General features: G+C 43.9%; 3 protein-coding genes and 1 non-coding gene across 5 annotated transcripts in view; 3 read left to right on the top strand and 1 right to left on the bottom strand.

The window, feature by feature from the left end:
• Positions 1–6,048, top strand: part of LOC129328790 (zinc finger protein 773-like) — an 8,957-nt gene extending 2,909 nt beyond the window's left edge. For both annotated transcript variants that reach the window (XM_054978064.1, XM_054978065.1), the window contains exons 4-8: positions 1–41; positions 374–499; positions 2,005–2,142; positions 3,154–3,300; positions 4,247–6,048. The exon at positions 1–41 is cut by the window's left edge and continues 97 nt beyond it. In XM_054978064.1, coding sequence (XP_054834039.1) covers positions 1–41; positions 374–499; positions 2,005–2,142; positions 3,154–3,300; positions 4,247–4,890 — 1,096 coding nt within the window. In that variant the 3' untranslated portion in view covers positions 4,891–6,048. The remainder of the gene's footprint in view (positions 42–373; positions 500–2,004; positions 2,143–3,153; positions 3,301–4,246) is intronic.
• A 15,940-nt stretch (positions 6,049–21,988) lies between these two features.
• TRNAL-CAA (transfer RNA leucine (anticodon CAA)) lies at positions 21,989–22,098 on the top strand. The gene is made up of 2 exons: positions 21,989–22,026; positions 22,053–22,098. It is a non-coding gene; the product is annotated as a tRNA-Leu (tRNA).
• A 3,734-nt stretch (positions 22,099–25,832) lies between these two features.
• LOC129327681 (L-amino-acid oxidase-like) lies at positions 25,833–45,634 on the top strand. The gene is made up of 7 exons (XM_054976435.1): positions 25,833–25,845; positions 31,750–31,964; positions 33,634–33,746; positions 36,468–36,669; positions 38,426–38,494; positions 41,109–41,245; positions 44,830–45,634. The coding sequence occupies exons 1-7, from the start codon at positions 25,833–25,835 to the stop codon at positions 45,632–45,634; spliced, it is 1,554 nt and encodes a 517-aa protein (XP_054832410.1).
• A 13,045-nt stretch (positions 45,635–58,679) lies between these two features.
• LOC129327680 (uncharacterized) lies at positions 58,680–59,105 on the bottom strand. Its single transcript, XM_054976433.1, has one exon. The coding sequence runs from the start codon at positions 59,103–59,105 to the stop codon at positions 58,680–58,682; it is 426 nt and encodes a 141-aa protein (XP_054832408.1).
• Positions 59,106–71,888: the final 12,783 nt, after the last annotated feature.

Here is a 71,888-nt window from a genome sequence, read left to right as displayed (position 1 = left end):
TGCCAAAGGCATTGTAAGTGGTGACAATGTAATTGAACTTGGTAAGTGCCTCTCTGTATTTATTTATTTTAAGTATTAATGCTCCACCTATAGGCAGCTATAAGTTCATAAACATGCAGATACTTAATCAAGAGTCATTTGACTCTTTTAGCTGGTTTATAGAACTACATTCTCATTTATTTTGTGTTTCCCCTTAGCACAGAGATGGGGGCAATTAAGGACAGGCAAGAAACATCTGGCCAGCCACTGCAGGAGACCAAACGCTGGACCAGAGGGGCTTTTGATTAGATCCAAAGTGGCAATTTTTATGCTCCTTTCTGTAATAAGAGTCTTCTAAATCCATCCTCTGATCTTGTTGTTTCCTATGATCCAGAGTTGCCATCTTCCAAACTAGACCAGATTTCCTCTCACCATGAATATGACTTGCTGTTCCAGAGGGAGCAAGAGAAAAAGATTCAGAGGCTGAATGAGGAGACTAGGCCAAGACACTCTTGTCTAGGTGAGATCAGCCTATGTGGAACAGGTATGAGGAGATTGAACCATGTCCAGCATGAATCTCCACTGCTGTCTTCCTTCTCATAGGTGAGATGAGACAGTGGACTAGAGCATTCTGTGAGTGCATCTACGATACATTCAGCATTCTATCGTGGCTGCTTGATGTAGAGCAATGATCCCCACCGTGAGGCCTGCCACTGTGATTCAGGGCTTCCGCTTCCACCTATTCACACAGTGCTTTGAGTCCCTGGCAGCTGCGTTTTTAAAGCAGACCATGCTGAATTTCCCTTATGCTGCTATGAGCTGTGCCGGTCACATAACAGGCAGCCTGGACTGACTTGTGATAACTTAAAAACATTGTGACTGTGAATTGTTACCCAAAGAAATAACAACAACAACAACAACAACATTCAATTTATATACCTCACTCCAGGACAACTTAATGCCCACTCAGAGCGGTTTACAAAGTATGCCATTATTATCCCCACAACAATAATCACTCTGTGAGGTGGGTGGGGCTGAGAGAGCTCCTAGAAGCTGTGACTTACCCAAGGTCACCCAGCTGGCTTCAAGTGGAGGAGTGGGGAATCAAAACCGGCTCTCCAGATTAGAGTCCCATGCTCTTAACCACTACACCAAACTGGGCTCAAAGTGTGGCCTGGGCTCAGCGCATGGCACAGGTATATATACAATTGGATCACCCTAGAGAAGCACAGATAGAAACAAGCATGAGCAACTTAATAGTATTAAGCCAGTTTGGTGTAGTGGTTAAGGGTGCGGGACTCTAATCTGGAGAGCCGGGTTTGATTCCCCACTCCTCCACTTGAAGCCAGCTAGGTGACCTTGGGTGACCTGGGTGACAGTTCTCTGGAGCTCTCTCAGCCCCACCCACCTCACAGGGTGTTTTGTTGTGGGGATAATAATGGCATACTTTGTAAACCGCTCTGAGTGGGCATTAAGTTGTCCTGAAGGGCGGTATATAAATTGAATGTTATTATTATTTAAAGTCCACTCTCCTCGCAAGCGGGCTCAGAGCAGATAAGAACAACGTTTAAATTTACATTAAACATTTCCATTTAAAACCATACAATTCAGTAGTAAAAAAAAAACTGCTCTAAGCCGTGGCCAATATTACCTAGCCCCAATAAAACGTTTCTAAAAATATTTCTATGGGTGGGAGCTGAGAGACAGCAATGGTCCAGTAGATGGAAAAAGAAAAAAACAGGACGGGGTTACCTCCCCCTCCCCAGCTGGCCATCAGGAAGGCTTAACCATAGCCCTGCCTCAACCATATGCCTGGCAGGAATGATACCTTGTCAGCTTTGGATAAGCCCTTCATCCATGATCAGTCCATGATCAGTCTGTTTCCTCACCTTTCTGGATGATTTTCTATGCCAGTACTAAATATAAACTTGCATTCAACTGACTTATTTTTCATACTCACCGTGGATGGCTATTTTATACATCTTTCATTCCCTCCCTTTCATCCTGTCTCTTTCCTTGTCCCAGAGCTGCTGATTGCAAAATCTGATCCAGTTCTCCATCTGGCATGTACAGAAGAGCCACACATCACAGAGTTCCAAAAACCAAATAACAAGAAAATTACTGCCAAAGGCATTGTAAGTGGTGACAATGTAATTGAACTTGGTGAGTGCCTCTCTGTATTTACTTATTTTAAGCATTAATGCTTCACCTATAGGCAGCTATAAATTCATAAAAATGCAAATACCTAATCAATTAAATGCAATCCAACATAAAACCAATAAATTCATATCCCCCTCAAAAGAAAAACATCAGCATTGAACCCATGTTCCAAAGGACAAGAGGGAGACAGATGGTCTTCCCAAGGGAGACAAAATGAGCTTTGTCTCATGAAAGCTTAGACCCTGGAAACTTTTGTTGTTTTTAAGGTGCTACAGGACTTGAATTTTGTTCCCTAGAAAAGGAATACTATAATCTAGGACTACCGTTGAAATGACCTTGTCCTTGATGGCCATCTAAATAGTCTCAGGCTGAAGTGAACCATACACCACAGCCTTGAGTGATGATGTAAACCTAGACAACTGAGAAGGTTTATACAAGAGCAAGTAAGGTAGTTTGGGCCTGACGATTAGGGCTTTAAAGGTCATGATCAGCTTCTTGAACTGAACCCAGACATGAGCTGGGAGTCAATTAACAGTGTGATCCTATACAGAGCTATTCCAGTCTAAGCCTATTGATTTTAATGAGCTTAGACTGGAGTACCTCTGCATAAGATTTCAGTGTAAGTCAAGAACAGGTGTGATTGTACTTCCCCGTTGTGGACATCCTCTGTTTATTAGATTCAGCTAGTGTGAGGACAGATGTTCATAATTACACCTGCCCTGTGACTCCCCATATCTAACCAACATTCTGCCCTTTTTTCTAGGATTAATTCATAAAATCAAAATTGATATAGATTTATAGAACTACATTCACATTTCTTTTGCCTGTTTCCCCTTAGCACAGAGATGGGGGCAGTTAAGGACAGGCAAGAAACATCTGGCCAGCCACTGCAGGAGACCGAATGCTGGACCAGAGGGACTTTTGATTAGATCCAAAGTGGCAATTTTTATGCTCCTTTTTGTAATAAGAGTCTTCTAAATCCATCCTCTAATCTTGTTGTTTCCTGTGATCCAGAATTGCCATCTTCCAAACTAGACCAGATTTCCTCTCATCATGAATATGACTTGATGTTCCAGAGGGAGCAAGAGAAAAAGATTCAGATGCTGAATGAGACTAGCCCAAGAGAGTCTCATGCAGGTGGGATCAGCCTATGTGGAACAGGTATGAGGAGATTCAACCATGTCCAGCATGAATCTCCACTGCTCTCTTCTTTCCCATAGGTGAGACGAGACAGCAGACTAGAGCATTCTATGAGTGCACCTACGATACACTCAGCATTCCATTGTGGCTCCTTGATGTAGAGCAATGATCCCCACCATAAGGCCTGCCAGTGTGATTCAGGGATTCCACATCCTTCTCCAAACCAAAGAACCAATCCCTTAGAGCATGAGCTGTTTCTGAAGTGCCCAGGTGGTATCACCTTTGTGTCTGCAGGGAGCATCTATTTGGAAACAGCTCTCTCCATCATAAAACAATGATTGGCTTAGAACTTGTCAGCATTTTGTGATTGGCCCAGCACCTATGGCAGCTACTTTGTGGTTAGCCATGTCCCCACTTGGTAGCCATTTTGTGATTGCACCCACTACCTGTTCTCAAAATTCCAAGAAAACCCATAGAGTAACTTTACAAGTCACTGTGTAAAGGAAGACCAGCAGTGGCCAGCCATCTCCCACTGGAGGTTGTCTGCCAATGCTGATCTCTCCATGAGGAACTGCTAAGTTTCCAGGGGTCAGTTTTTAAAATATTGCTGTAAGTCCCAAACAGTCCTGTATCCCTTCTTTCTCCTCTCTGGCTGTGCCACATATCCTTAAAGCCAGGGCTGTTTGTGGTTTATATGCTGTCAGTTAGCTGTGTTTGTATCAAAAGATACATTTTTATTTCCTCTTCGCTTTTCCTGTCATTTTTGTCTTCTCCCTCTCTTTGATCAAGTTCCAGTGGGGTTTTCTTTATTTCTATATTTCTTTATTTTGCATCTGATGAAGAGACCTGTGGTTCTCGAAAGCTTATGCTACAATAAAGTTGGTTAGTCTTAAAGGTGCTATTGGACTCTCCTATTTTGCGACTACAGACTAACATGGCTAACTCCTCTGGTCCTTTATTCCTGTAGGTGATGCTTCAGGAAGTATGAATGTGTGTAAGAATCCTCAGCAGAGAGATGCTACAACAGAGCAACCACATGAAACATCGTGGTGGGATATTTTCTTTGAACCTAAGCGTCCTGAAGCAATTGAGATCAAATCAGTAGGACATCAGGGAATATTGCCAGAGCTCATGCAAGGATATTCAGCTCCTAGGAAAGGGAATTTCACAAAAAGGAAGCCCCCGTTAAGAGTGAATTATCCCTGCTCTGTTTGTGGGAAAAGTTTTGATCGGCGTGCTAACTTAATTAAACACCAGAGAATCCATACAGGGGAGAAGCCATATTCATGTGCAGAATGTGGAAAACGTTTTGATCAGCAATCCAACCTCAATGTCCATTTGCGAGTTCATACAGGAGAGAAGCCTTATGCCTGCCCTGACTGTGGGAGACGTTTTACCATCAAATCTCACTTACATGGACACTATAGGATCCACACAGGAGAGAAACCCTATGAATGTGAAAGATGTGGGAGGAGGTTTCGTGTAAAATCGTGTCTGAATAAGCACCAAAGAACCCATGCAGGAGAAAAATATTTTGTGTGTCCCATCTGTGATAAAACTTTCACCTGCAGCTCTGATCTTATTAAACACCGAGTTACTCACTCAAGATAGAACAATTGCATGTACTCTGAGTGCGGGGAAAATTTCGCCAATAGATCAGATCTTAACAAACATGAGAGGAGAAAAACCTTGTATGTGCCCATCTGTGAGAAAAGTTTCCAAGATGTTTCTCAGAAGAACAAACATCAGAGAATTCACACTGAAGAAACACCTTATGAATGCTCCATCTATGAAGAAAAGTTCAGAGATGGCTCCCAACAAAACAAACACTAGAGAATTTGTGTGCTATAGAACACTTAGTACACATTGATGCAAATATGTAGTGGATGCTGAGGGGGCACAGTGTACACATTCTCAAAAAAAACTTTATAGGTGCTCCCGAGTGTATAGAAAAAAAATGCTTTGGATCTTGATAAGCAAAAGTGAATCCACATAGCTAGGAATAAGCACCAGAAAAGAAAAAAAAAACAGTGAGAAATATGGGCCTTTTCTACACAGGTTATTTGCACCAGTTTCAATGATTTTGAGAAGCATGTGTTTTCTTACTTCCCCACAATATTGTGGTACATTTGTGCACATTCCAGGTTTCCCCGATATTTCCCTAACCTGCTTTACTGCGAAGTTTGGGAAACCACACAGCAAAGCCTTGACAGCTGCTGTGTGGATTTTCCCAGTCCTGCCCACACAGCAGCCATTTCTCCATCTCCATCACCATTTTGTTTTATGCATTGTCGAAGGCTTTCACGGCCGGAGAACGATGGTTGTTGTGGGTTTTCCGGGCTGTATTGCCGTGGTCTTGGCATTGTAGTTCCTGACGTTTCGCCAGCAGCTGTGGCTGGCATCTTCAGAGGTGTAGCACCAATGTAGCAGAGGTGTAGCACCAATTCACAAGCATAAGCAAAACTTCAACAGGAAAGAAGAAACCTTAAGAATGAACAGAGCATGGTTTCCAGTTCTGAAAAACACCAGGCTAACAAAACATTCTATCCCCGACAATAGCCCTGCAGAGAAGATTAGCACATCAAGTACCAATCCATATGCAAAAGAACCTCCTCAGGATACAGTGAAGCCTCCCGCCATTAGCATTCCACACCCTGGGAAACTCTTACAGGATGACTCAGCTCAACCCCACCCCTCCTGAGTAGATACAAATAACCTACATCTTTTCCACACTGTGACACTGAGAGATCTCTGTCTTTTGGTGCTACACCTCTGAAGATGCCAGCCACAGCTGCTGGCGAAACGTCAGGAACTACAATGCCAAGACCACGGCAATACAGCCCGGAAAACCCACAACAACCACCATTTTGTTTGCTTTTTTAAAACCAGCATTTAAGTAGTTATAATGTTATAAGAGTATGCTTATTAGGTTTTCTGAATTCTCAGTTTTCATTTTCTAAAACCTAAATCTCTAGTCCCTTTTGTTGCAGTGATATAAGGGGAAATGCATACCTCTGCAAGAAAAGTGGCCAAAAACTTGCTTTTTTAAAAAAGTTGAGACTTCAGAGAACCTGATAAGCATATTGCTATAACATTATAACTATTCAATTGCCAGTTAAGAAAACAAGTCCTTAGCCTCTTTTATTACAGAGATATGTCTTTACTCTTGTATCTCTGCGACATAAGGGACTAGTGTCTTCTTTAAAAAAATGAAAGCAAAGAATTCAGAGGTTACACAGATGGTTATATTGATATTCAATGCAATAATGACACCAAAAAATCCTGAAAAAGCCCTTGTGATGTGAGGAGGAGGGTAGCCTCTGCCAGGGAACTAGGGCAGGGAAACCTGCCATGTGGAAATCCCATTGGCAGCCTCAGCAGTGACACGGAAACTACAAACGCCTGTCCCCTCATGGAAAACACCATTTTCTTGCAACTCTGTGTTTTATTAGTGAGCAGTGAATCCAGCTGGGATCTAAATGTTAATAGGCATCTATGGGTGGGTGGGGTAGGGGGGGCTAGCAATGAAGTAGTTCACACACAACTCTTTTTGTGCATGACTGTGAATAGCTGTTGTCTTAGAGGATGCTTTATTTTGCACTGAAGACTCCTGCTGTGGAAGAGCTGTGGCTCACATGCATTGGACCATGCAAAAAATTCCAGGTTCAGTCTGCAGTTAAAAGGATCTCCGGCAACTGATGCTTTGAAAGACTTCTTTGCCTGAGACTCTGGACAGCTGCTGCTGCCAATCAGAATCCACAGTGCTAAGCTAGGTAGACCAACATTGAAGTCAACAAGCTTAGACTAAAGTAATTCTGCTTAGGATTTCCCTGTTGACTCAGTATAAAGCAGTTTCCTATGTACAGATCCTTGGTTGGTTGAGGCGAATTCAACATGAAGCAATCCGCTTCTCTTGAAATGATTTCCGACACCCTGGCCTGGCAGGGTCATGCCAGTGTCTGGCAAAGCAACGGTTTCTTCTTGGTAACTAGCATCCCGTCCTGATTCAAAATGGTACATCCTACGCTTCCAATCCTGGGAGTGAAATTGGGTACAAGAAAAGACAGAAAGGGATTAGGGACGCTGCTTCAACCTCACAATGCTACTGCTGTTGGAAGTGGAACCGTTCAGAATTGTAAATTCTCATAAAGTTTGTTTTAAACATCCAGTAGTCTGCAAGGCCTGAGAGCCATATTCAACCAAGTCAAGTTTGATGCACTATTATAGATCCTGCCACAAAATGTCCTCCTGATACTCGCCCGCCAGGATGAGGCTTGTTTTTTCCAACTGCCCTGTGAGTTTGCATTGTTGTTCCCATTTTTTCTTCATTATTACTATAGCACTTTGCAGCATATGAACTGCTTCCCATTTCTTATTTATTTATTTTCATATCCACTGTGAAAAGTGGAGTTAGAGTACATGAAGATGGCTTTGTCAAAGACAGGTGACATGCATTAATATCGGAAGACGGATTTGAACCTTGGTCTTTTTCAGAAGGAAACTACACGGGATGCCCAACGCATGTTCTTCACATGTTGGTTTTCCACAAGTTTCCATGGAAAGTGTAGTGAGAAAGAAGGTCCACTCAATGCGATCGCCTGCCAGGGAGAAGAGGGAGAGAGTCCCTCCCACCGCTAGAGGACCGTATTGAGGAGCCCAGGAAGCAAGCAGCCAGCCAGCACCGCTGCCCCCCCCCTGCATGCCCACCTCACCATGAGGCAGTGATGCCCAGTGCTTCCTCCTCCTCCAGCCCCAGCCAGGAGTACTTCAGCAGCCCCAGTCACCATGCTCCGTCGCCTCTTCAGGACCAAGGGCAGCAAGAGGGAGCTGGTGTGCTGCCCTTGCAGAGTGTGGAGTGCATTTAGGGGAGCAAGCTGGTGGCAGCATCCAGAAGGATCCAAGCAGACTATGCTCCAGCCCTTGGTCCTGGGAAGACCAAGGGTGGAGTGTGCATGGCATTAGCTTGGTCCCAGAGTGGGAGCTGGTGGCTGGGGCTGCCGCAAGCACTCCCAACTGGGGCAGAAGGAGGAGAGAGTGCTGGGCAATACCGCTACATGGCGAGGCAGGAATGCGGGGGTGGGGGTAGCTGTTTGCTTCCTGGACTTCTCAATATGGTCCTCGAGCGGTGGGAGGGATTCTCTCCCTCTTCTCCATGGCAGGTAATCGTATCAAGCAGCCATTCTTCCTCACTGCACTTCCCGTGGAAACTTGGGGGAAACCGATGTGTGAAGAACACGTGTTGGGCCTCTTGTGCAGTTTCCCTCTCAGCCAGTGCCAAGATCCACCACAAGAGGTCTGGTAGGTGAGGCTAAAAACTTGCTGACCATTCTTCCTCCTATTCCTGAAAGGCTGCCACTCTGCCACGTGGCTGATCCTTGTATCGGAATGCAGAATATTGGGATCTGCTTAGCTACAGCTTCTTCAGTCCATGACTGCTTTAGCTGATTTGTCTTGGTGGTGTTTGTGTAGTGATGGAATTTGAGAGGTTTTGTTAAGCTTGCAAGGTGACAAATAAAAAAAAATTGAGAAAAGTGGTGAAGATGAAATCAGCCTTTGATTTCCAATGAGATTTAACAGAGCCCTGCTGGATCAGGACAGTGGTCATTCTAGACTAGCAACCTCTTCCTCACAGTGGCCAACCACAGTGACCTGAAAGGGCCCACAAGAAGTGTAGGAGCCTAAAGCCTGCTGCTGCTGCTGTCTCCCCCCCCCCCCAAAAAAAACCTGTATTCAAAACCATACTGCCTCTGAACACACAGATTTATCTAACTGTTGAAGCCACCTAAACTAGGGACCATCACCAAATCCAGCAGCCTTGTCTTTCCTCATAGGAAAGGTGTTCTAATACTGTCATCATTTGGGTTGCCCCTTTTTGCACCTTCTGGCAGAGCTGAACCCTGCCTGAAAGCTCCATCCTCTGGCCTTAGACGGGACTTCTTGTTTCAGACAGACTACTAACATAAGCACCAAACATGACAATTCTGCACGGCTGCTGCCCTGTAGGAAGAATTTATTTGCCTTAGGCCAACCAAGAAAGATCCCCTTCTTGCATATTTACAGCCATCACATGTAGGCCTTCCAAAGAAGAACAGTTGTGAGACATAAGATGCAAGAGCCAGTGTAGTGGTTAGAGCATTGGACTAGGCCCTGAAACAAGCAGGTTCAAATCCCCACGCTGCCATGGAAGCTTTCGGGGAGATCTTGGGCCTGTTACATTCACTCAGACAAACCTCTCACAGAGTTGTTTTCTTGCGGATAGAGCAGAGGAGGTATTTAGTCACTTTGGACCCTACACTGTAGGTTAGTGTGATTATCCTCGTAGATAAGAGAAGGAGGAAAATGCCTTTCTCTAAAACATCAAAAAGCTTCACAACAGAGACATCAACAGCTCCTTTTGGCAGCTTTTACTTGAAATGCCAGCTCATAGGTTAAGTAGATCATGACCTGGACGCAGATCTTCTCAGAGCTGGTCCCTTTCCTTTGGAACAGCCTCCTAGAGAACGCTGGGCAGGCACAGTTCTTGATATGCACTGAGTGCTGTCGGAGAGACTTTTTGCTGAATGGGCATAACTGCTAGATTTGTGGATAGCATGGCAATTCAAAGAGAATGGGCTAAGGAGTCCCAAACCTTATTGAACATGTGGGCACTTCTGGAATTTTGAGAACATCACCCTGTGATGGAGGAAGCTGTCTCTGGGCTCTGGAAATACAAAATGATGCTTCCTTTTCTAAAGCTCCCTCTACTCTACCCAGGTGGAGAAAGCCAGGATTGGTTCTTTGCTTTGAGGAAGAGATGAAAATGGACACCAGGAAACACATGGCAGGGGCCAGGGTAGAGGCACCATGTCAGGTATCACTAAACTAAGGAGTACTTGGGTGATGGACCTGTTACCTTTATTTATTTATTATGCCCCACACATAAATTTGTAATTCACCTTAGGCCTCTTTTTTTTCAGGTGGGGACAACATATTTAAAATAAATAAATGCACCAAAGGTATTTGGTGCCTAAATGACCCAAATTCCCACTGATTTTGGAGAGAAAAATAGCTCAAATACTGAAGCAGCAGGGCTGGAACTGTGACATCTAATTTTTTTCCTCTAGTTTAGCTTAGAAATAGAAACTTAGAGCTGGAAGGCCATCTAATCCAAAGGTCATCTAATCCAACTCCCTGCAAAATGCAAGAAATTCACACCTATTTCCGCCCCCCTTGCCCCAGTGACTCCTGCTCTATGTCCAGAGAAAGGCAAAAAACCCGTTCCATCTGAACTTTTTAAGGGACTTGTTGTGAAAACTCTTACACATTAATTTTTGGGAGTTTGGTTATTCAGCCCTGTCCAGATACTACAGCACACAAGTTTCCAACTTAATGGAGATATGAAAACCCATAGGTTTGCTAACAGGACAAATGGCAATTTACAAGGGAAATTTCAGAAAAATGCCATCCAAATCAGGCTGAAGTCCCATTCCTGTTGTGCCATGGCCTCAATCAGAATTAGCCCTGTGAGCCTGGAAACTGCACTTTTTAAAAAAATGCTGGATGCTCCAGTTGAGCTCCAGTCAATCTCAGCAACTTCATTTTGGCTACATGATGAGCTGGAAGCAAGACATAGTGAAAATATTTACATATGACAGGGAAGAACATCTCACAAAGACATATTATGAAGTCCTGTTGGCATCACTGATACATCACAAACTGGAATTTTCCTCCAGCTACCCAATCAAAGGGCAAAGACATCATCTCTCATTTGAATACAAGATGGTATATGATGGGACAGGCAGGTGAGCTCAGTATTGAGGCATTCATCAGAGAGGCAAACAGCTGAAAGGAGGCACTGAGGAATGAAAAAAATGGCTCCTCAGAAGAAGAAGGCCCAGCCTCAGAAGAAACAGAACCAGAAACTGCCTAAACAGCCCAAACCAGGGAAGCAGGAGAGGAGGAAACGGGCTGGGAGGCGAGTGACTAAGGCCAGGAATCCAACGCGGTCTTCTAGCAAGCTTGTGTCAAAGATACTAAAGCAGCTGTGCCAAGAAAAGGAACCCCTCCCAGCCAAAAATGACAAAAAGACAGTCTTTGCACAACGCTGTTTCCTCTCCAGCCAAGATGGACAGCAGCAATGTTTCCTCAGCAACTACGTCTCCTCCCAAGCTGCAGGTGGTACAGTGGACAGCCTCAATGTGCCCATGGTAACTGCCTGTCCTTACAAGCCCGCTGGGACCAGATGGACTGCCACAATGGGTCCTCCACAACCAAGTGCCCTGACAAGCCAGCTGTGGCCAGATGGGCAACAATACATCTTTGGCAATGCAGCGCCCTCACAAGCCCTCTACAGCCAGATGGGCACTCTTGGTGCCAAAGAGCTGCACTATGAAGCTCATGAGAAGATGCCCAGGCAATCAGTCATGTGCTTGTTTGCCAACAAGCCCAACACCCCTCGATTTTAGCTCAAAACATCGTTCCTTTTCTCCCTGGGCCAGCATGAGTGATCTCTGAAGGGGAGAAGGAAGAGAAGACATGACCAGCCTGTGAAAAATCCCATCTGACGTCACCATGAATGGTGCTGAGAAACCCAACGGCCTAGAGAAATGGCTTGCCTACAACAGTCCTTTGAACAAGGAAGAGAAAGTCAGGTTTTTACTTGAGAAGGGCCTTGAGATCAAAACATGACAACAGAAAAGACCCTTTGGCTCCGCTGGATTTCCCAACACCTAGCCTTTGTGTCAGAGATTTTCCCTCAGGAGAAGAAAAGTTACTTATTAACATACTAATAAAGTGGGATATTCGAATCAATGTTTAGCAGCAAGTTCTTTAGTTGCTCTTTTGTGTGTATCGGGAAAAATCGTTGCTGATGTTATTTATGGTTCTAGTATCCATTCCCTTATCTTCACTTTCTACCGAAGCATCCTAAATGACACACATACAAATGGGATGTTTTAAAAACATACATGTATGCATGTCATTAAGTCATAAGCGACTCGTGGTGACCCCAACAAGGGGCTTTCAAACACAAGTGAGAAGCAGAGGTGGTTTGGCAGTGCCTTCCTCTGCAGAGCCTTCTTTGGTGGTCTCCCAACCAAGTACTGACCGTGTTAGCTTCCGAGATCGGACAAGATCAGGCTATACCATGCTGCCTTTCCTCCATATTTACATATATAAAGGCAGAGCAATGGTTCATGCATCCCATTACTAACTATTGAGATGATAGCCCTCCAAGGTTACAGACTTGATGTCACCCAGCCCTTCAGCGAGATATCTTTCTATGAAGTCTCCTAATAGACTTGGGGAAGGGGAACATGAAGTTGAAAAGTTTGTACTCCATCCAAATGCCTGCCAATTACTTCCTTGGCAGTGGCCAGCAATGATCCTAGCTATAACTAAGGAAAGCAAAATGGTTCACAGTGCTGGTCTGATTGTTCACAGTAACCGTATGCCCAGAGCTGTAGTTGCTGCTTCCCAAATCAATAACAAGCTTGCCACAATCTTTCAAAGAGAAAGTTATACCTTGGTGGGGCAGAAAAATGTTGATCCCGTTTCTCAAGCGCCAGGATATGCAATAGCCTAATGCATGTGAATATGGATTGCCACTGGACATTAACTAGAAGCTTCTCTTGCTCCATGAAGATTTTGAATTTTCTTTACTGCTGAAGGGAGTGGAAGAGAGGAGCTAATTGTCAAAGAGGAGATTTGTGAATGGGGATTGGAGAGAGTGTCTCCTTGGTTTACCATAACGTATTTTTAAAAGAAACTAAGAAGTGAATTCCTATCCTTTTAATCTAGAATCTTTACCTTCTTCCTATCCCAATTGTTGGAAGAATTTTAGCCCAGGCTAGCCTGATCCCATCAGATTGCAGGAACTAAACACGGTCAGTCCTGGTAAGTACTTGAACAGGAGACCACCAAGGAAGTCCAGAGTCAGTACACAGAGGCAGATAATGGCAAAGCATCTCTGAATGTATCTTCCCTTGAAAATCCTACAGGATCATCATAAGTCAGCTTTGACTTGACAGCACTTCACACATTTCGTAGGTAAGGGTTAAAACAGATGCAAAATGGGTCATTAGGAATTAACTGATCTGGTCATTTACATTTCTTTTTAATTGCCACTGTTGCCACTGTCATCCATTTTAGTTCTCATTTTGGCTGAAGGTTCTATTATGCCTTTTATACATTCCACACCATAACATTCAAATGCTCTTAAATGGAATATTAAAAACAAGGCACTCCTTCGAGCTGATGGACTAGCAAAGTGCTGAGCTTATCCTGGGCAGGCATATCACTGCCATGCACTGTTAGCTTGGCATGGACACAGAGAGCCAGTTTGGTGTGGTGGTTAAGAGCATGGGACTCTAATCTGGTAGAGCCGGGTTTGATTCCCCACTCCTCCACTTGAAGCCAGCTGGGTGACCTGGGGCTAGTCACAGCTCTCTGGAGCTCTCTCAGCCCCACCCACCTCACAGGGTGTTTTGTTGTGGGGATAATAACAACATACTTTGTAAACCGCTCTGAGTGGGCATTAAGTTGCCCTGAAGGGCGGTCTAAAAATCAAATGTTGTTGTTATCACTTATGTCTTGGAGCTTAGCAACATCTTCCAGTGCCCAGTCAAGGAACAAACCTGCCCCTTTCTTTGAAAAACCAAGCAATGCCTCTTCCTCAAAGCCAGAAGACAACCTGGGCTTTCCTCCATTACTTCGGTACATGAAGTGTTTCAGGAGACCCCAGGAAGCATTGCCTTTGCATCTGCAAAATTATACTTGGATTTGAATCTCCCAATAGTTTGTGGAAATTCCCAACATGTTGTGATTGGCCATGTCCTCCCACAGCAGCCATATTGGGGCAGGACCAACTAGACTTTCTCAAAATTCCAGAAGTGTTTGCAAGCTCAACAATAATTCATCTTCTGTCAATGACTGGTCCTAACCTGGATGGCCCAGGTTAGCCCAATCTCATCAGATCTCAGAAGCTAAGCAGGATGACCCTTGGTTAGTACTTGAACAGGACACCACCAAGAAAGTTCAGGGTTGCTATGCAGAGGCAGGGAATGGCAAGACCACCTCTGAATGCCTCTTGCTTTGAAAACTCTCTGAGGATGCCAGAAATCAGCTGCGACTTGGCAGCATTTTTAACAAAAAAAGGGGGCAAAGTACCCAAAGCAGACTGGCTAGCCTGCTCATTGCCCTCCAGGAGCCATGGAATGTTGAAGGCAGTTGAGCTTCAGTTAAAGGAGAAAGAAAAAGACATATGGAGGGGTGTGCTTTGTCCCATTTGACAAGGGAATTTATGTTGGGGGATATGCACGAGACAGACATCTCTCAACCTTAATCTCCACCTCCAGCTCAGGATGAAATTAGCTTGTAAGGGCTCAGAGCACACTAAAGCTAAAGGGATCTGATTGGAAAATTAACTAGTATTGGAGCTAGTGTTCTTTTATCCTAATGAACCACCTATCAAAATCACTCTATAAAAACTATGAAACTTTGGTTGTCAGTCGCCCAGTGCGGGTGGGGGATCCCTGACCTTTAGTTCCCATTTCTCACCAGCGCTCTGAAGCCTCATTGAATGAAGGGTCAGGAGCAAAACTGGGAGGAAATGATGGGGTGCAATGTTGTGATATCACATCCCAAGGGAATTCCCAGAGTACCATGCAACATCTTGGTAACACTTCCAGATACTCACCAAGAAGTCATAGAGTCACACACCATCATTTTACCCAGTCTCCATCTCCCAAATGCTCCCAACTGTCAACCTTACTGAATCGTACAGCATCTGCTTTCCATTCAGACTATCCCAGGTTGAATCCCCACCATTGTGAGTTAAAAGAATCAGGGTGATGTGAAAAAAAATTCCTGAGAGCCACTGCCAGCCAGAGAAGACAATACCAACCTTCATAGACTCAAGCGTGAGGCAGCTTCATGTGTTCATTTACTGGATGGTGAATTCAAATAATGTATATTCCTATAATTCCTTCTATGTTCCCAACCTGGAAATTTGGCTTAAATAATTACTACTGCTTAATTAATGATTTCTCCAACATTAAATAAGAATACTGATAATAAGCAGTAGGATGCTTCTTACTGCATTCTATTTTAAGAAAACGGCAGCCTTTTTATTTTATTCATCCTTCACACTGGCCTGAGAGTATGTCTGATTTCACAATGACCTGATTTGCATATGACAGAGAAAACATCTCAAAAAGACATATTATGAGGTCCTGTTGGCATCACTGATACATCACAAACTGGAATTTTCTTTCAGTCACCCAATCAAAGGGCAAAGACTTCATCTCTCATTTGAATACAAGACGGTATATGATGGCATGGGCAGGTGAGCTCAGTATTGAGGCATTCATCAGTGAGGCAAACAGCTGAAAGGAGGCACTGAGGATTGAAAAAATGGCTCCTCAGAAGAAGAAGGCCCAGCTTCAGAAGAAACAGAACCAGAAACTGCCTAAACAGCCCAAACCAGGGAAGCAGGAGAGGAGGAAGCGGGCTGGGAGACGAGTGACTAAGGCCAGGAAACCAAAGCAGTCTTCTAGCAAGCTTGTATCAAAGATACTAAAGCAGTTGTGCCGAGAAAAGGAACCCCTCCCAGCCAAAAATGACAAAAAGACAGTCTTTGCACAACGTTGTTTCCTCTCCAGCCAAGATGGACAGCAGCAATGTTTCCTCAGCAACTACGTCTCCTCCCAAGCTGCAGGTGGTACAGTGGACAGCCTCAATGTGCCCATGGTAACTGCCTGTCCTTACAAGCCCGCTGGGACCAGATGGACTGCCACAATGGGTCCTCCACAACCAAGTGCCCTGACAAGCCAGCTGTGGCCAGATGGGCAACAATACGTCTTTGGCAATGCAGCACCCTCACAAGCCCTCTACAGCCAGATGGGCACTCTTGGTGCCAAAGAGCTGCACTATGAAGCTCATGAGAAGATGCCCAGGCAATCAGTCATGTGCTTGTTTGCCAACAAGCCCAACACCCCTCGATTTTAGCTCAAAACATCGTTCCTTTTCTCCCTGGGCCAGCATGAGTGATCTCTGAAGGGGAGAAGGAAGAGAAGACATGACCAGCCTGTGAAAAATCCCATCTGACGTCACCATGAATGGTGCTGAGAAATCCAACGGCCTAGAGAAATGGCTTGCCTACAACAGTCCTATGAATGAGAGAGACAAACTCCAACACCTAGTCTGTGTCAGAGATTTTCCCTCAGAAGAAGTTACTTATTAACATACTAATAAAGTGGGATTTTAGAATCAATGTCTCCTCTTTAGCAGCAAGTTCTTTAGATGCTCTTTTGTGTGCATCACAAAAAAAGGGGGTTCTAGTATCCTTTCCCACTTTGAGTGACTAAAAAATTGTCCTTAAAAATCTTCTTTACTATCTAGTAGTACAATTCTAAGGAAGGGTCACACTAGGATTGCCCAGTTTGGGAAATTCCAGATTTGGGGATGGTGCCTAGGGAAGGCAGAGTTTAGGAGAGGAGGAAGCAGACTGGGAGACGAGTGACTAAGGCCAGGAATCCAAAGCGGGTTTGAGCACATCGCAGCTTGACATCAGATTGTTGCTGTTGTGATGAAGGAATGCAGAATGCCTTAACATGATACGTACTGGAAAGTCATAAATGCCTTGGGTTCCAGGCAGAGGGGAGACTGGTAATGTTTATGGTGACAAATAGCCAGGTGAATGGAACCATTTGCCCACCTTTCAGGAAAAAGGCAAAATAGATCACTTCGCGGACATCCTGAGTTGGGAACCTGTGCCATGGTATGATTGGAGAAAAGTGCAAGGTGGCCCATATGGGAACTCAAACCCAATTCCAGGATAGGTCAGGGAGAAACCAATTCCATCGAGGAGTTTTAAAGTTTAGCACACTCTATGAAAGGTGCACAAGCCAAGGACTGGGAAGGGAGAAGATGGAGCAAAGTCTGCCTTAACTAGCCAGTTTCATTGCAAGTGTACTTCCCTTGGAACAGAATGCCAAAATAAAACCTTTGACTTGTAACGTAGCCTCATGTTTCATTTTCTGTCTCAGTTCTGTGGTGGTGGAGAGTGCTGTCAAGTTATAATTAACTTATGGCACTCTCTGCCCAGAGCACCCCAAAACCTGGAATCAGCCCTGTGCATCTGCCATAATCTTGCTCTCGGCCTCGTCAAAGAACTGGAGAATGGGTGAGAATCAACATCTTACTTTGCATAAAGCTAGACAGCAAAGCAAGGCCTGATCTACAGAACACAACTGGGTGTCATAACTGGGTGTAGGAACTGATTGCGTATTTCACTTCCTGCAGGTGAAACCTTAGTTTACCAGGAGAGTGGCAGGAGATAAAGGGGAAACAGCAGCAGGAACATCCAGTCATTTTGGCACAAGAGATGGCATGGCGAAGTGTAATTCTCACAACGGATCAGCCCCCATCCCAAAATAATACACTTAATGATCACAGGATGTCAGTGAGTGCAAAGATGGCAAATGGAGTTTCCAACTGCCTGGTGGAAGGCATTTCAGGAAGGAAGGGAGAATCACAGGCACAGAGAGCTTCCCTGTACACAGGCTGCAGTCTCCCACATTTGACAGGAAGGATGCGGTTACACTGCAGTTAGCACAACAGAGAATTTACATTATCCATTTTTTGCACTAATGGTGTAATCCTAAGCAGAACTATACCCTTCTATGCCTATTTATTACAATGTGCTTAGAAGGTGTAACTCTGTTGTTCAATCTAACTTTCTGCGTAAGATCATGGGGGTTCCTATGTGTGTTCCATTTGCTGCCTTATGCTTAGAGTGCAGTCAAAATTTGTTGGCCACCAAGGCATGGCTTCACTCTATTAAATACTGGTTGAAACTCCATTTTAATTCTGATCTCTCCAGTTATACGTTCCATTTATTATTGGAATTTGCCAACTCTAGTTGGTCAGCCTGTATTGAAGCTAAAATAAGTTCCTTGAACTTATCTATAGAATCTTTATCACTGCTGAGTCTGAGGCCTTCTCAAAAATAAAATACAGTCTTTGGGGATTAGAGTTACAAACTCTCTATAGTTCTGCTAATAGAACTTGTTCTCCCCTAAACTTGGGGATTTTCCCTAATGTAAGTTTCCCAGCAGTATACCTTTACCAACTCCTGGCTCCCAATTTACGCAGAGCCTTTTCTCTGGCCAGATTTAATGTTCTTCCTTCAGCCATTTTATCTTGCAGATTTCATGGGATTCCTTATTATAGCAGGTGTTATCCTTGTTTGATGGACTGTGTTGAAACTGTTTCCCGTGTTCTTCTCCAGTGCCCTTTTTATCTGGCGCCACGCCGAGATCTTCTACATCCTATATTAGCCCAACTTTCAGAGTTTTCTGATGATTTTAAAGTTCAGTTCCTGCTTGAAAACCCAGATAGGGAAATGACTGAAATAGTAGCTAAGTTTCTCTACAGTGCCATGGCTATACGCAATGACAAGTAATATTGTGTACTGGTTTTGCTGCACTGTTGCCCTGCTCCTATCTGTATTTTAATCTCATTTTGTACAGAGTCTCTGTATTTAAAATTTTTATATTTTATATATGCCAATAAAGGCTTGCTTCACTGAGGTGTAACTGTTTAGGACTGCACTATAAATCTGTGAGAGATATCCCTTGTTTATTGGAAGGAATGCATCATCCATCTTTGGAGAACAGGAAATAAAGAGTTTTCACACCAACATAAACCAGAGACCAGAAGAAGCAGTGAGGGAAATGTATAGCTTTATTTACTGAGGATAGTAGAAACTCACCTTTCCACTAAACAGTGCCCACTGCAAACACTCACATGACTCTGATAAGCAATGAAAGGCCTACATAAGACAAGAGTGGTCTACCCTAAATAAAACAGATTTCATGATGTCCCAAGTTCAATTCCTGGAGATGTTCTGCCGGGCCTTTGGTTGAGGACCAGTGGGTGTCCCCCTTTATTCCATCTAAGATCACCACCTCTTCTATGACTGCCCTCGGCTAAGCGTTCTGCCACAGCTATGACTTATGCAGGTCTTTGATCAGCAACTAAAAGTAGCCTATGTATAATGGCACCTGGAGTATTTTAGTGTAAGTTTTAAATGTGTTTTTAAAGTTGATTATTAACTTATTGTATTTTATTGATGATGTGAGCTGCCCTGAGCCCATTCGTGGAGAAGGAGGGATATAAGTCGAATAAAATAAATAAATAAATTTCCAGTTAAAAGGAGCAGGTGGTAGGTGACATGAAAGACCTCTGCCTGAGACCCTGAAGAGCCACTGCCAATCAGATCTTGATGGACCAATGGTTTGATTCAATATAAGGCAGCTTCAGGGAGGGTTCAAAAGGGTTACATCCATGCTTAGTTCTCGTGGCCCCTTCTTACATGTCCAGGGTAAGGCCGATCGCTACCTTAGGATCAGGTAGCAATTTTCCCGACCAGTTCAGCAGGGATCCTGACAGTGTTTTACCATCTTCTGGGCATGGGGGGGGGTGTCACTGGGGGTGTGGGGGGGGGGAGATAGTTGTGAATTTCCTGCATAGTGCAGGGGGTTGGACTAGGTGACCCTAAAGATCCCTTCAAACCCTATGATTCTACTACTCATTGCTTCTTTATCCTCACATGGTTCTGAGTGCCTTGAGACCATGAAAGCTGCAAACAACAGATTGCAAGCTAATGCAAATTTACCCAGAAGTAAATCTCACCAAGCTCTATAAGGTTTGCTTCTAAGCAAACATGCTTAGGGTTAAGCTTTAACTTTCCAAAAGCATCTTTTGTAACCATTTTGCTTAAAATAATCTGCAGCTGTGTCCAGCCCAAACAAGTATACTACAAAACTCGAATATCAATAGACATTATTAAAGCAACATTTGAGCTCCTTCAGACCATCTGCCCAGGGCCGTATTATTCATAAGGCTGACTAGGCTAAAGCCTAGGGGCCCCGCAGGGCTAGGAGTCCATCATATTTTTTTGCTGAGGCAGTTACCTGCGCCCTAGGGCGCCAATGGCTAAAGGCACTTTACACTCTGTACTGAAGCAATACATGTACATATATATTTATCCATATATATAGTCTCATAAGAATAGACGACTGGGGAAGGCAATGGCAAACCACCCCGTAATAAAAAGTCTGCCAAGAAAACATGATGCGACATCCCCCTATGGGTCAGTAATGACTCGGTGCTTGCACAGGGGACCCTAAAAATGGATATAGGGCTATGTACTGTGGTCTAGTACCTACTCTACCAGGGTCAGGCTGTCAGCTGTAGTGGGGTGAAAGACTGAAGTGCTGAAAGCCTAGGGGCCTGGCCATGGGTTAACAGAGCCCTGTGTTCGCCCCCAGTTCAAATGCTCTACTTTTAATTGGGGGCTGCGCAGGTTCGTTTTAAAGCAGCATTTTATTTCAGGTTGCTTCTTCCTGCCACTCTTTACTTAATTCCAGAGATGAGATGTATTTGCTTTAGCAATCGAAATGACTCCTCCTTCTGTGTTCCAAGGGGGGAAAGATTTTTCTGTTCCCGTCCTTTTTCTTACCCTGTTCCATCCTCTCAAGGTGATCTCCCGGTGGGGGGTAAAGCTGGAACGCCGAAGCGCAGTTATAAATCGCCCGTCAGTCATTCACACAACCCCGGACACGCGTGTTCCCAACTCCCGTCAGAACTCCGAAAATTCCTCTCTTAAATGTACGACTGGCCCTTTTCATTTGCGCTCATTAGCAACAGCGAAAGCGCTTTTGAGTGGAACCTGTGAATTATGACGCTTGCGTAGTTTTTCCCCCTTCGCTTCCCTTGCCTCCTTCTCCACGCCACCGCCGTGTCCAAAAGGAAACGTCTCCGAGCGCCAAACTCCCATTCGCCACCGACGGTCTAACTGCAATCGACAGAAAGCAGCCGAATGTACACAAGCCGCGCGCGTGACTCCAGAGCGCGCGTCGAGAGGTTCTCAACCAATGGGAGCATACCGTTTGAACGTTCGGCGTTAACGTCATGGAGCAACATGGAGGCTTCCAGCCTGACTTTTTGAAGACGAACCCGTGTTTAGCACGAGCTTGATCTGCAGCCCACTTCCAGGGATGCACGTAAAGTTTCTTGGTACTTGAAAGGCTTTAACGTTGCAACCCTGCGCAGCCTTTACCTGGGTGTTAAGCCTCACTGAACTACATGGGGTTTCTTCTGAGTAACCCCACCTAGGATAGGGGCTGTAAGATTGCAGATTTGTGCTTTCTTGGAACAAGCACCACTGAAACTTTCAAATAAACATACGCCCCGGGTGGTGCTGTAACAATCTTAATTTTGTGACCCAGGGACGGTTTTCCAACTAGTCCATGGGTGCTTACCCACTTTAACAGTGAAATGCCAAGCAGAGTTACTCCAGTCTAAACCCATTGATTGCAATGGGCTTAGACTGGAGTAACTTGTTTAGGATTTCACTGTAAAGCTGCTAGTCTTTCAAATGGCCACTTCCGCGCCTGAGCCAGAAAGGAGCGGCGCACCCTCCGGTCCGCGACAAAGCAGTTCTAACGACGACTAATTGCTGTGATTATTGAAAGACAACAACTGGTCTCAAGACACAAGCGGTGTACGTATAGCCCAAGAGACTGTTTCACTAGCCGGGAAAAACTGTTGCCTCTGTCAATTCTTGAGGATTTCCTGTTTCGTCCACTGTATGATGTCGCCGCTTCGAAATCTTATTACAGGATAACAATTAGAGAATACGTCAGGAAACGCTTTTAACGTAGTTGTCAGGATGGCCGAGTGGTCTAAGGCGCCAGACTCAAGGGTATACCTTCTCTGCTCACAGAGTGTTCTGGTCTCCAACTGGAGGCGTGGGTTCAAATCCCACTTCTGACAAAACATTTTGGAGTTTTTTTCCTATTATTTTTTTTACCCCTTATTGTTCCGAAATCCTTGAGCGCCGTAATCATAGGATTTTAACAGTGTGATCAGCAGATGTGATATATATTTGTTTTTTCAGATGCCCCGCGGCAGCGGGCTGCTTTGCGGGTTAGGTTGGCGAGAGAGGGGAAACCCTTGAGAGCAAATCGGCTGTTTTTTTTTCCTAAACAAGAAAGCCGATTTACGCTGCTAAGTACGCTGTATTACACTTGTGGACTAGAGGCTCCGTAATTTCCAGCGGGGGTATCTTATAATTGTTATAACAAAGTATAAAACAGACTTGTGGTATTTAAAAGATTGACAGATTTATTATGATACAATGTATCGAGGGAAAAAATAGCTTGTAGGCAGTGTCCATATGCCCCTTTCTAACGTATACCAGCCAATTCTTGGCCGGATTAGCCAATGAATTATGATTGGGCACAATAGTCTTCTCCATTGATGAAGATTCCAAAACTGAAGAACCACGAAGGCTCACCTTCTCTCTGAGGTGGGACATGAAAGGCAGAGCCTCCACAGAAGATGTTGAGAAAGAGGCATTTTTAGTAAGCAGCCTTTTAATAGTCAAACAGACTTTAGGGCCAATGCCTAAAACCAGGGAAAAGAGGTGGAGGAACTCAGTGGGTTGCCCTGGAGAAAGTGGTCATATGGCTGATGCCCCCCCCCCCCGCCCCATCTCCAGACAGAGGGGAGTTTAGATTGCCCTCTGCAGTGCTCAACACAGAGGGCAATCTAAACTCGCCTCTGTCTGGAGATCAGGGGGCGGGGCCACCAGCCATGTGACCATTTTCAAGAGGTTCCGGAACTCAGTTCCACCTCGTTCCTGATGAAAAAAAGCCCTGCCTAAAACAAAGCAGAATAGCCTGCTATATTCCAAGATATTGTAAAATGCCCAGAACTGTTCTATTTTCCAAGCAGGAGGTGGTGGGTTCTCCTTCTTTGGAGGTTTTTAAGCAGAGGCTAGATGGCCATCTGACAGCAATGCTGATTCTATGAACCTGGGCAGATTGGGAGGGGGAGGGGGAGGAAGGGTGCTTGGTTCTCGTGACCCCTTCTTACATGCCCAGGGTAAGGCCGATCATCACTTTTGGATCAGGAAGCAATTTTCCTTGTTTATTTATTTAAAATTTTTATTCCACCCTGCGGCTGGGCTCAGGGTGGATTTTCCCCAGGCTAGTTTGGCTAGGGATCCCGCCGCCGAGTGGCGCGGAGGGCTATCTAAACGCCCCTCTGTCTGGAGATCTGGGGGCGGGGCCACCAGCCATGTGACCATTTCCAAGAGGTTCCGGAACTCCATTCCACTGCGTTCCAGCTGGAAAAAAGCCCTGCTTCTTAATATGCATAGACAGATCTGTAAATCTAGCAGTGACTAAACCTTCAAGCATTTAATGTTGTAAGCATTGAGTTTTAAATGGGTCTCTTATAGTTAATAAGATAGCATTATCTGGTAACTTTTAAATACAGGACGATGCTGTAGGCAGGCAGTTTGATGTAGCAAGCGGCAGGAATCTTGGCTACAGTTCAAACCTGAGTCAAGGTATCCTTGGTTTGGTTTCATTTTGTTCTTGTCTGTTTGTTTTTAAGCCTCTTCCACGGCCTGTTTTTTTTTTTAAAATCCCCTTTAAATATATTCTCCATCAACATTTTATTCAGTATTTTACTGAGGAGTAGGGGGGTTGTCAGGTGACCTGAACAGACAAAGGGTGGCAACAAGATTTCAGTGTTCTGGGGATTCTTCCAAATAAAAAAGGAGAGAAGAGGTAAAAAGGTAAGGAAATGCTGTCTAATAGGTGGTGTTAAGAAGTTTAATACTAACTTTCTTGCGGGAATAAACAAAGGCTCCCTACTCTTGGTCAAATTTTTGCCAAGACTATGGCTATTCAGTACAAACCCATGATTCCCCACATTTTGGCCATTTTCACACTGCTTACCTTGCCTTGGAACGACCCGGAACATGGTGCAAAAACCGCAGAAGATCACATTTTCTCACACGACATTTGCGCCATGTCATGCAAATCTCGCAAAAGAAAATGCGATCTTCCGCGTTTTTTGCACGATGTTCCGGGTTGTTCCAAGACAAGGTAAGCAGTGTGAAAACGGCCTTTGTAGGTTTATCACTAGTTTTGCTGAAGCAAAGCTTGGTCTCTATACTTATCTAATAATGAAAACATATCCTGTTTCAACCTATACTTTCATTAAATAGATTTGAATGCACATTTACATAACCAGTTAATCCTCATCCATTCTGAGTAGATTTACTACTTTTTCATTGGGATCTTACTTTATCTCTACCCCTTAAACTGGGACCTCTGACCTTTCTCCTAATCCATTCTGTGTAGCAATCACATTTCTCAGACCAAATGAGTTGCATGAACTTTGTTGCATCTAAAGGGAATCCTAAGTGTTTCTAAATCCCCTTCATCTCAAACTTATGGGGCAAGGCTTCATGATATCCCAGGGTGGAACCTGATGATGCAATAGACTTTTAAAATACAGTCCATTTAGTTCTTCTCAAGATTGAGTCTAACCAAGGTAACGTTGAGTTGTGCACCCCTAAGTTTCGATATTTCTTTTGTTTAGAGGATTTACAACTTGCCTAAGTTGGCTGTGGTTTGATGGCATTTTACACCCACCCACAAAGTTGTCTTGCCATAAAGTGATTCTCAAACGAAAAACATGAGAAACTGCAATATGCCTCCATATGTCTATAGTTTGAGAGAAAGGCTGCCAAGACAGAAGGCTGACTTTGAAACAGACTGGTAATCTTAAAATAGTAAAGAGTTCAGTAGCACCTTTAAGACTAACCAACTTTATTGTAGCAGAAGCTACAATAAAACTACAAACTAGTCCTCGCAGTTCTCTTTGTCAGATGCATACAGAGATACAATAACTGTGGTGCTTGAAAGCTTATGCTGCAATAAAGTTGGTTAGCCTTAAAGGTGCTACTGGACTCTTTACTATTTTGCGACTACAGACTAACATGGCTAACTCCACTGGTGATCTTATTTCTTTTCACAATATTAGCCCTTTTGAAGCCCCCTCCCCACCCCCGCACAAAATGTTCAGTGTATTATTGGAAGGTTTCAACCTTCTTAATGATGCAGAATTAAACATGTAGCTGCAAAAAAAAATATGACGAGAGATGCTGGTTAGTAAGAAGAACCTGCTAGACCAGCTTGAAGGTTTATCAAGTATAACAACCTCTTTCCAAGACAGAAGCTTCCAGAAAGCCCACAACCAGGACACGGCACACACAACACAGCGTCAACCCTGTTGATTTGTCCCTAACCTCTGAACATGGAGGTTTCATTTAGCTGTTGTTCACAGCTTTCCTTCATGAATTTGACCAATTTTTTTTGCTTGTTTTTAAGGCTAAGTTAGTGACCAGTGCCCTATCTTCTGTGTTTCACAAGTTAATCTTGAGTTGTCTGATGCTTCCAGGCATTTCCAGGCCCATTCCCTGTGTTCACATTTCTCCCAAATGCAGCCATAAATCCTAATCCCCCACCTTTACTCTCTTAACCTTTACCATGGCCGTTTTCACACTACTAACCTGCTTCCGTAACATTGTGAAACGTTGCACAAAAAACGCGGAAGATAGCGTCTTCTCATGAGAGTTTTGCATGATGTTGCGCAAAACTCTTGCAAGAAGATGCTATCTTCCGCATTTTTGCGCGGCGTTTCACAACATGACGGAAGCAGGTTAGTAGTGTGAAAACGGCCCATGTCTCCATCTACATCCATTTCTACTTCCCCTTTCTGTCCTCTTTTTCTGTAAGTTGGTTAATTTAACTCAGTAGAGTTGAAAGCTTGTTGTAGATTGGACAACTGGTTATTTGCTTTGAGTGACATGAGAGTGAGCAGGGTCAAAGTTTTTAATGTATAAAGAGAGAATTCAAACAAATACCAGTCCTGATAAAGTAAGTATTTAAAATAAACCCAGGTGATAGGCCTGGCCCCTAATGTGGCATAATGGTTAAGGTGCTAGACTCAAATCTAGGAGACTTTTACCATGTATTTCCTTAGGTGACCTTGAGCCAGACACACTCTCTCAACCTAACCTACCATACAGGGGTGTTGTAAAGATAAACGGAGGAAGGGAGAAATAAACATGAACTCCACTCTGAGTTCCTTGGAGGAAAGGCAGGATAAAAATATGCTAATAGATGGTTAGATGGGCATGTAACATCTTCGTGCAAAAGTGAACTGACGTAAGCAACAGAGCTAGCTGTTGAGGAGAATTCTATTTCTTTGTGTACTACACAATAATTAATTATGATGGGAGGAGAAGGAAGAATAGGAGAGTTGGTACTTCCAGAATTTGCCCTCTTCCTTTGTACTGCTATAAAAGCACCTGGAGAGCATCTCTGCAAAGAACTCAGAGCATCAAGCTTTAGTTGGCTACAGACCACTTCTCCAGATTCATGTTGCATGGATCTTCTCTAGGCAGATATATACATAGGAGTTATGACAAAAAAATAAACAGAAGCCTCAGGGTGGCTTCTCAGGGTGAGATATAATTATGTAAAATTCAGATGTCGTCAGGAAAAGTACAATGATCATTCCTAAGAATACATACCAATGTACCATCAAGTCACAACCGATTTATGGCAATTCCAGCAAAAGTCTTTCAAGGCAAGTAAGAAGCAGAGGTGGTTTGTCATTGGCTTCTTCTGCAGAGTCTTCCTTGGTGACCTTCCATCCAAGCACTGACCCTGCTTAGCTACCAAGATTTAATGGGATCAGGCTACACCATGCCACCCCTCTCCATTCCAAAGAATAGTAATGTGTAATGTTAAGGTTCTGTTGAACTGGTTCCCACTTCTGATGACTGAGGAGTTCCAGGTTCTTTTTCAGCCCTGGGAGGATTGGGGGGGGGGGACTGCTGGATTTTAATGAGGCACTGGAAATTCTTTGAAATTGTTAGCTAACTTGCTCTGAAAAAGTAGTCGAATCTGTTATACATATTCTGTTGCACTGTGAGTTTTATCAAGATCTCAACTAATTATTCCACTTCGTACTAGATTCAAGCCATTGCAGCATTATATGAATTTTAGGACTGAAACTCTTCAGAAATATCTTTTAGAAGATACCCAGAAATCTGTATCCTATGCGGTAGCAAAATTTTGTACACTAGTAATTAGAAAGCGAAAATGCTTGGCTGAGGGAACTCTGAATTAGAGTTCTTTTTAAAAAGTCTTAGGCACATAGTTTGATTTTTATGACTTTTAATTGACTTTTAAATGTGTGTTAAATTTCAGTTTCTTGTGGATATTTTTTAATGCTGGCCTCTTGACTCTAATGAATTCAATTGAATTGAAATCCATAGCTAACATTGCTGGATATCTGTTTTATTTATTATTCTAATTAATTACTGGAAGCCCATTATAACAATGGGACCGAGTGTCACACTTGTTTGGGGTAATTGGCATGGATGCATTACTGTAACTAGTAATAAAAAAGAATATATCAGAATTCTTTTGGAAATGTGTGGTAGCTTTGGATTATTAAATGGTCAAATTTCCGTCAACAGACTCTTGTTATTTAAACAAGCAAACAGAACTCTGTAATTAGTGTAAAGCCCTAATTACAACCAAGTTATCTTGATCTGAATATTTTCATTCCATTTTTATCCATATTTCCTTTTCGGATTTAGTGGTGGGAAGAAGGTGTAAAAGAACTGAAACTGGAAAGCTCCCATGTCTTAAAATGAATCAGTGTAACTTAAGATGTAAGCAGGAGTCTTGTGGCACCCCGAAGGCTACCAAGTTTGTATTCTATCATACATTTTTGTGGACTAGAGCCCCACTTTGTCAGATGCATACAATGGGAAATGTAAACAGCAGAGACAAAGGGTCAGGAAATTTAGAAAACACAGATCCAGAGGAGTTAGCCGTGTTAGTCTGTAGTAGCAAAATCAAAAAGAGTCCAGTAGCACCTTTAAGACTAACCAATTTTATTGTAGCATAAGCTTTCAAGAATCAAGTTCTCTTCGTCAGACAAGGAGAGATGAAATTGTGTGAACTTCAGATATGAGCAAGCAAAGTACAAACCCCACTCACAATACCAGTCATTGCTGATAATGCCATTTTCCTTGCTTAAGACCTGCAACAGCTAAGAAATCCCAGGTCTTGTTATATTCTCTGAGATAGTATCAAACTACTAGGTTTTAATTCATCAGTTTCACGCTGGAGTTTCCCTTTGATGTTCTTTTGTTGGAGATAGGTCAAGTCTCCAGTGTGTTTGAACATCTTGTACATCAGACACCACCTGTGAACATGTACTAGGGGAAAGGCAGAGCTGGATGACATCTATTCTTGAATGATGGGCTGATTTCCCATTTTGAGATTTTGCTTCCCGTAATGTTAGTAAAAAAACCAAACCAGACCAGTCATTTAGGAAACTTTTGAGCAACTTTAAGGTATGGAATATTGGGACAGGATGCAGGACAATTGGATCAGAAAGGATGTTAGGCAATGCAAGTCATACTATAGATGTTACAAAGAACATGAGTCTGCTACGAAAAATATACCACACTTCCACGGGAGTAACCACATTAGACTACTACAGACTAAAATATTTATTCCAGCAGAACTTTTGAGATGTCAGAGTCCACTTCATCAGATGCATGAAGTGTTACTATCAGTTGGCAGAGAGGTTTATACCCAAACTTCCAAATAGTAGCGTATATGTGTCTATATGTGGAGTTATTATGAAAAGATGGCCCAGTAACAATGTAGTTAAATTTACATTTTAATTCAATTCTGTCCAAATAATCTGGGTCAGTTTAAGACACAGATCATTGACTGCAAAGAGTCTTATATGGAAATGGTCAGTCCTTTAAGTAACCTGGACTTAGACCACTTTGAGCTTTCAGTGTCAAAAGCTGCACTTCAAATTGGGCCCAGAAATGAACTGGCAGCCAGCTACGTTGGTGTAAGATTCGCAAGCTGCTTCATCTGGTTAGCCCTGGATAGCGATTACCATATTCGACATCATCTGCAATTTCTAGATTCTCCTCAAAGGCAGCTCCACATAAACCACATTATCTCTACCCATTTGTCACAATTTTATCCCAGGCTTCTTCCAAGGAGTTCAGAGCATAGCTCTCCCATCCTCCATTTGATCCTTATAACACTAGGTTGAGTTAGGGTAAGAGAGTGGCTGAGTCAAATATATCCATCATTGAATGGGTGTGTCCATGGCGCAGTGGTAGAGCAACTGCTTTTCACACAGAAGGCCCCAGGTTCAATCCCCAGCATCTCCATTTAAAGGATCAGATAGCTGATGATGTAAAAGACCTCAACTTGAGATCCTGGGAAACTGCTGCCAGCCAGAGAAGATGATACTGATTTTGTATTGTCGAAGGCTTTCACGGCCGGAGAATGATGGTTGCTGTATTGCCGTGGTCTTGGCCCGGAAAACCCCCAACAACCATCGATACTGATTTTGATAGACCACTGATCTGACTCAGTAACCCTGTGGAGACAAACCATACACAAGTTGACTAACCACACAGGGTGGGAGAGTGAGCCTGAGCAGACAAGCCTAGTGCCTCACCTCCAAGCGGTTGCTCAGTTGTTTCTACAATGCAAACTCATGGAGGAATGCAAATGAGTTCGAAAAGTAGAGTTATTGATCCTTGGGAAGAGGGTACACACAGGCACTTACTCCACCTGCTCACACCATGTAGATGACTTGAAATCGCACAGAGGTTGTCATGTTTAATATGTATACCTTGTTCAGGTTTCTGAAATCCTAGAGCTAGTATGCTGTTTATTGTGTCTCCTCATCCTCTTGATTGTACTGACTTGCAGTACGAAAGCCGCCTTGAGTCTGTGTGAGAAAGGGTGTCTATAAATTACACACACACAAACATACATACATTTGACAATAGGTTCATCACCCCTTCCTAGTCCAACAACCACTACACAAAAGAAGCTCCTATGTTACTGCAGTCTAGTTTGGCTATAGCTAAAGAATGAATGACTACTGTTAGATTGTTTTAGGTGGGTAGCTGTGTTGGTCCACAGTAGAACAGACTGAAAAGTGGAGCTCTAACTCTCAAAAGCTTACACCCTGAAAATCTTGTTGGTCTCTAAAGTGCCATTGGACTCAGATCCTGCCATTCTAGTGTTAGATTCTTTGTCTCCAAAGACATCAGCTCCTGAACATTCAGGCTGCAGAAAACATTTCAAATAATAATGATTTATGATGATGCTAAGCATACTCCTGAATTGCAACAACCTGAACTACCACTTGCTTAAGGCGTTGGGTATGATTTCAATAACTTTATTTAATTATGTCATTATCTATGTTTGTGAATGCTTGGTGAAATTTGCAACTCGGTTCTTTCCTGAGAAGGAGGTGGCGTTCTGGAATTGTGTCCAACTACATCCCTTGGAACGGTTGCAGGAAGGGTCAATCTATACCGTGCAACTCTTAGGTCAAGGATGACAATCTGCTAATCCTTGCAATGCTTGCTTGCACATCCATTCACTGCTGTTGAAAAAGTTACTGTTGGTGAAGGCAAACTTTGCCCCAGTCTGCCTTGATTATTACAGGGGAGCCAAAACAGGGGCAATGGCATCTGATACCAGAGTGTGCTGACATCTGAGTCCATGTGTGCAAAACTGCAAATTATTATAAGCTGTTTCTACATACAAACGTATTATGAATGTGGAGGGCAGGAGTCAGCCAAAGAGAGCTGTTGGAGAGCCCAGCACTGACACCTGTTCTGTTGCAGCCTCTCCTAAGCAGGCAGGCTGGAAAGGGAGGAGGAGGCAGAGTGAGACCCAATGCTGTCCCCCCCCTCCCCATGTTTTGATGCCTTCCCCACCTCTGGAGGGGAAGGTAGGAGGTGCCAATTTTTCAGGCAGGTGGAAGAGGAGGAACGAAAGCTGCCACTGAGGGCCCCAACACCAGCCCCGCCATTGATGCTCTTCCTCTGTGGGCAGGGCAGGAATCCAGCACAGATCTAGCCCTGACATTTCCCTTTTTAGAAATCAAACTGCCCCCTCCATTTCCATCGACAGCTTTCTGAGACCGCAGTCTAATTGTATTTTAAAGATTTTTAAAGTGTAGCTTATAACAGCCGTCACTAAACCTTATGCCAGTGCTCTGTAACAGACAGTGCAGATCTGCTTTCACATCTGTTGAAAGAAATATATTTTGTTCATAATAAATACCAATTGTATACAAGAGGTGGTGCTTGGGGAGGGGGAATTTGGGGAGGAATTTCATCTGCCATAGAGCCTGCCTTCAGGGGAACTGATTTCTGTAGTCTGGAAATGAGTAGTAATTCTAGGAGAATTCTAGTCCTCACCTAAAAGTTGACAACCTTAATTTAAAGATATACTGCCTGTGGTTGTGGAAGTTCCATTGAGCTCTCATGCATATGTCTAATCCCCTTTTTAAAAGCTGATTATGGTAATGACTATCACAGCACCCAAGTCAGTCAGTTATACAGTCGCATGAGCAAGTTTTGTTGTTGTTCTTTTTAATGCTGAACTGAGCATGGATAACAGGAATCCTCGGAATAAAGAAAACATAGACCTAAATGGATTATTTTGTGTTTTTATTTTTGTCTTTGTTCATTTGGCCCAGTGCTTTCCACATTATGGCTCTTAGCCACACTTCTAAGTTGCAGCAGCGAATTATGCCCACTGGAAAAATGCTTCAAGGAGGCAGATTACGAAGAATTCCTAGAGATAGCTAGGAACGGGCTGGAAAAGCCAATGCACTGGAAACATGTGCTGATTGTGGGTGCTGGGATGGCGGGTCTCAGCGCAGCCTATGAACTCACAGAGGCGGGGCATAAGGTAAGACCCTGAACTTTTGACCATTTTTCTCAAGGAAAAATAACAACAGCCAAGAGAATTATTATATGTTACTTGCATACCCCAAAACTCCTGACATAGCAACCTTCCAAACAGTTGAGTCGACCAAGGGAAGAGAAGAGGGCAGGATTAATAGATTCAGCAGTCTCCACAGCCGAGCCACATTTTCCCTATTTGAGCATCAAATTGGACAAGATGCTGAGAAATCCATACGGGCACTTTATTGGTAAATAGAGGGGGCAATGGTTACAGGGAGAAGGATTTAACACTTTTTCCTGTTCTGTTTTTTGGGGGAAACGCAATTGGGGAAACACAGAAGTGTGTGTGTGTGTGTGTGTGTGCGCACGCACGCACACGTGTGTGCGCACGCGTGTGTGTGTACATGCTCGTGTGCATGTTTCCTGTAAGTATTCCCCAAGGAGGTCAAATAACAGCTCAAGGAAGCTGTTTGAGGATAAGGAAAACAGTATGACAGGAAAAAGCTCATCCACCCATTCACTGCAGATTGATCCAGACTGTGGATATAAAAAGCACCAAGGGGGGGTCCATGTATAGGTCTTGCCAATGTCTCATTTATTTCAGTCTGGGATGCTGCCCAGTTACAGATTGCTGAAAGTTCGTTTTTTCCTGCACTGTACAGTTTTACTCCAGTGTCACTTCTTCTGCCCTGGCTTCTCCGTCAAATGTGCAATTAAATGGACCGTTCTAGCTGTGATGTTTATTAGTCTTTTCATTGTATTCCCTGCAATTTGTCCATTTTCACCGCACAGATATTCTACTTGTTTATGGAAACACTGCACTGCGTTAGAAACGTAGGCAGAACATTCCTGGACCTGGGGGCTTTTTGCTACACTTGATCTTAGCCAAAAGGCTTTCTGCATGGCTGGTGGGCATGCCAGAAGTCCTCTCTCATCACAGAACCTCAAATGCAAGCTTTTTAATCGACTTCATTCATTCAGTGTGGCATATTTACAGTGCAATCCTGAGACTAGCTGTGTTGCTGGTGCCTGCAAGCCCATGTACCTGTGGCACCACTCATTCACTCCCTAAGGACTTTCATGGGAGAGCTATGCTGATGACCAAGCCTGGCAAGGCCTACCATTCCCCTGACAACCCTGCCAGCATCCCCCAATGACCATGGCACCTCCAATGACAGGAGCGCAAGTGGTAAGCAAACATGCAGCCAATGTGCAGGCCACGATCCCCACTGCCCGTCAACACCTCCATCTGAAAAATTCTCTCCACAAAGAAAACCAGCATGTAGGAGAGAAGGCTAGAACTTTTCTCCCGGGTGTCTAATTTTGCTGTGTTCGGGGATTTTTGTATTATGGAGGAGCTTTCGGTCACAGCTGACTTGGTATAATCCAGTCACAGGTTTACCACTTCGTCCACTCTGCCTGTTTGTAAGAAGTAACCCCAAGAGTGAGGGAAGGACAAGGGATGAGAGCTGAAGATGCAATGCAAGAGCCTCCATCCCTGGGAAATCAACTTTGGAGAGAAAAGAACCAGCCCAGCCAAACAACGCTTCAGCCAGAAGCCATTAAATCAGGTTAAGGAGACAACCTGTCCTTCCTACCTGTTTCCAGAGAATAGAAATGTGGCCAAGTGTGAGAGGCAATAAGGAAGCAAAAAGTTTTCTGTTTGCCTTCAGGTAACAGTTCTTGAAGCCAGTGGGCGTGTGGGAGGACGAGCGCAGACCTATCGAAATCAGAAGGAAGGCTGGTATGCAAATCTGGGGCCCATGCGGTTGCCTGAGAAGCACAGGTAAGACATGAGGTAACTGCACTCCTTATCGGGGCAACTAACAGTCATAAACTCTCTTTTGTTCTGCTTCTACAGCTCTAAGAGACCTGCTCTGTTGCCAGTGATCTGGATTATGTACTCTGAAGGAAGGACTAAAGCAGCACGTGCCAAGGAGAAAGGGCCTGTTAAATTTGGCAAATGGTGATTTCAACCATCAGGGCTTGGGGAAAAGCAGCAGCAACTCCCTTTACAGTGCCATCCTAAGCAGAGTTCCACCTTTCTAAGAGTCTCTCTACATAATACTTCTTACACGAGGACGTTCAAGTGAAGGGAGACGCAATGTTGGTCGGGATGTGTAGTTTAAAAAACAGAACGGAAGGCCCTGTCAATTTCTCCTCTCTACAGGAGGGAAGTTTTAAAAGACAGCTGGCAGAGATGCTCCTCAGAAGGTTTGTTGATTAGATGAAATGACAAACCCTTTGGTTGTATCTTAGCTCCCTTTTTATTTAATCTTTTTCTCAGTGACCTTGCTGATCACCTATCTGGTGCTGACTGTCATAGCCCAAAACTTGGTGTGATCCATGTGCCTCTGCTTCTATACGCTGATGACATAGAGCAGAACTACAAGTGACAAAAGGCACAGATTGGACACTTGTCAGCTTCCCTCAAGTTTTGATGGGAAATGTAGGCAGCTTGGCGGAATGTTGGACAAGTGACAGTTGAAAAGTCCATTGGACAGCAGTCGGAGAGCCAAGCTGCAAGACCAGGATGCCTACATTTCCCATCAAAACTTGAGGGAAGCTGACAAGTGTCCAATCTGTGCCTTTTGTCACTTGTAGTTCCGCTCATAGTTTTGCTGTCTTGCTCTAGAATTGGCTTAAGACGCTTGCTGATTCGTTGTATCAACTTTTTTGCTAAAAACAAGCTTCAGTTGAACTATGACAAGTCAAAAGTCATAGTCTTTTCTAAAACTTGGAGACCACATAAATGGGCCATGGACGGGAAGGAGATAGAACAAGTTAAATATTACAAATACCTAGGTATCTATTTTCAATATAATGCGACTTGGTCCACCCATCGCAAGTATGCATCGAAGACAGCTGACATTAGTACCTCAGCTATAGCATGTTCTTTTTACTCCAGAGGTAATCAATTTGTACCAGCTGCTTCCAAAAATTTTAAGTCCAAAGTGATTCCACAACTATTGTATGGTATTCCGATCTGGATTAGGGCCTTTGACTGGGTCATTGAACGTGTTCAATCTAAATTTCTGTGAAAAATCCTGGGCCTACCGAAGTGTGTTCCATATGCACTTATTTGCTTAGAAATTGGTTTAATTTTAATGGAAATGAGGGCAAGGCTTATGACATTTAAATACTGGCTACGGTTACATTATAATTCTGACCCTGGGAGCTGTATATATCAAATGCTTTCAGAGTCCAATGTGTCAAACTGGTCAGTGTATATCATGGAAAAAATGAAAGGTATGGGTATATCTGTGGATTCACTGTTTATGTTAACATCAAATGCTGCATTTCATCAAATTAAGAGTAGGTTGCTAGATATTGAGCGCCAGAAGTTATATAGCCTGGCTGCTACAACCTGCTCTCCCCTGAGCTTTGAAGTTCCTCTCGCTGTAGGGAGGATGGCTCCATATTTATCTTCCCTGCAGGTGCCACAACTTTGTAGACCATTTTCTTTGGCCAGGTGCAATGCTATGCCTTCAGCCATTCTACATGGCAGATTTAAAAGGATAGACTATTCAGCTAGATGCTGTTTATGTGAACAAAAATGTGTCGAGTCAATTACACATGTTCTTTTGCACTATCATTTGTACGCCGGTATACGTCAAACATATTAAAAATCTGTTTTAACGAGTATGATGGATTGCTCTGACTCGCTCAAAGTCTATAGACTGTTGAACGATTCCTTTCATGATGTCACCGAGAAGGTGGCTAAGTTTCTCCATTCTGCTTTGAAGTTGCGTCAAAGGATATCATGGAAATAAGCTCTAAATGTATTTATGTATTTGTAATGCAGTATTCTTTTAACGTTCTTTCTTTTATGTAAGTGGATAACTTGAATTGCTGCTATATGCCAATAAAGGTGAACTTGAACTTGACAAATCCTTTGAGGAGCTATTGGGCTCTGTCTTTTCAAACTACCCTTCCTGTGGATAGAGGAAATTGATAGAGCCTTCGGCTTTTAAACTGCACCTCCCAGCTAACAGTGCGTATCCCTTCACTTGAGCATCCTCGTGTAAGAAGTATCGTATAGAGATTCTTAAGTTTGTTGACTACAATGGACTTAGCAGGGTGGAACTCTCCTTAGTATAGCACTGTTAGCTCCTCAAGAGCCTGTAGAGTAGGTTAGACTGAGAAATAGTAACTGGTCCAAACTTTTTTGCATGGTAGGGATTTCACCCAGGGTCCCCCAATCTAGTTACCATACTACATTAACGCTCAGTTATCCTGATAAGACTTGTTTCATTTTGCCAAGAGTTTCCAGTCCCCATGTGATTTGATTAGCACTTCCAATATTAAATTAAACCCTGTTGCAACTTGAATACCCTATGAAGGCGTACACTCTCCAAAGGGAGAAGAAATAGAGTAACTCCTTCTTATGTGCATCATGGTCCTGTCACTCAAAATTCAGCTTTACAATGGGTTACCATATGCCTACGGTTTTGTTTCACTTTCCTCTTTTGTCTTTGGCCCATGGTTTCCTACTCCCACCTCTCAGGATTGTCCGTGAATATGTAAAGAAATTCGGCCTGGGGCTGACAGAGTTCATTCAGTATAACCCAAATACCTGGTATTTTGTGAACAACATCAGAAAGAGAGCCTGGGAAGTCAAAGAGAACCCCAGCATCTTGGGTTATCAACTGAAGCCTGAAGAAGAAGGCAAATCTCCTGAACAGTTATATAATGATGCCCTGAAAAAGGTTTGGATCTCTCTTTTTTAATTTATTTTTAAAAGTGAATAAACAGACAAATTATAAGCAATTCTACCTAGTTCTGACAAATATACATCTGTATACAACATGTACAATATAAAGAATTTGTAAGAGCCAAGAAAATTCCATCAAGGTAGATACAACCATCATAATCATAGCAGAGACTAGTAAAACGGAATTATTCCCAGGAAATAATTTCAAAATAAGTAAATAAATACATTATTAAAGACATTCTAGTACCTTATTCTTTACCATGTTCATTGACTTGTACTGAATCCAAATCTTTATGAAAGGAAATGAGGTTAAGTCATCACTGACCACCAATGGCTCATTTAAAAAGTTAATATCTTAGTTGCTTGTTAAGGATCACTGAAGATCATGGCCGTTTCCACACGGCTTACCTTATTCTGCAAAATAGCGAAATCTCGCACGAAATCTCACGAGAAGACGCTGTTATTGCATCTTCTCGTGCAATAACAGTGTCTTCTCGCGTGATAACAGCGTCTTCTTGTGAGATTTCGCGTGAGATTTCACTATTTTGCAGAATAAGGCAAGCTGTGTAGAAACGGCCCATATGATGTTTCCAGAGATAGCTGAAGAAGTTTGCTCAATAACTTTTGATGGCTAAGCCTTAATGAACTTTAATGAGCACTGATGGCTCCCATGTAGCACATGGGAGAGACAGCAGGAGAGTGAATGTTGCAGGCAGCTGCCTAGCCTAAAGAAGGGGCCCCAGTTGAACCCTGGCCGGTTTGGGGAAAACTGATATGGCTTTATAGATAGATATTGTCTGTCTGGATGCTTACTTAGCCCCCATGTTCAACCTGTATATTACAATAATGCCATTAATCATCTCACTTGGGGAAGTGGGGAACCATGTGCCCCAAACAATATTTATAGAAGGGTTATTATGTGTTTCCTCTTGGCTTCTTTTATTCTAAGGTGTTAAGATGGTTGTGTTCATGGCAAGCTGACAGTTATAGACATCTATTGTTGTGTTCATTGGATTTTAAAAGATAGCAAGTTGCAACAAGCTCTGTTGTGGAACACACATGTTGTGAAATGGATGAGATGTGCAAATATGCATAAGTTTAGCTACTACAGCTTGCTGATTCTTTTATTTTCATCCACATGTCATGTGGCAAGCCACAGCTTATGAAAGGACATGCACACACACGGGAACTGCTTCAGCTTGGGCGGACAACCCAGTTCTTATTCAGAGATGAGAAAGACAATAACTCCAGCTCCCCCACACTGGCATGGTGAAGATGTGCTAAATCATACAATCACATTTGCACGCCACCTTTCCTCAAAGGCACTCAGGCTAGCATGGGACTTTCCTTAGGCACTCATGCTGTGAGAATTTTACAACCCTGTCTCATTGCATAACCCACTAACTAGGGAGCCAATTTTCATTTGTGGAATGTTAGTGATTATATAGCTCCATTTTTGTAGTGCAACAGAAATCCAAAGTTAACTGAATTTTAGCAGGCCGCCATATGTGGTTACTCTCAGCTTGAGGAGTTGTAACATGTGAGAGCGAGAGACTACACCTCCATCAATGCTCTGGAAATCAGTCTGTTGGTTGCCTCAGAGAAGCCTTAAAAATCAGGATTGGGTTCTAGGGACAAAGGGAAATGTCAAGTTGTGCCCGAGTGTGTTTGTTTTACTCAGTACTCTTACCCTTTCATGCCTTACATTACTTACTCTTCTGAACCTGAACTTTTCTTGATCTTCATCCCAGGTTATAGAAGAGGTAAAGAGGACCAACTGCAGCCACGTGCTTCATAAGTATGACTCCTACTCAACTAAGGTAAAGGAAGGTTTTCTAAAGCAACAGTTCTACCTTTGAAGAACCAGCAAAGAATCAGCAACCCAGCATGGGAGCGGGGTGGGGAACACAACTGGTATAGCAGCTAGAATGCAAGACTAGGACTCTGGATAGCTGGGTTCAAGTCCCTTTGCTCCACCATGGAAACCTGCCAGATGACATTGGGCCCGTCACAATCTCTCAGTCTAATCTACCCTCACAAGTTTATTTTTATGAGGATTAAGTGGAGAAGAGGGTAACAATGTGAAAAGGCACTTTGGGTCCCTGATTAGGGAGAAAAGCAGGATATAAATTAAATATAAATGTCATTCCATACACACATCCCTTCTCCAGAGTTGAGTCAAAAGTAGGAATTTATTATTCTGTTTTGAAATAGGAAAAGCAGTGGTTTTGATTGGGTCAGTCAACTGTTAGCTTTCGAGAACTTTAAGTCCAGTGGGATGGACAGCCTGCCTTTCGTTCTAGAAATACGCTTCTCAGTTTGGGGTGAGAGGACCAAAATCACAGAGAAGTCTATGCCCAAGGAGGAGGATCCACTGCCATGGCTCAGTGGCAGAGGGCGTGTGCATGCCACAGGTGTAGGGAGATGGCTTAATTTGGCAGGGGATCAGAAAACTGCTGCATTGTGGCACAGAAGTAAAACAAAATGGATTTGAAATCTGAATTCTACCAAAGGCCCTTTCCCAGGTTGCCTCCTGCCTAATCTCAGATGGGCAAGGAATTCCATAGGATAGGGAAGTCTCACTTATTGGCCCCAGAAAGGATAAAAACAGTTGCAGCATTTTAAGAGGGATGAAGATTATTTGGAAGCGCCCTCATTTCCCTGAAAGCACATGTACATTTTAATGACTTAACCATAAACTAAAAGAAATTGCTCTATGTTTTCAGTGTCCCAAGGAAAAATCACCTGTGATGGGTGTCTGTTGTTGGCTAGTGCCTGAAACATCATTAATATCAGGGCCATTTCCAGACGACTAAGCAGAAGACTCTGCATGCCACCATGTTCCGGATCGCGACGGGGAAAACGCGAAATATCGCGTTTTCTCGCGCGAGTTTGGCACGACGTCATGCCAAACTCGCATGAGAAAAAGCGATATTTCGCGTTTTCCCCGTCGCGATCCGGAACATGGTGGTATGCAGCGCCTTCTGCTTAGTCGTCTGGAAACGGCCCAGGGCTTTTTTCTGGGAAAAGAGTTAGTGGAACTCAGTGGATTGCCCTCAGAGAAAATGGTCACATGGCTGGTGGCCCTGCCCGCTGATCTCCAGAAAGAGGGGTTTAGATGGCCCTCCACATCACCTGGCGACGCGGAGGGCCATCTAAACTCCCCTCTGTCTGGAGATCAGGGGGCGGCGCCACCAGCCATGTGACCATTTTCGAGAGGTTCCAGAACTCCGTTCCCCTGCATTCTCCCTGAAAAAAAGCCCTGATTAATATACTTTCCTCTCCTATGTCTCAAATTGCCATATCAGCTTTGCAACAGTTTTAATATACTTATGCATTCTTTTTAAAAGGAGAATGAATGTATATACCTAAAACAGCAGATGGACTTCTGTTACATATTTTTAATTTAAAAATGAGATGGGTGGAGTGGTGGACAAGACTTAGAGCTGTCCCAGTATTCAACTTATATAGACATACAGAAACACAGACTTGATCATGCCCCTCCCCCCACAGGGGTGAACTGCTAAGAATATTACATTTATTTTCATCCAAGGATCTACTCAGCCTCTTCTGGCTGAGACTTCCTCAGACACTGGTAATACATTCTTAAAACTGTTCTTCAAAACCATAATAGCTATAAACTTGCTTTTAAAAACAAAATCCTGAACGTTGAAAATCTTGGGATGCTATATAGTGTATCACTAGTAAACACAATGGCGAATACTGATAATAAAAACAGCAAGACTTGGGCCATCCACAAGCAAGATATGGGTTTCTACATATTCAGGGCTTTTTCCAGAGATGCAGAAAAAATATTACTTTGTAAATTAACCAAAAGAAAAAAAAACGCCCTCATAATGATTTTGTTCTAGGAGGAACAGAATGTTAAAAGCAGTTGAGAGGCAACTAAAGAGGAAAGCAATGGAGAAAGATGGAGAAATTAGCTTGTTCAGACCCCTGAGAGCTTATGGAATCCTTGAGGGGAAAATTTTGGCCATTGTGGAGATTTCCCAGTTGTTCTGCTCTCTGACAATTCCCTCTTAAGTCCCTGTGTGTTTAAAGGGCCATCAAGTCACAGCTAACTTATGGGGACCCCATAGGGTTTTCAAAGCAAGAGACAGACAGAGATGGTTTGGCATCGCCTACCTCTGTGTGGTGACCCTGGACTTCCTTGGTGGTCTCCCATCCAAGTACTAACCAGGGCCGACCTTGCTTAGATTTCAAAAACTGATGAGTTCAGGCTAGCCTGGCTCATCCAGGTCCCAGTCTAAGGCTCCTAGTTGCCAGATATTAAATTTGGTGCTTTCTTGGCCAGATCAATTGTGTAATTAAGTATCCACACCTCTGCTTCTACAACATATGCTGCTTGGTTAAATCGTATATAACTCTGGCACCATTCTTCTTAAGATCTGAATCTCTTTTCTCCCTTAACAGCAATATTTAATAGAGGTAGCAAACATGAGCCGTGGAGCTGTACAGATTATTGGGGACCTGCTAAATGAAGATGCTGGCTATTACCAGTCCTTCATTGAGAGCATGAGAGGAAGCGTTATCTTCTCTCAGACAAAGCGGTAAGCCAATGTGCCTTGCTGGGAAAGCTGGGCAAGATTAACCTTAGGTGAGAGAAAATCTGCTCTCATTTGGACTAAGTGGGCAATCTACAGCATTGCAATTGTATGATACGTGTCCAAAAACGCTACAATAAATCCCATACAAATTCCTTAAGCAAGAAGAGCTATATTTATGATAGAGATTTATTTATTTATTTGTAAACCCACCTTTCTATTCCCCAACATGGGACCCAATGTACCAAGAGACAGAAAAAAACTAAGAAGTGGCACACAACCCAGAACTTCTGATTCCGGACAGAATGTTTTCAGCTGCCAAGGAGAGACAAGATATCAATAGGATGAGGCTGGGAAGCTGCTTTGTCCTCATATCTCTGTTTTCATTCATTCATTCATTCATTCATTCACATCATTTATAGTCTACCTTTCTCACTGAGAGTCAAGGCAGATTTCACAGTGTGAGTCAGTACAGTCAATATCAAAGACGTGTGCATCTGCATGGACCAGCAGGTGCACTCAGTCATCAGCATCCACATTGGAGCTGATGAAGAAGCTGTAAGTTCCTCTTAGCTAGTCTCTATTCTTTGCTCTTTATTTTCTTTAGTTTCTGTCCTTAGTCTTGTACCTGTATTACCACAGGATCATCGCCTCAATTCCTCTTGCATGATCTGACCGCATACCCCTTGAGACAGTTGTACCCCTAGGTAGTTGCCCTGACACAAGAAGAGATACCTAAACATGGGAGGCAAATTTCCAGAGGTGATTGCACACTAAGCAGAGAGACGCCAGCACCTGCCTCACAGGGGCGTTGAGGGAAACAGAGCCTGGGCTTCCCAACCTCAGCCTTCCAGGTGGGGCTGCACACAAGTGAGAGACAGAGTCTCGTTGAGGGCAGGGCCGGATCTAGCGGGGGGGCAGGGGGTAGTCTGCCCCCGGCGCCGCCAGGGAGGGGGCGCCGGAAGCAGCTCCCAGAGCATGCAGGCGGCAGCATGGGCAGCCGCGCTGCCTTTTGCTTGCCCCGCGGGACAGGGGGCGGCTGGCTTGCCGCGCACCCCCTGTCCTGCAGGGCAGGAAAAGGGCAGCGCGGCCGCCCACGCCATTCACTTGCCCTGCAGGAGAGGGGGGCAGCCGGCCGCCCCCTGTCCCGCGGGGCAGGTGCATGGTGCGGGCAGCCTCACAGGCTCCCGCGCTGCCTTTTGCTTGCCCCGCGGGACAGGGGGTGGCTGGCTTGCAGCACACCCCCTGTCCTGCAGGGCAGGCAAAGGGCAGTGCGGCCGCCCACGCCACTCGCTTGCCCCGCAGGAGAGGGGGCAGCCGGTTGCCCCCTGTCCCACGGGGCAGGTGAAAGACAGCATGGGGGGGCTGCAAAGCCGACCACGCCATTCGCTTCTGAAGCGAATGGCGTGGGCAGCTTCCCAGCCCCCCGCGCTGCCTCCAGCGCGCAGCGTGATGATGTCATCAAAATGATGTCATCACGCTGCGTTGAGAGCGTGCACGCGCTGTGCGCACACGCGAGGGCCGGCAAGCGTTGCCCCAGGCGCCGGGAGCGCTAGATCCGGCCCTGGTTGAGGGTGTTGGGATGAGTAAGAGAGTGACATAAAAACAAGGTGCCAAAGAAAGGACATGGGAGGCATTCCATAAATGAAGGCCACTACAAGGAAGGCCCTGTCCTCAGTAGCTGGGGAGAACAGTGCATACACAGTTGTCTGTGTTTAACTAGGAATTTCATACCCAAACACCAATCTAGAAGATCCAGGACAAAACGTGCAAAAAAAGTAACAAAACTTTTCTGTTTTCTTTGTCTTTGTGACACCCCTGAGTACCTGAGATGCAGCAGTTATTGCATCAAAAGTGATACATCTCTTACTAAGAGGAAGATTCAGGTCCAGTAGCACCTTAGAGGCCAACCAGATTTGTAGGATATGGGCTTTTGAGAATCTGTCAAAGGGAGCTTTAACTTTTGAAAGTTCACATCCTGGAAATCTAGTTGGTCAAGGTGCTACTGGACCCAAAACATACTCTTCTGCTACAGACCAACACAGCTACCCACCTAAAACTATCTCTTACTATATAGCTGTGCTGCAAAATGCTACACAAATTCCATAAATTATACTGTTGGGAAGGGTCCTGCCACTAAGAGGGTCATATCTCCTATAGCATCCAAAGGTGGGGCCATCCAAAGTCATTCCTCCAGCTACAATATTAACTCAGCAGATTCAAAATACAGTTCTCAGGATTTTTAGCGGTTATAACAGTTAAACTGATATAATAGCACTATGATATAGAACTACCCTGGCTGTTATCATCAGGAAGATATACTGAACTCCAGACAAATCTGAAAGCCGGTACATGAAGGTTTTTCATTGCTAGACTCTCCACAACATTAGATACAAACCAGATCCCAAGAGCAAAAATAAAAAAATACAGTGGAAAAATGTTATTAAATAATCAGGTATTCAGGAGCTCCTGACTAGACATGGGCACGAACCAAAAAAATTTAATGAACCAGCGGTTCGCAGTTTGGTGCTGACGACAATCCTGAGATCGCGAACCACAATGAACATTTTCCGTTACCGAACTGGTTCGTGGTTTGTTGGGCGTGGAACAGCCCCCATGGCACTTAGAGAGCCCATATTCCCAGAGAGTCTTTTGCAGGCTCTCCTACAGCCATCACCCAAGTTTGGACAAGATTGCAAAAGGGATCTTGGAGTTATACCCTCTCCAATCCAAGGCCCCCAGGAAACTCCCACAAAAATCCAAGCTCAATTATTCTCTCAGTCTCTCCCCCCAAAGGCTAGCAAGTGGCAAGCAAAAGCTCTGTCCCACTCCACTGCTCGCTGAAAGTGAAACCCAGCCTGGGAGCCCACAGCTATTTATAAGCACAGGTCCCATTGAGCAATGCAGGAGGTCTGTGTTTGGCCATCAGAGCTCCCTATCAGGGTTTGCAGGGATGAAATTGGAGTACCCTTGGCTACAGAACACTCCTTCCCCCTCCCTCCCCTGGGTGTCTTCTCCCAACTTGTAACCGCTTTGCAGCTCCGTGGTTGGAAGGAAGATCTGCCGATAAAGGTAAGCTGGGCTTCCATTCGGGTTTCCAGGGCAACAGAAGGAGCACAGAAAGAGTTCAGGCATTCCCCCGGCTCTGTTGCCAGGGGAATTGGTTGCTGGCACCTGACTGTCTGGCTTCCTGAACCCCAGCCGAACACACCAAACCAGGCCTCTCTCGAACACTGGTTTGTTGGCCGTGGACAATCACGAACCGCCAGATCGCGCAATCGCGCGATCGCCAATTTCGTGGGTTTTTGAAGTTCGTAATGCGGTTCATGCCCATCTCTACTCCTGACTGAATGAAACAGAGATTGTATTTTCCATCAAGTCCATAAGAAAGAGATTGTTCTGCCTGTGGCAGACTTAACTGAGTTGCTGGTCTGCCTCCTTTCCCACAGCAGCAACCTCCCATTTCAAGAACAGTTTCTGCTCCCAAGGCTGTGAAGAATTTGTGTCCTTCAAGTGTGCTAGTAAAAAGAAAATGTGAGGAGGCCCCTCAGTCTCTCTGTTCTCAACCCAAGCTTGTTTTTGTCTTGCAGCTGGGATGAAATAGTTGGAGGCATTGACCTACTGCCAAGAGCCATTTACAGAACCATTTCAGATCGGGTGGTCTTGAATGCCAGAGTGGTCAGGATAAAACAAAGGGACGGTGCTGTTACTGCCATTTATAAAACACATGATCAATCATTGTCAAGTGTGACAGCCGACTACGCCATTCTCACTCCTACAACAAGGGCGACTCGGCGCATCTACTTTGAACCACCCCTCTCAGAAAACAAATCAGATGCCTTGAGATCTGTCCACTACAGAAGCTCTGCCAAGGTCTTCCTTGGCTGTTCCAAGAAGTTCTGGGAAGCTGATGGCATTCACGGTGGGTTGTCTGTCACCGATCGTCCATCCAGATTCATCAATTATATCGCCCATAATTTCTCCAGTGACTTTGGGGTTCTCTTGGCTTCTTACGTCCACAGTGATGACTCCACATTTTTCCTGTCCCTCAGCCATGACGACATCCTTAGCATCATCCTGGATGACCTGTCAGTCATCCACCATCTGCCTCAAGAAGAGATCCAAAGTATCTGTCGCTCCTCAGTGATAAAGCGATGGAACCTGGATAAGTACTCCATGAGTGGCTACACTCGGTTCACTCCCTACCAGCTTATAGAATATATTCAACCTCTTAGGGAGCCAGAGGGTAAACTGCATTTCGCTGGGGAGCACACCGCTGAGACCCATGGTTGGCTGGATAGCACAATAAAGACAGGACTGAGAGCAGCAAAAGCTATCAATCTCTTGTGTGGGAAGCACTTTCAGATCAAATCAACCATGAAAAATGAACTTTAACAAGAGAGCTAAAATGATTGATGCTAGGAGAGGAAGTTCAAGTTTTGTTTTACTTTGCTTTGCTTCTTTTTAAAGGAGGTTAGAAGTACCCCTATGTTTTGGTGACACAGCAATATAAAAGAGGTTGCATGTGCATCAATTTTGCTTTCCATCTGGCATGGAAATACCGCCATAATGTTGATGCCCCCATCAGTGAGTGGGTAACAGTGCCCTCTTAAGCCGAGTTACACCCATTGAAATCCATTGAAGTCTATGAACTTGGATGAATATTAACTGTGCTTAGGACTGCATCGCAACTGAGCTAGCTGAGAAAGGATAGACCGTAATGTACTAGTGAGCCTTATGAACGTACACACACACATCCCTCCCCACTGACTTGTTCAGTCACTCATAAAGGTATTAATGTTATTAAAGTTCTCCAACTCTGAAAGGAAAAATGAAACATGCCTCCTGTCTGCTGTTTTGTTATGCATAAGCATAAGTTCTTCTCAGCATATTCAGTTTCTCTTGTGTCTATTGTCTGCCTATCTGCAGACCACTGAGTAAAAGGATCAGTGGGCCAGGGCCCAATATTGACACCTCCAGGCTGGTAGTAATGCTTCCTCTAACAGGAGCACTGCCACCTCCCCCACAGTTGTCCACTCCTTCCCCTGCACCCTATAGAGTGAAGGAGAATAGTAGTGCCAGACCCACAAGGGGGAGGTGAACACCATACGCTTGCAACCACTGCTGCAAGAGTATATGGTTTTACCATGGAGTTTCCAGCTATTCCTAGAGAGGTATAATGTCACTTTCAGATTTCCCCAGAAGTGATGTCATGCTGTCACTGACCCACCCCACCCCAACCTCCTTGTCTCCCTCTGATTGCCAGGCTGGCCCTGACAACCCTAGGTAGAAGCTAAGGCAATGAGTGTGGGTTATGGGAGTGAAGTTATATGTCAGTAGAGAAGACCTGCAGCTGGCATTAGAGGAATACCAAGATACCTACACCCAAGATGAACAGGCAGTTGGGAGAAGGGGGATGCCAAAGACATTAGACAGGCCTCACCAAAATTCTTGTCATAAGCCTGTGTTAAAAGGATAGGCACAGAAGGTTGTAAAGAACCTCCCGCTCAGGAAGCTAAAATACATCTTTAGGCTCAGGAAAGAGCCTCTTCCTCCTTTTGAAAGGGCAATAAAGATGAGGTTATAACTTCTCTTCTACAATTTCAGATTCTATTCAAAAGCAGGTTAATAATCTGCACTGCTTTGACTATTTGACACTATCTATCTGGTTCACCAAAGCCTCGGATCTCAGAAGAAGAAATCTACTGTTCAGTAACTCTCAACTATATCTCAGTTCACCAATATCACATCACTTGAATCTAGGGTTGCCAGCTCCAAGTTGGGAAATTCCTGGAGATCTGGGGACTGAAACCTGGAGAAAGTGGGGTTTGGGGAGAGAAAGGACATGGAATGGCATAATTCCATAGAGTCCACCTCCCAAAGTAGCCATTTTCTCCAAGTGAACTGATCTCTGTGGGCTGGAGACCAGTTGTAATTCCAGGACATCTCCAGCCACTACCTGGAGGCTGGCAACCCTACTTGAATCACAAAACCTTACAGGATAGGATTTTATTACTTTAAAATAGTATTTAATGCAGATGGGATCCCCCTACCCCGCTTTCCAAGACTCGTCATAGCTTCAATTCAAACTGCCTCTGTGTCATTACAAAATTATCCTTTGGAAGGCTTCCTAATCTAGCAGCTCCATACTTCTAGACTTTTCCCCTTTCCCCAAACCTTATTATTAATTATTAAAGACTGAATATTGTGATTTTCCAGCCTTTCCTAAAGCTACTTAAACACCCATACATATATCAAATCATAAAATTTAAGCTCTTTTCTGGTTTGCTCACCTTTTTCCCTTTTCAGACTCATTTAAGGAAAACACATTTAAGGCCACCCTTTGACCCTCATGATGACATCACTTCCTGGAAGTGGCATCATCACACAAACTTGGGAGTGCGTGTGCGCACAGTGCATGCACAAACACAAACACAGGAATGCAGCAAGGTAACTGTCAGACCCCTGATCTCCCACTGGGGGAGTCAGCAGACCTGGCAACCCTATCCCCTAGCCTTGGGCAAGTACTCAAATATTGTTGTGTTCTGTGCATTGCACAATCCTTCACTTTCAACAATGGCTTCCATAACTGGGATTGGAGGGCGGGGGTTTAAAAAAGCATCTATGAAATGGAAGGATCTGGATCAAAGCTATACCATAGGTAGAAAAGGTGCGTAAACATTTCCCCTTGCATTCTTGTCCTAGTAGAAATCCCCCCGCCACCAACTTGTTATTCTGGCAGAAATATATCTGTATCATACCTGTCCTTTCTTCCTACCAGTGCAAATAAGAAAGGATGTTTCACAATTCAAGTTTATCCCAAAGGACATTTTCCCCTGGAGAAGTCTTTAGGAAAGTCCAACCAAACTTCTTTCTCAAGAATGGGTGGAGCGCAGTACCAAAGATATAGCTGCGTATTTTCACCAGGTAATGTACACCCATATATACTGATAAAAATTGGATATCGGAAATAAATCATTCATCTGCTTTAGGTTTAGATCTCATCCTACTCCTGAGACTCCGGCTAAGAGACATAATTTTAAATGTTGTAAAAAAAAATACACAATTTTAAATTTTGTAAAAGAAAAACAGAATAAAGAACAAAGAACCCAACATTTCTGAAGCCATATATACTAATAACCAAATGGCCCTGGTCTGAGAATATATAAATCCAGAGATTGAAGCCATGAATGGACAAGACAGATCTTCCTACACACCTAAAAATGCCCCAGGTTTGCCAAAAACACTGAAATCTAAATAAAAAAATTAATTTGGGGGTTAAAAAAATCATAAAAGAAGTACCTATAGCTTTAACCAGATGTCTTCAGTGCCTGCTGCTAAGCAACAATAACAGTTTAGCCAGTATTCCAGGCCTGGTTGCTGCCAGTAAAAGGCAGAACCTTTCCAGGACTGTTTTGGCCTTTGAGGGAGAAGTCCTTGGGACTAGGCCCAGAAGCAACCACCAGGCAGGTAACTTGATACCAGATGACTTGCATGACTCACCTACACCAGGCTGCTTGCTACTATTCAACAGCACCCCCCTCCCCCCAAAAAACCCCAAATGCCAGTGTAGGGTAGTGGTTAGGGTTTCAGAGTAAGATCTGGGAGCACCGGGTTCAAATTAACACTATGCTGTGGAAGCTCACTTGCTGAGTTTGATCTAGTACACACTCTCAGCCTAACCCACCTCTCAGGGTTGTTGTGAACATAACATGGAGGTAAGGAAAATAATGTAAGTTGCTCTGGGTCAACATTGTGGGAAAAAGCAGTATATAAATGTAGTAAATTAAGAAATACAGGTGAAGATGGGGGGACAGATAAAAAGTGAGTTCTTTAGTAGGTTTGAAGGAGAGAAGGACATAGGAAAAAGTGAGCATATGGAGGCTGCCAGGAAGAGGGAAAGAGGAAATAATTGGAGAAGGGGATACAGGAAAAAGTGCAGTACTCCCTGCAAGTCCTTGCAGGAGCCCCAGCTGGCACCATGCAACTGAGCCATAGTGGAGAGGCCATTGAGGGGAGGGGGAAAGGTGGAAACAGGGCAGGGCAGACAAAAGTGGTGGGAAGGAGACAGGGATCCTGTCCTCCAGGTGGGAGCAGGGGATGTCCTGCTCCCAGCCTCCACCTCCTGCCACTTCTCAACTGGCCGGTGGGGGGAAAGCCACAGTAACAGATCAGGAACCCCCCTCCTGAGTGTGCTCCCATGTGCTGTGGAATGCTTCCATGTCACACCAAGAACGATATCATTCCCAGCACGACACAGAAGCATGGGGTCATGGCAGGGGCTGATTTGGTAAAAATATGCCCTCTATAACTCTGTTTGAGCCCCATGGGACCTAGCAATTCTAGAAGAAGAGAAGGAAACATGGAAAGGGGAGAGGCTGGGGGAACAAGGAAGGGAAAGAGGATATGGTGGAAAAGAAGGAAACGAGTTTCCCCCCCACAAGCCCTTGTGGGTCCTCACGTATTCCAAGGGCTCCAGATAATATTATCTGCCTTATGACTGACTCAGAACAGAATTACACATTCTGAGGAGTATCGTAATTCTTTGACCTGATGATTTGCTTTGAATTTACTGTAAACTCGAAAGCAATTTAAAGGGTCAGGATGGCCAGGACAAAGCACATTTAAGCCCTTGCCACTCACCCCATTTTCTTGCTGAAAAGTACCACCTCCAACTTTTTTTTACCCATTTTCTTGCTGAAAAGTACCACCTCCAACTTTTTTTTACCTCTGCTTGGAGGGAGGAATATGAACCCTGGTAACTTTCCCTCAGCAGGAATAAAAGCAATTTGAGGCGGTGACTTTTGACATGAAAATGAGATGAGTGAAAAGGTTAAATATGCCTCTCCCCACCCACTGCTCCTCACCCGCCCACCCACCCACCCACCCCCGCCACAGTGTAAATCCAATGGCTGTATTCTGTAAAATGAACAACTCCAAAAAGCTAGAACAAAGAATCATGGAAATATATTTCACATATACCTGTCCGGCTGTCCCAATGTTGAAGTCCAAAACTGTTGGAATTAAATAACCTTTTTATCTGCTGAGCCAGAACAATTTTTTGAAAAAAATCCTGATTCTGCACCATGAGATGTGAAGATTTTCAGCACCAATTTCAGATTCTGCATAAAGGAGGTGATATTAATGGAAGGCCTTGGCATCTCTGTCCTGGTTTTTTGGCACTCCAGGACAACTGGTTGGCTACTGTATTAAACAGGATGCTGGACCTAGATGGATCTCTGGCCTGATCCAGCAGAGTTCTTCTCTTACAGCATTCTGTACATTAAGTATTGGGCTGAATCCACATACCCGCTGAGCATCCCGGCGTTGCGCTAAATGGTCGCTAAACACCCGGAAGTGTAGCGTCTTTCTAGCGCAATTCGCTAGAAAGACACTACACTTCCGGGTGTTTAGCGAACATTTAGCGCAACGCCAGGATGCTCCGTGGGTGTGTGGATTCAGCCCTAGTCTCTCCACACAAATGGTGCACCTTTAAACCATTAATGTATCTCTTAGTATCACAGTGGCAAACTTTTGTTTACCTGCTGCTGTCCTGCACCTAACACTTTCACATAAAGACCTTAGCCGTGATGAGAACACTTCTCTTGCTGTTCTTGGCATACTTCTTTCTATTGCATCTTTCCTCCAAGGAACTAGTGGCTCTCTCTCCACCCCCACCCCTTGGGTCTCAGCAGCCCTGCAACGGAAGATAGATTGAGCTATAGTTACTGACTCAGTAAGCTGTAATGATACATTTGAACTTTGGCCTTGTCAATTCTATCTGACATTCACTCCCTACCCAGCAAGCAGTGCCATTGTATACACCTAGTTGGCAGCCCGGTATGGTATTAGCCACAACTGGAGAGATATTAAATCCTTATCAGAATTCTGCAAAATCATGGCATAAAGTTTCCAGGAAAGGGTGTAACCCTCCTCCATGGTGAATGCCAAGTGCTATAAAGACATGCAAAACAAAGTCTTTAACGTGCTTATAGATATCATCCCAAGAGACGCTGCCCACGAAATGAATGGGTTGTGGAGCTCACTTAGAGCAGAAGCTACTCTGTGAAGACGCTAATTATCACCATAATTAATTATAATTATCCTAATTGTTATACGTTTTCCCCAGTTCCTGGAAACATCTCATGCAACAATGAGACCTTCTTTAAAATTTGCCTCTGTGGGAAAACACATCAGATGGCTCCCAACAGGTCCTGCAATTGCTGGCTTTCAAAATGGCTGATTTATTACAGATCCAGTTTATTTCTTGTACCTAGGGTGGCCAGATCCCCTTACCCTCCTGGTGGGAGGGGGGACCCTCTCCTCTCTTCTCACATGCAGCAGGCCGATTTAAGCCCAAAACGCGGGAACAAGAGTGCACTTGTTTTATGCGCGCACTACTTCTTTTCAAGAGACGAGTGACACACACACACACACACACACAGGGATCCAGGTTGAGAAATTCCTGGAGATTTTGGGGTGGAGCCTGGAGAGGACAGGATTTGGGGAGGGGAAGGGCCTCAGTGGGGCATGATTCCATAGAGTTCACCCTTCAAAGCAGCCATTTTCTGTAGGGCAACTGATCTCTGTTGCCTGGAGATCAGTTGTAATTCCAGGAGATCTCCAGCTATCATCTGGAGACTGAAACAACAAGGCAGAACACTGCAATTGGCGGTAAATGATCCAAGAATCATACAACAAAGTAAAATGTAATGAAAGTCAGTAAATATGCAATTGCATATATTAAACACAGTAGTCATGCAATAAGCTCAAGCTAGTAGGCTAGAAAGCTGTGAAACAATGAAACACAAAAGGTGCAGGCACGCCGCTCCTGAAAACTGAAAAAAGTCCAAACAGTGAAAAGTCCACTCAAATAATTCCATGAAGTAATAAGTCAAGTGAGTTCATCTGTCAAAATAGCTTTGGAAATTCACAGTAAGTGAAAAGTCTCTTTCCTTCTTCAGCATACATATGCAATGTGAAGAGAAATGTGGGAATGTGTACTCTCCCGCTCAACAACCTGGGCCGGCTGTTGCCAGTTATTTCATGCACGCACACCTCCTCAGGGGCAGAATCCAACGTCACCTACAATCACATAAAATTAACATAGGTAGTAAAAAGCTCAGTGCATATAGAGCAAAAACAAGTTGGAAGACCTCACATTGACTTGCCAATGCAGTTAAACAGTCAAAAAAAACTTAGCAATGTAGTTAAACAGTCAATAAACCTCCCCGTAATTAACAGAGGAAAGAATCAGGTGGTGGCTGAGCACTACCCGTTCCCAGACACCCACATTATAAAGGGCAAATTGGCAATCTCCCAAAAGGAGAAATGCCCAAATAGTACATCTTTTAAAGAGACAGGCTCTGCTATATAGTGTATACATCAGTGTATGTCCCAAAGTTACAAAAAACAAAAATCAAACTTACCGAAAGCGAGACAAATTCATTTCAAGTTTCAGCCTTTTTGGTTTTAAAGAACACAGATGGTGTATCCAGAAACTCCTTTTGAAGGAGAATTTTCTGCAGAGACCGATAAGGAACCTGTTGACCCAAGAAGAGAGCCATAAATTTAAAATCATCTTCTCAGTGATTCAACCGCAGGAAATGATCAACTAGTGGGGCTTCCATTTTGCCCATTCTGATGCGTTACATGTGTTCTAGTAGCCTAGTTTTTAAGGACCTGACAGTACTCCCCACATAAATGTACAGATAATTAAATATACCACGCCTTGGGTTTGACACGTGACAAAATCCTTAAGGTTGACAATGATATTGTGAGCGCCTGGTATAGGAATGTTAGTACTAGTAATAGCCAAAGGGCAAACATGGCAATGGCTGCACCTAAATAATCCAACAGGGTGGGTGCTGATTTGTCTTGCCACCCCAAAGTCTGAATGTACCATAACATCTTTCAAATTTCTGGTATGCCTGAAGCCAATCAAGGGGGGGGCAACTCACAGCCCTTGATGTCACTAACTATATCAATCAATCAATCAATCAATCAATCAATCAATCAGTCACCTTTATTTGCATTAGAAATAATAATAGTCTACAATCAGAGATAGGGACCATCAGAGACAGAGATAGGCAGAAGCATAAGCATAAACAAGCAATTAGTAACAGGTAATAATAAATTAATAAACATTCAGCAATCAGGTGCAGCTATATGCTTGGATTTAACTTTATACACTTCTGCTAGAAATTTTGCAACACTTAAAGTAACACAAGGTAAACTAAAATTCCTCCTTTAGTAGAATCACTAACTATAAACCAATGTCTGTTGATTATGTGTCTAATCCTGTGGAACAATGGAGTAAAATCCAAAGCCCACCTTAAGCAGCTGTCACAGTCTCTTTCTTTCTTATCAAACAGCTTGTCCCTGGGTACTGCAGAAGCTCGTTGTAGAGCTCTGTTAAGGGCCTGCTGAGGATATCCCCTATTGAAGAACGCCTGCATCAAGCATTTAGAGTCCCTACTATAATCCAAATCATACGAGGAATTACGTTTAATGCGAAGTAACTGGCTGAATGGTATGTTCTGTTTTAGGGACCTGGGGTGATGGGAAGTGTAACGCAAATAAGAGTTACGGTCTGTCCCTTTGCAAAAAGATCTGATGGCCAAAGTATTGCCGCCTGTCTTAAAGACAACTACGTCTAAAAAACTTAAACTAGACGTGCTACAAGTCCACGTGAATCTAATGTTCTCAAGTATAGAGTTCATCCACTCGCCAAGCCTTTCAAGGACATCGCCCTGCCTGATTATCAAAAAAATGTCATCAATATAACGACAATAATAAAAATAAGGTCAAAAAAAGGATTGGAGGGGGCATGGCATCGACTTCTGAGAAGATGGATGCCTGAGAGCTGAGCTCTGTCCCACCCTGCTCCAAATTCCTCTAAAATCCACATCTTAACTTAATGAAAATCACCCCCAGACATGGGGAAGCACAATGAGAAGATTAAGAAGCAAAATGGCACTGTTAGGCACACTGGGGGCAGCAGCGCACCCCATGGCAACGCCTCGAGTCTGATAGTAAAACTGCTCTGGAAAACGAAAATAATTTTTCTCCACGACAAGATCAAACAACTGTAAAAGAAAATCTGTGGAGAGCTCCTGGTTGACGCGAGCCCTTAAAGTTAACTCGACTACCCTCCATATGAATGAATTCATAGCACAAAAATTCTCTCCTTGCCTTCTGCAGTCCACCCTTCTTCTTATTATATATTGTTTTTCAAGTGGATAAAGGAGCACAGAAAGAAAGGGGGGTACAAAAGTTACAATAAAAAGAAAATTAAATAAACATTACAAAGATTATCAAAATACAATAACCATATAACATTTGAATTATAGTTTTCAGGTATGTAACACAACCATACTCAGTCAGGAGTGTTTCCTCTCTCCATCCTGATAACCCTCATACTGAGATCACTATAAAATATTTAGCATTATATATTAAAATACTTTTACAACAACTTATCTATACTTTATGATTGCTGGTTCAGAAAAAATAAACAATACATTCTAAAGTATTTCCAAAAGGTATGATAATAAACTTATCTTATATCTAAGACTGATTATATCTAGGATATTATCTTTAAAAGTTTTTTTAATGCTGATTATTTTATATTGATCAAATTAAGTACCATCTATATCTATACTCTATAAAAGCAAACATTTCTATAACCACTGCAAATCAGAACTCATAGCAGAATTAACAGAATTAATCTGATTTTAATTTTAATTTTAATCTGTTTTTTGGAATTAATCAGAATTAAACAAAAATAACCTCTCTGACGAAGAGAGCTGTGGCTCTCGAAAGCTTACGCTACAATAAAGTTGGCTAGTCTTAAAGGTGCTACTGGACTCTAGGGAAGGGAGGTGTGGGGGTTGTGGTGGCAGCATCAGCAAGTAGCACAGGAGCAGATTTGTGTGAATACCATATCTCTTGTTCCTTTACCATATGCTGCTACCACAGCAGCCAGAGCGTGCTTCTAAGTATTAAGGATGAATTCCAGCCATTTTATCACAGTGATTTTATCTCATCACGTGTAAACTTAGTTCCTCCTCTTAGAAGGGGTAAAGACTTCCTTATGTGCGTTATCATGCAATAAAAGTGACAGACAATCTGGCCATTATATAACAAATGCAACACAACTAACTCCTCTGGATCTAGGACTTGATGCTTGCCTGGCAGGGGAGGAAACAGGGAAGACAACCACTAACAACATTTCCACACATCTTACCTGCCTGTGGAACATCACGTGAAAGACCTGGAAGACAGCATCTTCTTGTGCGAAATCGCGCCAGGAAGACGTGATTTTGCGCAAAGCTCCCGGATAACAGCATCTTCCTGGCACAATTTCACATGAGAAGACGTTGACTTCTGGGTCTTTTGCACAATGTTCTGCAGGCAAGTAAGACATGCGGAAACGGCCTGAGTTTGGCCATTTCTACATGGGTTCTACATGTACAAGCACTAAGTCCTTTCTGACCCATGGAGGGACATCATATCATGACATTTTCTTGGCAGACTTTTTGTTACGGGGTGGTTTGCAATCGCCTTCCCCAGTCATCTACACTTTACCCGGAGGAAACTGGGTATTCGTTTTACCGACCTCGGAAGGACGGAAGGCTGAGTCAACCTTCAGCTGGCTACCTGAATCTGGCTTCCGCCAGGATCGAACTCAGGTTGTGAGCAGAGCTTGGACTGCAGTACTGTAGCTTACCACTCTGCCCCACGGGGCTCTACATGGGTTATCAGCTCTGAATTCAGTGCTTTGGGAAGCAATTTTAATCTTCCCCACAGCATCATGGTGCATTCATGCACCTCCAGGGTAGGGTTGTCAGCACAAGTCTGGCAACCAGTGGCTGAATCCACATACCTCCGCGCATCCCAGTATTGCACTAAATGTTCGCTAAACACCCGGAAGTATAGCGTCTTTCTAGCACGGTTCAGAAATCGCGCTTGAAAGACGCTATACTTCCAGGTGTTTAGCGAACATTTAGCGCAACACCGGGACTCGCGGCGGTAATGTGGATTCAGCCAGCAATGGAATGATGTTGTTGGCGATGCTCTGATGTCACTCCCCAGAGACTAGAAACTATGTCAGTGCATTGCTGGGGATGCACTATCGTTTGGGCAAGACTCAGTGGTCACAAGGAGTCGAGGGGGTGACATAAGCATGTTGGGACTCTGTTGGGATGCTGTCCACCCACCCCCATTTTCCCTCTATTTTTCTCCCACCATCCCGCTGAGCAGCAAGGCACCCCCTGCTACCAGCAGGGAACCTTGTAACCCTGCCGTCCTACTCCAGGGGGTTCCCCAGCTTGTCTTAAACCTGCTTTGCTACTAAGTTTTGAGAAACAATGCAGTAAACACTGGGTGGCTGCTATGTGGATGGGAAAATTCAGACTTTTCTAGCCTCCATGGCAACCATATGATCCCCTGCTATGGGGGGCTTTTAACTTCCTTAAAAATCACTACAATTTTGCTATTACGAACAATAAACAGTAGTACCAATAGGTGTAGCAGGCTCTCTGAATTCTCAGCTTCGTAGAAATATAAGGCAAAAGGCATGTGTTTGCAAGGACAGGGGCTAGAGGTTTCGTTTTTTTAAAAAAATGAAAGATGGGAATTCAGAGAACCTGCTACACCTATCGTTACAATGGTATATCAATATAACAATATTCTAGTGATAGTTTTTAAAAAATTGCAATATCCCTGGTGGTCTAGGGGAGCAGAGTGGCCATTCTGGGGGACTGGGACAGGGAAATTACAGGGAAACCCACCATATGGAAGGCCCATTGATGTTGATGGCTGGGCATGACCAGAGAGCCCTGAGCTGAAGGGATCATGTCCTTTGGTTCTTAGGCTGAGGGTCACAGCCTTGAGTTGGCAAGAGAGAGACTTGCTCTGTATTCAGAAGATGCCTGACAGCAAGGCAGACTATGGAAGCTCCAGAAGCAAGGGTTAGACAGGAGCTGGAGACCAGTTCTGGTCTCCCAATAGGCACTGAGTTCAGGGTTACAGTTGAGGTGTAGCTGGGTTAAGGCACATAGAAGCATACTGGCTATGCAAAGTAGTTGAACCAGCAGATCTCTCTGTTTAGCCCAAGGCTTAAATAACCTGCAGAGACTGAAGCATCACCCATCCCTTTGTTTCATTCAGCCAGGGCTTGATTGTGTCCCAGTCCTGTGAAACACTACATGTTAAAGTGCCCCTGAGCTGCTGTATCTTGTGCAGCCCGACTGGAAAGTCAGCTTCAGTAAATTTACGGGACATGGGCCAAAATGGCCCCTGCAGGTGCCATTATTGTGTCACATGGGATGTGGCATTTACATAACTGTCCCTGGTCCCGTGTTATTAGACCTCAACAAGGAGTTCACTTCTCCAGTTTTTCTGCATCCCTCTCCTCAGTATTAAGAACCCCTTTTGCCAGTTTGGCCTCCTGGAATGGAAACCATTCCTTTTTTGTCTCTTTAAAGAGTCTTCATAAGTTCAGAACTGCAGACTTTTCCTGGCCACCATCCTTGTACTTTGGCATGTATGGGCTAACTTAGGCTTTGATGTGGGTGCAAAATGACCATACTAAGCATACATTCATAAAAATAAAATTGTAACATTACCTGAAATTGAAAACTGTTACCTATGAAAAGGGAAAATTTGCTCCTTAGACATTTGGCAAATTCTCTGGGCAGTAACTGATTCATACTTCTGTACAGCACCTTGCACACACCATTAGCAACAGTCCCCAGTGACAATGGGCAAGTGCTATATTTTCCTCTGGAAAAGGAAGATGGGCTACACCAGAGATTTCCTATAACAGAGTTGGAAATCTCTTTGGGGGAAAATGCACTTTCAAGGTACACTTTAGAAAGTCAGTTTATCTGGTTCCAGCTTAGGTTATTCCACTGATACCCTTTGTTAGTCAACCTTTTCTATTCCTAGATTGGTAATTGCTAAACACCTGCACACCATTTCACCAACCAAAAACAACACAGAAACATCCAGGAATAAAATCTGCCAACAACCCTGATTTATTAGAAGAGCAAGATAACATCTGCCGTTGTTTTTTCTTTAAGAAATCACCACAGGAGCAATTTTTTCATCTTTCTTCTCTCTCTCTCTGCTCAGCTTCTGCTGCTCCTTGTGTCCTTTGTAGGGACGTTCTTCAGCACATCCACTCTGGGTAGTCCAGCAGCTGCTTCCCTTCCACTGCCAGATGGTTCAGACTTGGCAGCATGGGGATGGGCCTTCAAGGCCCCCATAGATACATGACTATGCCTCAATAAGGGTCTCTGGGAGTGAGGATGGAGGATTAAAAAGGGCAGATTCCAGGGCTAAGAATATACTAAGGTGACAGAAATACTCTAAAAAGTTCTTTCTTGGGGCCACGCTTGGTTCTCTCCCTTCTTGGGGAAAGGGGAGGGACATTCCTCTAGGCAGCAGCAACAGCTTCGCTGCTGGCCGGCTCAGCCGAATGTTTGGCCAGCTCCTTGGCCATGGCCTCCTTCAAGAATGCTTGCACATCAGTGGGGCTGACGGTGGATTCCTGGTTATTTTGGCTCAGGCTCTCCATCTCCTTCGACATGTGATCATACACGTCCATCAGCAACGTCTTCATCAGCCCCCTGGCCTTGGTCTCCATGCGTACCTTTGGCATGTTCCTCAGGATCTTGGCAGCAAAGAGACGAGGAGAAGAGATGCTCAACACCGTCCTGCTCCCCACCTTATTGGCCTGGCGCCTCTTCTGCTTTTTAGGCTGGAGCCTCCTCCCCTTCTTTCTGGCCTGTTGACGCTTCTTCTGGGGCTTCTTCTTCTTCGGCCTCCTGGTTTTCCTTGTGCCTTGGAGCTTGGCAGCCATGTTGTTCTCTTCTCTCTCCAAGGCCCTGCCTTTGAATGTCACTGGAATTTTGCTGTCATGGGCAGTTATAGGTAGTTGCATGCAAATGATGGCACTACAGCGAGCGTCCCTATTGGGTGGCTCCTGCCTTCATTGCAGCCAAGGAACCATTGTTACACTGGCCTGACTATGACCTGTTCCCGGCCAGTTGTGAAGCTTGACTGTATTGCAATTCACGGGCTCTTGGCAGAGGACAATTGCTCAAAAAGAAAGCTTTGAAAGCCACCATCGTCATTAGCATATCTTAAGAAAGAGAACACTTCCTTCAACTTAAATGTGGCCATCATGCCCAGGATTTGACTTCTCGCACTCCAATGCAGTTTGATATGGCAATTAATTTGAAATACTCATGTCTGTGCAAAAAGGTGTTTCAGCATAGGTTCAGAGTTTTCTCAAGCAACCCAAGAATGATTTCCCCAAAGTAAACTTGCACATTTTAGGTCATCCTTTGCTCCCAATGCTACAAATAATTCAATTTGTGTTTGTTATAGTGTCACAGAATTTTTTTTTTAAATTTTATATATTTATACCCCACTGTTCTCCCCCATGAAGATGCAAAAGAGCTTCCAATATTCTACCCTTCTTTCCTTCATTTTCAAAATACATGAGCTGTTTTTACATTGAAAATGTCCTAGATGGTACAGAATACTAAAATATAAAACTGACAGTTTAAAAACACATATAATAAAAAAAAAATATTTATTTTGAAAATTTATATGCAACTTCTCTAGAGATAGGATTGCGAGCATAAGGCTTGCAACCAGCAGGAAACTTACTGGTGTGGGGCCTCGCTGGCAATTAAATGTCACTGGCATCATGCTGATTTCACTGCCCGTGCCCCTGGAAGTGATGCCAGAACACTTTAGCATTTGGGAAAATTCTATGGTTTAACCATAGAGTTCTGCCCAAATGCTAGAGCAACCCCCAGCAACATCCTGACGTCATGGACCATTTTTCTCCTGCCTGCCAGTTCAGCAGTGGTAGGAAGTACTTGCTGGGGATCCCCTGCCTGTCCAGAGACCTTCTTGAAGCAGCTAATAACTGCAAAAAAAGTAACAAACTGTCACAAATAAAATAAAACACCACAAATCAAAATGTTTAAAACTTAAGAGGAATATAATCCTTAATATGGTATCAAGAAAGGGACAATTAGGTTGCTTATGTGGCATCTCTGCAAAGTCCCTTCTATAGTTATCATGCTGACATTGGGAAAGTTATGCCACAAATACTCACAGATCCTTCCTTTTCTCACAAATGGAGCAGAGTGGCCATCATCTTAATGAATGGAGAGGTAGATATCAGGTAAGTAGGTCCCTAAGGAATCATCAGATCTCAGAAGCTAAGCAGAGTCGGTCTTGGTTAGTAATTGGATGGGAGACCTCCAAAGAAGACAAGGGTTGCAGAGGCAGGCAATGACAAACCACCTCTGTTAGTCTCTTGCCATGATAACCCAACCAAAGGTTACCATAAGTCAACTATGACTTGAGAGCAAGATTTCATTCATTCAAAGAATGGAACAGCTAGACTGTATTCCTAGGATGTGAAGCAACCTATCAGTTTTGTCCAGGTCTAGAGTGATCTTTAGCATAAAAAGTCTGAAATTCCATTCCATTAACAGATTGCAAAAGGTGAAAACCAACAACAACTCCATAGACGGAAGGCAGTTATGAAAAATCTCTCTCATAAATCCCTGGTGGGATAGAGTGACACTAGACCCCTAAAACAGAAATGTTATGATAAATAAGATAGCAGGTTCTCATCATCCCAAATCCTTAAACTCATCAGGTGGTACTTAATGATGTCCTAGTGAGGCCCAGTGATTAGGAATGCTAACTCTAGGTTAGGAAATTCCTGGAGATTTTAGGGTGGTGCCTGGGGAGTGGAGGGAGCTCAACGGGGATGAAAGACCATAGACTTCCTCCCTTAAAGCTGCCATTTCTTCCAGGGTCCCTGGTCTCTATAGTCCGGAGATCAGCTGGCAGAACTCCAGGCAACACCTTGAGCTTAGTAACCATGTCAGGGATGTCATGAGAGAAATTGGTTATGTCTGGGGTTGCCAGCCTACTGGTGGGGCCCGAAGTTCTCTTGGAATTATAACTGATCTCCAGAAGTCAGTTCCCCAGGAGGAAATGACAACTTTAGAGAGCCGACTCCACAGCATCAGATTTGTGTTATACTCCTCCCCATCCAAATTCTGCCCTCCTCAGGCACCACCCATGAATCTCCAGAAAATTCTCAAGCTGGAGATGGTAATTCTAGTTATGTCACACTGAATAGCAGTATTAATATTAGTATTCCCACCACTAAATATTGTACCACATGTAGCTAAAATCCTTGTCAGTTGCTATCATCATGTGCACTGGGCGGCTACCTCAGCACATGATTAGAGAGCATGAGAACCACAATCTTCCCAATATGGACAGTCACCAGAGGGAGTCTGGGGGGAGGGGCAATGTGTTACATAATTTCTAGGGGAAAACCCAGACATAATGTCATCATGACACTTTAGGAATGACTAGAAACTGTGTTACCCTCAGGCTGCTATGGAGAATTTCCTCCACTGTGGCACTTGTTTGCACGATCGCTAACATTTCTGTGTGACTCAGGACTCCTTGAAAAAAAATTGGACTTGCACATGCAGAAATGCCTAGTGGCAGAGAAAATAAATATCACAGCAGAGGAAAACCTCTGCAGTGGCCAGAGAGAAGTGAGAGGCGAATAAAGTCATAGGATCCAAACCATGGAGATAAATTGTCGAAGGCTTTCACGGCCGGAGAACGATGGTTGTTGTGGGTTTTCCGGGCTGTATTGCCGTGGTCTTGGCATTGTAGTGGTCGTGGTCATGACACTGAGAGATCTCTGTCTTTTGGTGCTACATCTCTGAAGATGCCAGCCACAGCTGCTGGCGAAACGTCAGGAACTACAATGCCAAGACCATGGCAATACAGCCCGGAAAACCCACAACAACCATCATGGAGATAAACTTAGTGTTCAATGTAAACAGAGCTGCTGGTGCCAGATAATCACTTCCCATCTCCAATTTATATATGCAGTAGTTACCAAGAGCAGGCATGCACAGATGTTTTACAATGGAAATAACGTGTTATGAAGTACTTTGGGACACTCAAGTGCAAGTTTTTATGTGTGGTCCTCAATTCATGTGCAGAGTGTCTCTTGCTTGCCACACATGCATGCCGCTTTCACATGAGCTCTTTTTCTGTGATTGCATCTGCAATTGAGTACAAATGCCACCGGGAGGGCAGAGCACCAATTCAGCTCCATTCTCGCAGTGAGAACTCTCAGGGATGGACACTGCAGAGCAAGTACTGAAGGCTCCTCTGACTTGCCAATTTGCATTTATTTAAAGTGTGAGAAAGTGTCAAGATCTGCATTTCAATTAATAGAAGGTAATGGAAGGTGAGGGAAACTGGGGATCTGGCAGTTGTAAATAGAGAATTTCATTGTCAAAGATTAAGTAGAGGGGTAGCAAAGAAAGGCATAGACACTCCAGAACTATTTCTTTATAGAAATGTAATGCAACAATTTGCACCAATTTGAAACCACGTTGTTATCAGAAGGGAAAAATGGAAAATGTTCGCATATCACAATAATTTTTTAAAAAATGAGCAAGGAATACTTTTAGCAGTTGGGGAGGCACTGATATAGAAGCATGAATATACTCATGCTGAGCAAATGGAAGTGTGACTGTGCAAGTGAGTGCATGAGAAGTTGGAGGGGGAATATGTGAAATGAGGTGAACTTGAGCATCCCTAGGTAATTCATAATGTGTATTTCAGCCCTTAGAAGATGTCATATATTCATAACATGTCATACCGCTACCAGTCATCCAGGGGGAAATGATGTGCTTCTAATCATACTATGTGTCCTTTCTTGGTTTAATTAGCATCAAGAGATGTTGCAGGGCATGATGCTGGGTGGGGGTCAAAACAGTGCTGAGAAAGCTGAGGGGTAGGGGAAATGGCAATTAATCAGTGCTTAACAATGCAATCCTAAATAGTTATGGGCGTCTACGCCTATTGAAGTCAATAGGGTAGAAGGGTGTAACTCTGTTTATGACTGCATTGTTCATTACAAAAAATGGGAGATTCCTACATTACATCCGCGTGCAACGCATTCTCTCCCACTCAGAAATTACCCTCCAATACTGCAGAACAACGCAGCTACTCACTGGAAGCTACTTGTAACACACAATGTGGTTACTGTGTAGTGAGAGGAACGCCCATGTGCAGCGTTTTCAGTCTTGGTTCTTAAAGCAAAAATTATCCTTGACTCTAATTTATTGAAATCCACACCACCAACTTTTTGTTTGTTTGTTCCGTAGTGCGATGAGGTGGGGCTTAAGACCACCTGGATGTTACACTTCCCTCAGCTTTTCAGCCTGTTGAAACAAATGCTTCTTTTTCTGTAGCAAGACATTCTAGAGATTAAACCTGCCCTGAATTTTTTGCTTCTTCAATAATTTAGCCATATTCCCAGATTTTGGAAGAGGTGAGGCCGGAAAGAAAAGTTGCTTACCTGTTGCTCTTTGAATGGTCGTCTGCGCATTCACACCGGTACGTTTTGCTCCTGCACAGTTCACAATCTCAGATACTTCTACGGCTAAAAAAAGGTGCAAACATCCCCTCTTCCTCCAGCACAGAGAGGCACCATGCATGCTCAAGGGGGAGGAGTTGCACCTCTCCCGCTCAGTTCCTTATCATGTTTTGCAAACTCCACTTGATACTTCTCTGATTTTTGTCACACAGCTACTTTCTTTGCTTTATGAGTGGACTTTTTCGAGGGGGGGCTGTTCCCCTAGGGCTCTTCTTGACCTTCTTCCCTCTGCTCATCCATTGCCATTGCCGCATCATTTAAAAAATGCTGTGGTAACTTGGGGGAAACTACCATCTACAGATGGCCACAACCATCATCTGTGCCTTGGAGAGGCCCCATAATACAGATGCCTGTGAGCACTGCCTGAAATTCACTCTGCAAACTAGGTATAACAGGCAGCTCACCTCCATCTCTTTCTTTGGGAGCAGGCACCTTTAGACAGGAAAGAAGCAAAAGGCCCAGGGAGAAATGATTACAGAGCAGATGAGAATTATGTTGGTCAATAAGGGGTTAAGCGATAAGGCCAGCTGTATTGCAGCCTCAGTTAGTTCCAGGCAATCTAGACAAAAACTGCTTGCATGTTTTCACTTACATCTCAAGAAAAAAATTAGACACAAAGAAAACTGGGGGATTCCGCACACGTTGGATAATGCACTTTCAATGCACTTTAGCTATCATTTGGAAGTGGATTTTTTGTTTCACACTCGAAAAATTCAGTTCCAAATGATCTCTAAAGAGGATTGCAAGTGCATTATCCAATGTGTGCAGAATCAGCCAGTGAGAGATATAGTATATTTCTGGGAGAGCAATGTCCCATATTCCCCCCTACAACTATGGACCCAAGTGCCAGAACAAGACCAAACATGTGTGGCTTTCAAGCTTAGCAAGAGATCCCAGATAGGAAGATGCACAGTACAATTCTAGGCAGAGTGAAACCCTTCTAAATCCATTCACACCAATTAAACCCTTCTAAATCCATTCATGTTAACTGGCTTAGAAAGGATTGACTCTGCTTAAAATTGCACTGACAGCTACCACCTAGGAGATCCTGCTCTGAACTACAACATACCTGTTCAGAGGCTGTTGTATGAACAAGTGAAGCTGGGGGTCTCCCATATACACAGTTCTATGTGCAGTCATTTCCTTACAATACAGTTACTAGATCTTAACTGTGACAGGTTAGCAACTCAAGCTCCTTGCTAGGTTTCACGGTACAAATGGTAGCTTTTCCTCAGCAGCCCTAAGAGAGTCCAGGAAAAGTTATTCCCTTTATCTGAATACATACATCTCAGGACTTTTTCAGTACAGAAGGAATTCCATCATCTCTTCTGCCACCACTGTGGGCTCATTGTGAAGTTAATTTTGTGTCCTCAACTATGAGATTAAAATTAAAAGATGCTGACAGGGTCTGATCTAACTATAGTACAAACACATGCTGTGTAACTTGGAGCTCAATGTGGAGCTGGTAAAGAATGAGAACATTTCAAAGATGCCTTGTTAATTTGCTGAAATTATATTCTGCTTTGTGGGGAATGGTTTTGATTTTCTTCTGCACGAAGCTGTCTTCTACTGAGTCAAAACACAGGTCTCTACTCTTTCAAGTGGATGTCTTCCACATCACCAACAGCCTGATCCTTGTAACTGGAAATGCCAGAGATTGAATCTGAGACCTTCTTGCAGGGCTTTTTTTCTGGGAAAAGAGGTGGCAGAACTCAGTGGGTTGCCCTCGGAGAAAATGGTCACATGGCCTGTGGCCCCTCCCCCAGATCTCCAGACAGAGGGGAGTTTAGATTGCCCTCCGCAGAGGGCAATCTAAACTCCCGTCTGTCTGGAGATCAGGGGGTGGGGCCACCGGCCATGTGACCATTTTCAAGAGGTTCCGAAACTCTGTTCCACTGCGTTCCTGCTGAAAAAAAGCCCTGCCTTCTTGCAGGGCAGATGCTTTACCATTAAGCGGCAGCCTCACCCCTTAAACACATTGTGAGGCTGAAGGACTGGACAAGTATAAATCTTAACAAATACATCAGGACTATCAGCTTCTGGAAAAGGTCTGGACTTTACATGAACTGTATCACTTGTTCACATTCCTCATATGGGATAAAATAGAAATTGCAAATGGATCCTTTCAAGGGCTGAATTAGGTTGTTGCCCCTCTCAAGACTGCTGTAATTAAGCCACAAAAATGAGAAACCCTCTTGTCCTCCATCCACTGTTCTCTGCTTGTTCTCTCAAGATCTTGAGATGAACAGGCTACAGGAAGGGGCCCTAAGTCAGCAGTGTGATATGTGATTTACATATAGAAAGTCTGGGGGGAGGGTGGGAAGGGTCTGGAGCAGCATCCATGGAAGTGTAGCAGGTGTTTAGAATGACCTTTCCCTATGTGAACTCAGAGAGCTGTTGAGAATTAGACAACATTGAGCTAGATGGACCAATGATACAACTCTGTATAAATCAAGTATGTAAGCAAGATCCCTAAACTACTTCTAGAGAAACTCAAGGATATGACTTTATTTGAAAGAAAGCCACAGCAAAGCAAAAAATAACCCTTGCAAGATCCCATTTTATTATATTCCTAAGAATTAGAGGACGTTTTTCTCCCAAAGTTTTTCTGATGATGCGACAATCTTCTGCAACTCACGTCCCTGTCTGGTTCACCAAGGGTGGAAAGGTGTTGGTTCATATGGATTAATGAAAAAGTTGTTCTTTTTAACAAGAATTTCTCAGTATCTTTAGGGCAGCATCAGGACTGTACTTCAAGTGGAAGTTGTGGTTTTCTCTCTCTTTCTTCTTTCTAGCAGGCTGACTCATTCTTTCTCTCCTCCCCTCACCTTGTTTCTCCTTTATAGATCTTACATATGTCAACCAGAGGAGAATGGAGGGAATGTTGTTCTAATTGCGGTGACGGCGTGACACTTTGGAGATAGTGCGGACCAACTCCATGGCCTCGTTCTTGCGCATCACCCGCTTTAGGGCATTTTGTAGTTCCTTGGAGCCAATGGTGCAACTGCGCTTGAATTTCTTGCTGCATTTGGCCTGCTCAGAGATGTTGTTGTAGAACCTTCTGATGAAGGAGATCATCTTTCCCTTGGCCTTGGTTGATATGGGCACTTTGTCCCGACTCAGCTGACGCAACACTTTAGAAACAAACTCATCATAGGGACGTTTGAGACGTGGCTTTGGGGTCTCAAGCTGCTTCCCTTGCTTTGCCTGCGGCTTCCTTTGCTTTGGCAGAAGCTTCCTACGTTGAGTTTTCTTGCATGCTGTTTGCTTCCTTCTCTTTGGAAGCTGGGTCTTTCTCTGTGTTCTGTGAGCAGCAGCCATGATCTTAAATGTCTCCAAGACAAGTCAGCCCTAATTTCCACCCAAAAGTGCCACAATTGCCCTGAGCCTTGCTATCATATAGCGCCTGATGGTCAGATGAAGGATCAGCTCTTCATCTCACAGATGGTCTGCTTGGATCAGGAGTCCCCACCTGTGATGCAGCTCTGGTATCCAATCAAACTTTGGCACCTCACAATGCACATCACTCATCTTTCCCTCTCCCCCATTTGCTAACAAAGGAGATTAAGACACACCTGTCACTCACTGACCTGTCGGTCGGTTCAAGATCACATTTATTCTGCTGCTGTATTTTTTTTCTTTTTTACTCAATACCTGGCTGTCATCATGCAGCAACTTTCTTGTCAAACACCCTGGTTTATATCATTGTCATCCTTTGTATGTCTTTAGATCATTTACTCATTGAATCTAGCATCTTTTTCAAGGGACTCTATATTGGTTAGAGAGTCAGAGGAGGGTCTGGGAAAACACAGTTTCTTATCCCCACTCTACCATGGAACCTTACTTTGGCCTCAGTAATTTGCCATGACTTTGGCCTCAGTAATTCTGCCTCAGCCTTGCCTAACTCACAAGGGGTTTTTTTAGGACAAAATGTAGGATTGGACAACGTTGTAAGCCACTTTCAGTGCTCGCTAGGGAGACAAGAAGAAGAAGGTGTCATTGAGTCACAACCAACTCACAGCAACTCATGGGATATTCAAGGCAAGAGATGAGCAAGGGTGGTTTGCCATTGCCTTCCTCTGCATAGCAACCTCAGGTTTCCTCAGTGGCCTCCCATCGAAGTACTGATCATGGCTGATCTTGTTTAGCTTACAAGCCCTGATGAGCTCAGCGAGACAAGCAGGATAAAAACATCTAAATGGTTCTGCCAGTTTCTGCCTTATCACACTCACATGACTACTTAATCAGGGCTTTTTTTCTGGGAAAAGAGGTGGTGGAACTCAGTGGGTTGCCCTTAGAGAAAGTGATCACATGGCTGGTGGCCCCGCCCCCTGATCTCCAGACAGAGGAGAGTTTAGATTGCCCTCTACACCGCCAAGCGGCGCAGAGGGCAATCTAAACTCCCCTCTGTCTGGAGATCAGGGGGCGGGGTCACCAGCCATGTGACCATTTTCAAGAGGTTCCGGAACTCCATTCCCCCACGTTCCCCCTGAAAAAAAGCCCTGCTACTTATATTTTTAGCCACACACTCTCTAGCAATACCTTTATGATATAAATTTCAAGCAGCAAAATGATGGTCACCGAATCCCATGGCTATAATGTGACTGCTTAAGTTGATGATGCACCAGAAAACTCTGCTCCTTTGAGGCTCAAAAACTAAGACCAGTGAGACATGTACTTACTTATGAAGAAGTGCTGGCATTCAGATTTGCTGACTTGGCTACTAAGTACTAGCATTAATGCTCGGGGCATAGTTTGAATGCACTTTGTGGGAGTATGCACAGCAATAGAAATACTGGAGTAACACATGAGCCTTAGTTTCCCAACTGATTTGAGAAATCCATATCTGATCTGACTGCTGGGAAGTGCTGCCTTGAGTATATTGGAATGGCTGTTTTAGTGGAATGGCTGTTTTGGTCTCTTCATCACTTTTAAACCCACCTTTCTTGCAAGGGAGTTCAGGGCAGCATACATGGTTCTTCACTCATATTATCTTCCCAACAATCCCAAGAAATATCATTCTGAGACATAAGCGATTGGTCCAAGGTCAACTAGGGAGCTCTGTGTCAGAGTAGGGATTAAAGGGTGTTTAAAGGCCCTTAACTTTGTCCAGAATATCCAAGTGGTCTTGGAGTGACCAACATCTAGAAAACTGGGTGTGGGAACCTAGTGAAGTTCACACCACAGATGGATATCATCTGTCACCCGATGTTAGAGCCTCTAGTAACTCAATTTGAAATGTATCAAAAAGTTGCCCAGAGATTTGAATTCTGTATTTTAGTAAGCTTTGTAGCACATAGTCATATATTCGTCTTGACTTTCCTCCTCTTTTTACCCCCTTTCTTTCTGTACCCCCTTTTGTTTAAATAAAATAATTTTCCATTTTTTAAACTTAATTTTTTTTAAAAAAAGTTGCCCAAAGAAAGGAATTGAGGCTCATCTTCTTCAGAAGCAATGTGATAAATGCTCAGCTAGCAAGATGCATGGAGTAATTTCTTCATCTGCAATTATGTGTGCAGGTTGCAGAGAACCCTTTGAAGCACAGACTGGAGATGGAGAAACAAGATTCATATTAAGAATGCAAAAACTGAGGCAGGAAGACATACAGCAGAATGAGATGTGAAAATCTAGGGACTGTACAATGGACTGTTCTACTTCAGACTGAAGACAATGGATTAGAATGCTCTCACAACCTTAAAGTTCCCTTTTTTAAAAGAAGGCCAAGGATTTATGCCTTGGGCACACATCACTTGCACAGGGATCCCTTCAATTGTTTATAGACAGAATGGGTGGATTCACTAGAAGTCCGCATGCTTGGGGCCTGAAGCACAGAGGGTGGGAATGCCCCTTCTCCTTAACTGATATCCACACCAATAACTGCTCAACAGTTTGCACAGAAAGCTACGCGGCCAGCAGGAATAGCAGACCGTAGGCTATGTGGAAAACCTGGCTTGATACTTAGTCATACTGAAGGGTGAGAAATTGTAGCCCAGGAGGGGGCTAAACTCTGCCAAACTCTTCCTTCCTAAACGCTTTCATGTAAAGGATCAGGACTTCCATTTCCAAAAATAATGATGCAGAAGTTCTGGGTTCATTTGTGACTTGCTGAGTGCCTTTCATGAGGGCTCAACTAGCCATAGAAGATGCCAAAAAGTATCATCACATGAGTTGCTATATATGAGGTGTGTGAACCGCGAAAATATGGGGTTTCCTAAATAACTATTTACTGTTATTGGTGTTTTCTGGGTAGGCCATTGTCAGTTTGTTTGTTTTTCTGTTATCATGAGTTTTGACCTTGCTCTTAGCAATGAGACCTTTGAGGCTCTTTGGGGCAACAGTTTTTACAGTTATTGGAACATTTCTCCTACACAGATCTACTCAGATGTAAATCTCAGGGAAGTATCTTTAGGATTGGAGCCTATGCTTGAAGTCTACCAGGGCTTTTTATGCACCCTGCCCAATGCTACTTTTCCTCACTGCAACCGACCATCCAAGTGTGCTGACGGCAAGGGATGGGGGGGGGCGGTGGAGACCGGTACATGGATAGCACCACCAAAAAATCCCAAAATGCACATTCCCCCCTCAACAGGTGTACTCAGATGTACATCCCATGCTTACTCCTAGGGGAAGTGTCTTTAGGACTGCCACCTATGACTGAAGTCTACCATGACTTTTATCAAATTTGGTTGATTGAACAGACCACTTGCAGCCCAACCAGTGACACTTTTCATCACAGCACCTAATGGTCCAAGTGCCCTGATAGGGGTGAGGAGATCAGTGACTAGGCAATGCCCCACCCCCACCCCCCATGCACATTTGCCCTTCCCTCCAATGGAGTTAAATGAACACTTCCAATTCCAATAGGCAAGAAAGAATCTCCCCTTGTGATGACCCAACTGGCAGGGAGAAAATGCCATTGCCCAGGCAGCACCAGGGGGGAAAAAAAGAGGGACTCGTGTGCATCCCTACCAATGGAGATAATTATGTAGTCTAACATGAGGGGTCCAATTGGGGAATGCCATTAAGGAGAATAAGATGCTACCATGCCAGCCTTGTGCCTGCTACCTAATGCTGCCGCTGCCGTGCAATAAGAACCAAAATAAAACGCACATACTTTTGACTTCCCCATTTGGTTCACTGTTCTGAAAGCCACTTTAACAAAACGTTAACAGCAAATGCCAGATGTACTTCCAGCTTGTTTCGTTTTGCAAACCCCTACTATATACGGACTGAGTTAGGGTGCAAAAGTTGCCTGCTATTACAGTTGCATCTGGAACACTCTTTGTATTCCCTTATCATCCTTATTGGGATTCCACCCCATACATACTTTAAAATTAGATTCTTCTTTTTGCAGGGATCCTCGCATGGCTGCAAGATGACTTTTATTCATTCCAAATCAGATGAATGCATGTGAGCATTCTTACACCCATAATTTAAAAATGAAATTACAAAACCAGCCCCTCCCACCCAACACACACAGGGATAAGCAAAATAAGACCAGAAGTAAAGGGCACCACCATGTGGTTTGCCTTCAGAAATGCATGAACAGCTAAGAGACAAAAGACAGCAAATGCATGCTCCAAAAAAGACCATCCCAGTTAACATTCTGCACATGCAAAGGTAGTAGGTTGCAACTGTACAGATGTCTGTAAAGACCTGCCTCGATGAAAACTGGGAGGCAGAGAGGACATAGGCACAAAGGGGAAGGCAGAAATGATCATGTGTCTATACAGTCAGATGGTCCAGTTAGAAATACCCAAACATAAAACTGTGGGCAATGTCTCATTCAATTAGGCAATTAGTGCGTTGTAAGAACAGCACAGACAGACACTTCTGTGCTTAATGAGGAGCTATTTATTTACAAACACACACACCCCAATCCCTCTATCTGGAAGATGTAGGTAAACCTTGGAATACACATAGAAAATAACAAATCTATCGGTAACAGGTGCAGAACCCATCACCTGGCAACCAGCAAGCAACATCCCAGCACCAGCCAGCTGCCCTTGCAGGATGACACATTATACACTCAGTTGAGGACCTCTATCATTCCTCATACATTCCCTCAAACAACTTTCCAGAAGCTAAGCACGGACAGGAATGACTAGGTTTTCAGGAATCACACTAAGG

This window comes from Eublepharis macularius, chromosome 4, assembly GCF_028583425.1.
Source record: "Eublepharis macularius isolate TG4126 chromosome 4, MPM_Emac_v1.0, whole genome shotgun sequence".
In the NCBI taxonomy this organism is placed as follows: domain Eukaryota; kingdom Metazoa; phylum Chordata; class Lepidosauria; order Squamata; family Eublepharidae; genus Eublepharis; species Eublepharis macularius.
The sequence above is the reverse complement of the archived record's forward strand: the minus strand, read 5'-3'. Positions and strand labels throughout refer to the sequence as shown.

What these genes read in the sequence shown, in the direction of transcription:
- LOC129327681 (XM_054976435.1), top strand. An exon ending in ATGACTCCTACTCAACTAAG is followed by an intron (nt 38,495 to 41,108) that starts GTAAAGGAAGGT and finishes CTCCCTTAACAG; the next exon opens with CAATATTTAATAGAGGTAGC. An exon ending in ATCTTCTCTCAGACAAAGCG is followed by an intron (nt 41,246 to 44,829) that starts GTAAGCCAATGT and finishes TTTGTCTTGCAG; the next exon opens with CTGGGATGAAATAGTTGGAG.
- LOC129327680 (XM_054976433.1), bottom strand. Translation starts at nt 59,105, where the DNA reads ATGGCTGCCAAGCTCCAAGGCACAAGGAAAACCAGGAGGCCGAAGAAG.